We start from the raw sequence: 72089 nt of genomic DNA, 5'->3' as shown, positions 1-72089 counted from the left end.
ATATAAATTGCATGCCTATATATGTATATTTATATAAGAAATGTTTAAAAGACTTAGGAAGGCTATCCACCCTATTCCCTTTTCACGCTTGAGATGTGGTCTGGTAGGATATCGGGTACCCATCCGAAGGTCGTTTAAATATTAGTTATATATCATGTGTACATATACAGTCATAAAGGTTCTTCCAGTTCATTAGATACCCTTGGGTAGCAAGGGTATACTTCCATGTTCATATGTACCAGTTACATTACTAGTAAGCTACCATATGGGTAGTTTAGGAAGATACTAGAAATATTACTAGAACGCGATATCATACAACGATTCAGTTCATTCATGAGTCTATACATACTAGATAGAGAGAACACACATTACAGTTAGTACACACAGTACATTACTATGCATGCTAGATAGAGAGAACATACATTACAGCTAGTACACACACTACATTACTATACACGTTAGATAGAGAGAACATACATTACAGCTAGCACACGCAGAACATTTCAGTACATACAGGCTAGACAGAGAATGATCACACTTTCAGTTAGCACATTCATTACATATACATTTATGCAGTTATGTGAACCATTAAGCGGGTCATGGCACTTCCTGCCACGACTGTTCTTGTATCCCAAATCTCCTTAATTGGGGAGCGTCTGAGTTTGCGTATAGATCTATACTGGATTGACTATCCTACACCTTGCTGCTCGCTACAGTGGGGCTTGCAAGTCTACAGGTGCCAAATGTCATTTGTTACGGCGTCTTACATCGTCGTTTTACTAGAGTCGGTAGCAGGATACATGTCGATCACATGTTATATTGAATACCTTTTTGTTTTAAGGTAGTTAGTACAACGACAGTCACTTATTACAAATACTACAGTGCTTTCAAGATTACAATAAACTTAAGGTAGTTAGTATGGTTGTAGTCATTTGATACTACACCATAGTATTATTTCATTTCCCCCTTCACATTCACTTCGTGAACATTCACACGATGCACGATAATGTAGAAACTATATTTTTGGTTAATGATAGTCAGAGTTGGGAAAATACACACTCTTACAAGAGACACACACATGGATACTTGATGCCTTGGTAGAAGGATACAGTTAGTAGGAAACATAGGGTTTTCTAGGATGTTCATTTACATACAAATATTTGCAGTTCATTCGTACAAATACTTACATTTTAAATTACATACAAGTACTTACATACAAATTAAGACACTAAAATACTTATGATCTCACCAGCTTCAAAGCTGATACTCGCTTTCAAAATTACTTGTATCCTCAAGTCAACCATTGATAGGTACCGATGCATGGTTTAGAGAAGATGGTGCTCGTTCAAGACTCATCTTTCATTTTGATTTATATTGTAGTGTCTATTATAATTTGACAGAACACACCTGTATTAAAATTATATTATTAATGCAATGGATGATGTTGTTGCTTGTTTACTACTTTTCATTGTTGTGATACTGTACATGACGTCCTCCGCCCTAGAACGTTTCCGCCGTTCTTGGTTTTGGGGTGTGACAGAATGGTATCAGAGCATTGTTTACAGTGAATTAAGTATACCAACCCATAAAAAATATACTAACTATAAATACATAAGGGATTAAAAATACTCTGACCAAGAGTTTATACTTTAAATAATACAATATTTAATTAACTATACATGCCTGCATTCATGCTAAAATCAGTGTCACTAGGACAGTACAAAAGAATTACGATTGTTGGGCAACACAGGTGGACTTAGAGACATGTAGTCAAAACTAGGAGGATATAGCCTGATCACTTATATTATCCAAGGGTTGACTAGCATGTGCCTAAGTGTAGTTGTGTGGTTGCAACAAGTCTAAAATCTTACCAACCCTACCACAATGAGAACAGTAGAACATAACATTAAACTTAAAATACTATAGGAGTATTTGGTGTTACTATAAGTACTTTATACTTGAGAACTAAAACAGGATTCTTCATTACTAAATTGATAGTTGCTAAGTGGATACACTAAGGCTATATGTAATTAGGATGTTATAGACTTCGAATCTGTGAAAATCTTTACTTTACCCTTATTCTGTGTGAATTTGGAGTTAATATCACTTATTCGAAGGTCTATCCTATTTCGATTACATATAACTGGTATGCACTTCACAAATAGCGATGTAACTAATGAAGATTTTCTAAATAATTATCTAGATAGTTTCGTCTAATAATTATTTTCTTACCCCAAATTCTCGCATAGATAACATGGCTGGACTCCATCCCCACGGCAACCAGTACCTTCCGAAACGAAGTCATTGCTGGATGGTTTGGAGAAGAACCATAGAATGATCATTCGATTCCTTTGAATGATCACCATGATGAAGACCTTTCGGACGATGCTAATTCCGAACCAGAGGTTGAGAACCTACCCCAAGCAGCTCCCTTTCCAATTCCTAACCCTCGTCCGGCTTTCCAAGGCCCGATGCCTGAGTGGGTGGAATGCTTGGAAACATGGAGCCAAGGACAAGATCAGCCCATGCCATTTAATGGTGATCGAAGCTTTGATGACCTAAGCAATGGGGGCTCAGCAGACAGAACCTTGCCAAACTTGGTCTGCAGAGTGGCCCGAAATGAGATTCAAGGCAGGACAGCCTACATCAGATTACCTAAGTTGTCGCCGATGCGAGAATGCATATCCTCCGCACCATTCGTCTAGAACATGCTCGCGAGAGATCTAAGCGAAACCACGAAACCCTGTTGCAAGCACTAGCTGAAACCCGAGCCGAAGTCATTGAGCTCCGAGTACGTCAGAGGGTATACGAAAGATACCTGCTTCATATGGAACGTCAAATGGCTGAACTAAGAGTTCACCAGAGGGATTACCGTCACCAGTAATAAATATTTTACTTTATTTTTCCTAGTTAAAAGGAATTGTTTTTCTGTCTATACCCGATGTGGCATTTTCTATGAAATTATTGTGTACCGTAAGTACTTTTGGTTAGGTCTTTATATTGTCAAGGACTATCTTCTCTGGATATGATGTAAGACCTTTTACAAGGTCATTTTCCCGAACTTTACATCATGAATATCAAAGATTTTGACAGTCTGTGTCATTCTTCATTCAAGTACTTTATCATACTTTCATTGGAGTCTATCTGAATTCATGCTTTAGTCAAGTCATTAGACTATAGTAATTTAGCTCCGGAGACATCTCCAAGTCTCTTTTAATGGTTGGATCATGTTATTCACCAACCAACAATATCTCGGCTTGAACGACAAACGTCTTGAGACCAGTCTACAGACACACTTCCATTTCGTACTAGGACTGCATCATAGGGATGTAGGTCAAACCTCCGTGAACATACTTCCATTCAGTACTAGGGCTGCATCATAGGGATGTAGGTCAAACTTTCGAGAACATAGTCTTACTCTTTACTTGAACAATCGAAGTACATCTAGGGTCAACCAGAATCGCTCACAAAATCCTTATCTTTCGTATTGCAGAATCATGCCTCCATCCGAAAATAGTCACCCGAACAACAGAACCCCTACCCTTTATATTGATGCAGCTACCTTTCTAGTCACAGTCTTAACTGTCGTGGCAGCTATTCTGACCCACCTTAACGCTGACAATGCAAATATCAACGATTCCAATCCAAGAGGCAACTAGGTACACCCAGGAGCAACGAACTTCCGCAACACTTCGAATCGTAAGCCCAAGAATAGCAAACGAAAGTTCAGGGATGGAGTCAAGGGAAAATTACACCAAGGGATGAGCAAAAGACAGCAACCAGTGACAGCCTTCATAGCCATGACGTCTATACCTTCCACTACCATTCTTTCTGGTATTCCAGTTAACCCAGTAAGACCTTATGCTGGAAAACTCCCAAAATGCATCAAATGCAATTACCACCACCATGGACTCTGTTGGGAAATGCGGTGCTTAAACTGCAACAAAGAGGGACATACCATCCGTTACTGCAATACTCCGATCCAACACATTACTTCAACCACAAATGTCGGAACTTCTCGGATATGACATCTATGTGGTGTAATGGGACACCTCAAGAGGGAATGCCCATCAGAGAAGAACAACGGCGAATCTGGAGGAGTTTGACCTCATAATGGAAAGAGGAAGTAAGGACCCTACTATAGTATAGGTTCCCTTCCAATCGTCAGTATTTTGTATGTTCAAAACTAGTGCAACTAGAGTCTTACCTTTTGCAAGATCCAGTCTGTATAGGGATGCTCGTGTTGCGTATACTTGTCTTTTGTAGTATACCTTATTCGCAGCAATAGTCTTGTAGTAAATCTAAAGTACTGTAACTCTGTTCATGGTTGAATGGTTGTGTTTTGTCTGTAAGTGCCTTATGTTCAAATCTAATGTCTTCAAGTTTCTATATGATTCCGACATTATCATACGACTCGATTCAATTTCATCCTCACGAAAACAGCTTCATAACGTACATCTCTTTGTCAGTAAACGTCATTTTAGCGAAGCCATCATATCAAAACACCGAAGTACGCATGCATGGAGTACCTCATAGTTCTTTTCTTTTTCCGAAGAAATCCCCGAAGTACCACTCGTACAGTACGTCGAGTTCAATCCAAAGATTCATGCGGTTGATCTATCACTGGGGAATGTATACATAAGGGTAATATATAATAAAGGTTCTACATGTTTAGAACTGATGATTCCACTTTAACTTCTTTTTCCCGATGGGATATGAGCTTAAAGAAGAATCAGTTATTCGACTACCTTTTCAATCTTAATTATATATGACTCGTATACACGAGATTGTGATTGTGAAACCATGTATGAATCCTAAATATGAACTTCAGGACGGAGACTGCCTAAGACTACGAGTAATCGCAACGACATGTGAACAAACTTAGAACCCAGTACGACTTCTGTAAACAGATTTCCCTACAGTCTAAACACCTACGGAGATACGAGAATAGACCGGACAACGTAGCGAACTACACAGAAATAGAATTAGAAGACTAGGCTTCTCACCCTGGAGAACCCCGGTCATATTCTTCCAGAGATCGACGGATTGCATTGTATGTACCTCGGCTATCGAGGACTCCATCAAGAATTTTCAGTAGAAATCGTTATCTCTGCCTCGCATAAATGATTTGGTTGATCAAACGCAAGGAAAAAATTACTTTCAGAAATGGACCTGATATCCGAATATCACCAGTTCGAGTGTTAGGGAAGGATGTCCGAAAGACTACCTTCCAAACTCGATGCGGACACTTCGAATCCATAGTGATAACCTTCGGATAGGACCAATACACCCATAGTATTCATGAGCTAAATGAGTAGGGTACGTCTTTCATACTTGGATCAGTTCGTCATTACTCCAGGTAATGACTTACTTATCTACCCTCGTAGTAAGAAGAAAACCATGGAAACATTACCTTCAGAAGTACTTTTCACGAAGTTCCCTAGGCACGAGTTTTGAAATTGAAGAGTCAAATTTCTATGACACACTGTTAGTGATGTGGGAAATTTTGAGTACTCTTACAATTTGTCAAAACCGTTGAGAATTTGTCGACACCAGAGATGCCGACAGTCATTCTCCAAATTCTAGGTCTTACCGACCTACTATCATAGTCCATTCAGAACCTCTCACGAATTACAGAAACCTTTACGACTCTGACCCAGCAAGGGGGGGGGGGGGTCCTTGACTGGGAAGTTAATCAAGAAAAAGAAACCTTGGATATTCCAAGTGAGTGACCAAGTTCTATAGGAGAACTCACTCTGGGAATGGCTTAATACACTTCGTATTGCGTGGAAAGCTAAATCCAAGATAGATAGGACCTCCAAGATTCTTACCAGAATCGGTCATGTATCTCGCAGACTAGACCTACTCTACGAACTCAGTAACGTACATCCTACTCTTTCTCGCTCGTGAAACCATACCTTTCCGTTAGGACTCTTGTAAGTTCACTCGTCGAGATCCTCGCCTTCGTATTAGAATCGTAGTGACCCTCGACCGAGAGGTCAAGCGGACAAAGCAATGTCGGCGCCAGTTAGTGAAGGTTCGTTGGGATACGAACCAAGAACCCGATTTCACTTAGGAGCGCTAGAACCAATCGATTAGGAAGTTTCCTCCTTGCGACTCGATCATTCATACCTACTTCCTTATCTAAATTTTAATTTTGGGACGAAATTCCCTTTAACAGGGGTGTGATGTGACAACCCGAAATTTCCATTCTAAACAAACCATATCAAGCCAATAGAAGTTAGAATAGTTACAGTGAAATTTCAGACTTTTTCGAATAAGTTTGAGTATTTCAGGGTTTTACATTTAAGGAGATATCAGGAGAGTGGATGCACATGGGTTTGTGAAACTCGAGTATTTCAAAACTTCATAATATTAGAGTACATTTCCGGAATAATAATATTTTCGGCCAAAAATCCTAGGACTATAAATAGAATTCTTAACCAAATTATGTCATTAGTTACATTTCCAACTAGAGAAAAGCCATTTTCTCTCTCACGAATCTTCGGGTTTTTATCCCAAATCATGAGTACACTTCTCTAGTTGTCTTATAATGCTTATAATGTGCTTAATATTATCATCTCTCTTAGGAGGCACTACCTCCAGACCTGCCCGACTTCCTCAACCTATCGGTCGAGTCACTTCCTTCCACTCACCTTACAAGGACCTACTGGACTATCGGCTTTAGATAGTCATCTTCCTCCCCCTATCCTTCCTTTTCACTCGCTTCCTCTCGTCTTTGAGTCGAGTAGCTAACTTATATTACATAGCAAATCTGTGAGATTCGGGAGTTTACCGCCCAAGAACGTTCTTGGAGAGTAAACTCCTATATGTGGCTTAAATGCTACCTAGTATTTTCCCCATGTTAGGTAATGAACTTAGGCTTGTATATAAGTGTGTTTAAGACTAGAAAACAAACAAGAACACCAAGATTAGGGTGTTCACTGCCCAAAAAGTTATTGGACCGTGAACTCCAAAAACAAAGGCTAAAGAGTGCCTAAACCACTCCTAAAGCCTTGGACTTCAGACTAGAATTATTCCTAGCTAATTTATGGACCTTAAAACATCAAAAACCCATCCCCATGAGAGATTATGGCCATAATCTTTAAGCGAAAAGGTTCATGGGCCGTGAACATCAAGGAAGGGTACCATAGTGTGCCTAATGCCTTTATTAGCCTTAGATAATTGTCTAAAACCTTTCCTAAATGAGTTTGGGACTTGAAAGCACAAAAAGACCCACTTCCATATGAGTTTACGGCAGTAAACTCAAAAGGAAATGGCCTTAGGGCCGTAAACTCCTAAAGGGAGTGTTTTAAAGCCCTAAACTAGTCCAAGGATTAAACCACCAAGTAGAACTTCTTCTAGAAATCAAGTAACACTTCAAAACAAATAATATCATTATGTTTGAGAGCTTACGGCCGTAAAATCAAGGGTTTACGACCGTAAACTCCTTGTGTGGAGTTTATTGAATAGTAAACACATATATGGGGGCCTTTGGAACCCTAAACCCCTTTAGCCTTGTCCCACAACAACTTAGAGGCAACCCTTAGCACTTATAACACTTATACAAAGTGTTTTCATGTTCTAGAGTGTCCCAACTTAATTTATTAGTTATTATTTGGCTATTTAGTTATATATATGCTCATTATATGATAACTAGGCTCGTGCATGTGAACAAGTCTCCGTTTGCAACCTAGCACAGTATCCGACACTTCAATCCAATCCACTCACCACAAGTGAGTTCATACCCCTTAATCAATGTTTTAAATGTTTTTAAATGTTATATTGGGGGGATACAAGTAGAATCATGCTAGTTATTATATCAAATCACATGTGATTAATAAGCAGCATTCAAATGATTTACTACACATTAGCTGTTTTAACAAACAGTTGTTATTCAAAGGATTTTCATATTCGTTTTATATGTTTAAAGCTCCTTATTTAATTGTTCATTATACCCTGTATGTTTCATTTCAAACTCATTTACAATTGTGTTTCAAACAAATGTTTATTTGTATTTAAAACTATTTTGTTAGATAAATACCTCCAACCTGTTTCATAGATTGACATCAAGTCGATCTTTTCTTAGATAGTAATCATGTTCAAAAGGTTTTACAAAACTTATTTTATGCTTTTATAATATAAATTGCATGCCTATATATGTATATTTATATAAGAAATGTTTAAAAGACTTAGGAAGGCTATCCACCCTATTCCCTTTTCACGCTTGAGATGTGGTCTGGTAGGATATCGGGTACCCATCCGAAGGTCGTTTAAATATTAGTTATATATCATGTGTACATATACAGTCATAAAGGTTCTTCCAGTTCATTAGATACCCTTGGGTAGCAAGGGTATACTTCCATGTTCATATGTACCAGTTACGTTACTAGTAAGCTACCATATGGGTAGTTTAGGAAGATACTAGAAATATTACTAGAACGCGATATCATACAACGATTCAGTTCATTCATGAGTCTATACATACTAGATAGAGAGAACACACATTACAGTTAGTACACACAGTACATTACTATGCATGCTAGATAGAGAGAACATACATTACAGCTAGTACACACACTACATTACTATACACGTTAGATAGAGAGAACATACATTACAGCTAGCACACGCAGAACATTTCAGTACATACAGGCTAGACAGAGAATGATCACACTTTCAGTTAGCACATTCATTACATATACATTTATGCAGTTATGTGAACCATTGAGTGGGTCATGGCGCTTCCTGCCACGACCGTTCTTGTATCCCGAATCTCCTTAATTGGGGAGCGTATGAGTTTGCGTATAGGTCTATACTGGATTGACTATCCTACACCTTGTTGCTCGCTACAGTGGAACTTGCAAGTCTACAGGTACCAAATGTCATTTGTTACGGCGTCTTACATCCTCGTTTTACTAGAGTCGGTAGCAGGATACAGGTCGATCACATGTTATATTGAATACCTTTTTGTTTTAAGGTAGTTAGTACAACGGTAGTCACTTATTACAAATACTACAGTGCTTTCAAGATTACAATTAACTTAAGGTAGTTAGTACGGTTGTAGTCATTTGATACTACACCATAATACTATTTCATTTTCCCCTTCACATTCACTTTGTGAACATTCACACGATGCACAATAATGTAGAAACTATATTTTTGGTTAATGATAGTCAGAGTTGGGAAAATACACACTCTTACAAGAGACACACACATGGATACTAGATGCCTTGGTAGAAGGATACAGTTAGTAGGAAACATAGGGTTTTCTAGGATGTTCATTTACATACAAATATTTACAGTTCATTCGTACAAATACTTACATTTCAAATTACATACAAGTACTTAAATACAAATTAAGACACTAAAATACTTATGATCTCACCAGCTTCAAAGTTGATACTCGCTTTCAAAATTACTTGTATCCTCAGGTCAACCATAGATAGGTACCGATGCAAGATTTAGAGAAGATGGTGCTCGTTCAAGACTCATCTTTCATTTTGATTTATACTGTAGTGTCTATTATAATTTGATAGAACACACTTGTATTAAAATTATATTATTAATGCAATAGATGATGTTGTTGCTTGTTTACTACTTTTCATTGTTGTGATACTGTACATGACGTCCTCCGCCCCAGAATATTTCCGCCATTCTTGGTTTTGGGGTGTGACAATGATTATAAAAAAATGATGTATAAAAAATCAGGAACCTTAAAATCAATGTTGTAAACCGCAAAAATTGATGATGAAAAACTTACACACCTACAAATCTCGATCCAAATGGAGATTCGAATTCAAAGAAAAACTTGTAGATGTAGGTTTCTAAACATGGTGGGGGAAGAAAAGGGGGATGGTAGGATGCTTCATCTTGACGATGGAGGAGGGAGGAGGGAGGAGATGCCTTCACTACTAGTTCAATCTTCAGCGTCGCCGGCTTCCTCCAGCATTCCATCATTTTCCTCCGTTGATGCCATCACTGCACCGTCGTCTTCATCAAGTAAGGTCAATTTTCTTCAACCTCTTTTTTTGTCCTTCTCTAAATCGATTTCTTTAATTGTTTGGTTGTTGAGTGGCTTTGTGGTTGTTGATTGGCTTCGTGTGTGTTAATTTCCATCTGAATTAATATAGAAATGATATGGGGTAGGGTACATATGGGTGTAACATCCCGATGTTGAGGTATTTTCCAACTTTAACCCTAAGCTTGAATAAATATTGCATTTTAGTCCTTGAGTATGAGAAAGGGTACAAAATGACCCATAGTGGCATTTTGGTAATTTCTTGCCAGAATTTTGTACGTTGGGCATACTCTTCATACGCATGGTATACATGCGAGGGACCTAGTATGTTGGGCGTACTCTTTGTATACTGGGCGTACGTGTGAGGATTCCAAAACCTAAAATTTAGGGTTTGCACACTATTTAAACAACTTTATGGCCCAAGACCTTCACCCTAATCAACCTCCAACTGAGAATTCGACCCTCTAGCAAACCGTAAGTGAGAAGAGTGCTTTTGAGCTCATTTGTGTGCTTTGTTGGAGTTCTTGAAGAAGAAGAAGAAGAAGAAGAAGTTGGTGGAAGGACTTTGGAGCTTGGGAGAAGCTTGGATCTTGGATTTTTCACTTGTTAGCTACCTCCAAAAGATAAAAAGCTCCTTGTTTGATCACTTCACCTTATAGATTAAGCCATTTCTTCATTTATGGCACTTTTGGTCCCTAAATATGGTGTTTCTTAAGTATGGCATGCTCTTGACCAAATAATTTGTCCTTTTAGACCTTATGAGGGTCTTAAGTCATAAAAATGTGGTCTTGGTGATTAGTTCTCCTCCATGCATGCTCTAGAAGGTCTTAAGGCATTAAGAAGTTAACCACTTGGGTTGTGGTGACTTGGTAAGGCATGTGGAAGATATGGTGGATAACCTATTGACCCATGTTCAAATCTTGGCACCACTCAGCCCTTGTAGCCATAGAGGTCCGCCTGCTGTGACTCCATGGCATGAGGCAAAGCTTTATGTTTGCAGCGGGGGATTAGTCAGTGCGCAAAAGCTGGCCCGGAAACCCTCGTTAGGGAAGTTCCCTTTCCAAAAAAAAGGCATTAAGAAGTTGGGATTTTGTGTATTAAGCACTTAATGGACATGCAAAGTTATAAAGTTAGAAACTTTATAACTCTAAATGGTATTTTGGCCTTGGATCTGAAAGTTGGACGTGAGAGCTTAATGCATTAAGCTCTTATTGAGAAAATGAGAAGTATGAGCGTACGCCTTGCGTAATTTGGAGTACGCACCGCGTACGTTGTCAATCATCTGACTGCGATCAAAGCTCAAGTACCTCCGGAGTACGCACCACGTACGAGCCCTGAGTTGACTTGGGTTGGTTGACTCAGTTGACTTGTTGATTTTGACCAGTTTTGACCAAGGGTATTTTGGGGAAATGTGATTAATTTAGAATGGGAAATGTCTTGACATTTAGGATTTGGGTTGAGCCGGATGTCGGAGCTGGGAGTTTTTCAGACTGCATTCAGACTATGAGGTGAGTTTTCTTCATCGTACTTACAGGTCGAAGGCACCAAGGGCGGCCCATTGGATTGATATCCTGGTTTACCGTATGTTACTATGCTGTAGTGATCTGTTAGATCTGTATCCTAGTATATAGGATGTTGCTATGTTGTGGTGATATGTTAGATTTGTATGACTACCTGTATATACTAGTTATTGATTGTTAGGTATATGTTATATATGTTGATATATGATGGTATATTGGGTTGAGGCGGTCCTACTTTGTGCTAAAAGGCAAGATACCCAAGACAGTCTGGATAGACTGAAAGCCTGCAAGGCGGACCAATCATGTCAAAGGCCCAGAGAGCGGTCCAGATACATTGAAGGCCCAGTGAGGCGGTCTAGTCACGCTGAAGGCTCTATATACATGTTGTTGTTTGTTATGTTTATGCAGTGTTGCAGAAATCGGCCTTGGCGGCCAATTAATCACTTGGCGGCCAATTAATCACTTGGCGGCCTTGAATCGATTACGATTAGGGTGCTTGGCGGAAATTGGTCAAAATCAGTCAAACTCGGGTTTAACGGTCATAGGCATCTTGGCTTTTGGAGTTAAGTTTTGAATTAGGATTTTTTTACATTTAAATTTTGTTTAAAATTTCATTTTTAATTAAATGTGATGAAGTTCACTTGCCAGAATAACATTTAAAATAGATGATACAATAGTGGTTGCTAGAAATAATAAATAATTTTAAAATGACATTTTACGAATAACATATACATAATACTGATGTAGATATATTGTGATAATATGCCCACCACACCTATTAAGAAATATTTTTCCCTCAATAACTGTTGTATGCATCTAACACCTTTGGCTTTTCTAGTTTAGTTTTGAATTATGGTTTTTCATTTAGATTTTCATTTTTACAACAACATACTTTCTAATCGACTCTTAAATCACATTATTTTATTAAACTTACTTGAATCCTTAACCATTTGTATCTGATATCACTTGGCTATAAGTCCTTTTGGTTTCACACATACGAAAACAATTAATAATTTAACTAATATTTAACAACTAACATTCATCCCTCTAATCCTATGCTTAAATTTACACAACTCTAATCATATACCTAAAGCTATTCATTTGTCTACCACATGATTTAAACCACCTAATGTTCTGGTCACACGCCCTTCGGTACTTCAAAGTTACCGCTAAATGTCTCAAATAAAAACCATATATTTGACGAGTCTATGAACAATATAATATCAATATATTTCACAAATTTACAAAAAGACCACTAACGTTTCATATGTAATCTTTCCGTATGGGCCCACGTTTTTTTTTCTTTTTCTTATGTTGAAGGTCACCCATGAAACATTTAGTAAACTGTTATATAATTTCGTTATCACAAACTGACTCGACCAATTTATTACAATTACGTGCCCTTATACGAATGAGCAAAAGACAACAAAAACAACGTTACACAAAACAAAATATCAAACACCTGTAAGTTCCGATAACACAAAAAAAAAAATAATAATAATAAACTATAAATAAATCTCGCTATAACACTAACAAAACCACTACATTAAGCTAACCTAAAACTCCATGACATGTAAAACACCACAAAATTTCACCTTCTTATTTTAGATGATACAATTAGTATAAAGAACCCCGGAGTTTCACATATATCCAGAAAAGGTCCCTTCAAGTCCTTGTGGCCGTTGAGACACACACACCACCAATCAGCGTGCCAACTCTTTCCCCCTTAATAGCTTTTGCAATGTTACCCGGTTTCCCAAGATTAAATACAACAACTACATCAAAACATACTTTCGTTTATTTTAACTATAATAGCAATACGTGACATGAAATTTGTAAAACAATTACAAATGTTAGATTAAACATTTAAGTAAAAAAAAATATATATTAAGTAGTTTATTTAGATTTTAAAACATACCCGGGATGTTGTTTTCTTGGCATAAAGTGATTGCAGTCATGTCCATAACCGAAAGATCCCTTGATGTTACTTCTTGATAAGTCAAAGAGTCAAGGAGTTGAGCTTCCGGATTATTCCTTGGATCTTCATCATACACACCATCCACATTTGTTGCTTTTAAAACCACCTCCGCATTAACTGAATTTTCACAAAAAAAAAAAAATAAGCAATGGCAAAATTGTAAATTTATGGAAAGCGGAGGGTATTTTGGTCGATTGAAGTTCAAGTGAAAGGATTGGTTACTTTCGGCGCAACGAAGGGCTGCGGCGGTGTCTGTAGTGAAGAAGGGGTTTCCGGTTCCGGCTGCAAAGATGACAACGCGGCCTTTTTCTAAATGTCTGATGGCGCGTCTACGGATATAAGGTTCAGCCACTTCAGACATACGAAATGCTGTTTGGACTCTTGTTGGGATTCCTATGCTTTCCATTGTTGCTTGTAGATATATAGCGTTCATAACAGTTGCCAACATCCTAAAAAAAATTAATTTCGAATCAAGATTAATTTAATTACCTCGTGGTTTCAATGGTTTTTCACTTTTTAAATTACCAAATTACCCTTTCTGCGAAAAAGATGACTTTGCCTAAAAACATAGGTATAATATGCAAAATTGCAAACTCATGTTCACATGCCTTACATTCTTATCAAGAAACATAAGAAAAACATGTGATTCACCAAAAAAAAGGTTGATTTTGTTTACAACATGAAAATAGATGAAGATTGATTTGAAGGAAAGTAAATAAATTGTACCCAATGTAATCAGCAGATGAACGATCAAGGCCACTACTTCCTGCCCATGAAGCTCCACGGAAGATATTTCCTCCACCAACAACTATGGCAACCTGAAACATTCATAAAAAAAATCAAATATCAAATTTAAACATTAAAGGCTAATGCAAAAATCATAACTCCTTCACATTACAAAAATATGAGCATAAAAGAAGATATTGTAATTGAAAAAAGAAAAAAGAAAAGGAAATTTACCTCAATGCCAAGTCGAGTAACATCTGCAACCTCTCTTGCAATAGACATTGTAACCTGTAATTTAAAAAAGCAGAGGACTATAATTTATATGCTAATAATATATCATATAATCGCATATTATTGACAAGAAAGAATAACTTTTCTTACCTTTGGGTCTATATTTTGTTCACCATCTCCAGAAAGTGCTTCTCCACTTACTTTAAGAAGCACCCTTTGCCACTTAACAGAACCTCTGGCTTTTCCATTTTCATTCAAACTAATCGCAAAAGAATTGAAAAGGTAAATTAGGGATATATAAGTGAGAAAACAAAAGAGGTAATCAACATAAATGGAGTATCTGATTCTCTTAGGCCTAATTTTGTTGTTAATGGCATGACATTACATGACAGGTTGTTCTGTGTATGATGTCATTTAGGATAAGTGAATGTGAGATTAAAGGAAAAAATGAGGAAAGGGTTTTGAAAGATCACTAACTATTCAAAGTGGAAATTAGTATTTAGAAGAATAAGAGAAGGGTTGATGACAGGTGATCACTAAGTGGGAATAATCTTTTACACAAACTTTTATACACAATTTGGAAGAAATAGTCGCTCCTAAGATCTCATAGGTTTGTTAATTCAATCTTATGCGTTGAAACCCACATATCGTTTGTTCATAATCAATCATACCCACCTTCAATTATCAAAACTTTACACGCCTAAATGAGAAAAAAAAAAAATCAAATCTTTATTCGCTGGGTGCTAGTTAGAAGACATATCAGTTGTACCTTCAAATTAACACGATGTACATACAGGTTTCACAGACATGTATACACTGAAAGACGAAATCGTTAGAACAAGCAATGATTGTGGATACCTAAACGCCCTGGAATCTGAAGAGCGACCATTTTCAGAAGACGAACAATTGATGGCCATGGAGCTGTACTTGCTGTTAAACCCATAGCGTATATGATTATGTCGATGATTTGGTTTGAGAAACCCCAATAATGGTGAATAAGAGATGGTTACGGAGGAGATTGCGCGGCCGGTGGATGAGGCAGACAACGCCATGGGGGAAAGATGTTAAAATAGCAAGAACACAACAGGAATGTATTGATTCCTTAATCCTTATTCAAATTCCTGAGCGTTTTTGTCTGTTAGATTTTACCCTAAATTCATTCGGGATTGTAGATAAGGCTGGGGTATATATATATACCTCGAGGGTTTGTTGTTTGTTGCTTAATTTCTTTTTTCATCCTTTCTCTTCATAGATTCTCATATCAACTTTATCCTAGGGAGTAGCGATAGTATGGGACTATGGATCATGCGAATTCAATACTTTGACTTATGTTTTATTGTAATATTATTAAAAAAAAAAAACTATTATTTGTTAATGTAACCAAGTATTTTTAATTAAGAAAAATTGACTGATCTAATCAATATAGATAAAAAAATTATCTTAATTACTTTTTTTTTTGGTAAAGTGATTATCTTAATTACTTTTTTTCTTTAGTAATGCCGATCATTTTGTTAGGAACAATCCTTGAGGAATATTCCTAAGTGGCATTTCGGAATAAATTTTTTATTTTTTAAGAAATTAAATTAAAAGTTAGTTACTTCTAGAGTTTTTATTTTTATGTGTAACTACCGTTTATTGGTTGTTGGTTGTTAACTTATAAATGTTTTTTAAAACAATAAATTTTATCTATTAGAAAGTGATCGAAACATTTAATTTATTGCAAAAAATAATAATTACATAAATTTAAATTTGTTTTAAATAATAAAACAATGTGCAAATGGACTCTTATTTTTTCTTCGTACCTCGTACATTTTTTGTGAACCGCTTTCCATATGGCATGAGCAAGGTGATGCTTGAACCCTTTATCTTTACAAATTTATGAGTGAACAATGTCTTTAAGAACCACCATAAGAACACTTAGATAGTTGAGTAAATTACATATGATCCTTTCGCTTTATAGTTTTTTTAATGAAATAGTCCTTATGAATTTTTTTTCGTTCAAATAATACCTACGGGGCAAACCTTGCATACAAATGGTCATTGCCGTTAATTTCCGTTAGATTAATCCGTTAAATTGAAAGAATTTTGGATAAAAACTATTTTTGTCATTTTGTGAAATTTACTTAAGGACATTTATGAAATTTTACACAATCATCACTTGAAATATTACAATATTATTCCCTTATTTTTTTTCTTTATACATTTTTGACCATCTTTTTCACAACTTTGTTATTATATATTTTTTAAATATATAACTAATTTTTGTTGTCTAGATTTTATTTAAAATATTTAAATTAAAATACATAATTAAATACTTTTGTTTTCTATTTTTTATATAAAAATATTTGAAGCGTAAAAACATCATTTTGTTACTTTTTAGTTTTTATATGATGTAGCTTTTAAGATTTATCTTCATTTATTTATACAAATATATTTATTTTTATGAAGAAAAAAACATGATATGTTATTATAGAAATAATAATATGTTGATATTTTAATTTAAAAATATAAGTATGTGGTTTTAAGTTAAAGATATAAATATATTTCGGTTTTGATATCATAATATGAGTACACTAAAGTTTAATTGATTCTATATATATATATATATATATATATATATATATATATATATATATATATATATATATATATATATATATATATATATATATATTGAGCGGAGCTTCCTATAAAATTTTGATATTTAATTTTAAAAAATTATTTAGTTTTATAGATTTTTTAATATATTCCTTAATAAGACATAAATTTTTCAACGCAAAATTAAATAAAAAAATGTTAGCTAATACTTAAATATGCTACTACAAATACTAAGATAATTAACCATATGAACAATATCACATTTATTCCATTTAATTCATTTTATTTAGTGGAAAGTAAAAATACTTTATATATTTATATAAAATGAATTAAACATAATTGATGTTATATTAAACAGAATTAAACTAAACTAACATGGAATCAATTTCATTTAAAATTTTATTTTTCATTAAGTAAAATGAATTAAACGGAATTTAATTTCATATTATTCATGTAAAATTCGAGATTATTGGTATTTTTTTAACCCTTAATGCAAATTTCTATGATTTTAGTCAATAGCTCAGTACATGGGGCGTACTCTATGAGTACTCTAAGTGTACTGGCTCATTGGTTGGATCGTGGAGGCACCCACGTACGATGGTGTACGTGGGAGTACGCAGGACGTACGTAATGCAGGGGAAAACCCTGATCGTTAGGGTTTATACCCTATTTAAACAACTTATGACACTCTTGGACCTCCTTATGAACAACCTCCATTTCTCTATACCCTAAGATCGAAACCATAATTGCCATTTGCGAGATTTGGGCTTGGAAGTGAGTTTTTGTGGTGTCTTAGTGAAGTGAAGGAAGAAGAACATTTAGAGGTTGTTTGAGAGTGGCTTAAGCTTGTAGATCCAGATTCATCTTCATCTTTGCAGGCTATTTGATGTAAAAAAAACTCTCAACTTGATGGTTCTTATGTCAGATCTAACTTAGGGTGTTATTTGTGCATTTTGGGTCCGTTAAGCCATATTTCAGATTATGGTCTACTCCGGAAGCCATGGATGTTAGATCTTAGTACCTTTAAGGTCCATTGTCCATAAAAATGCAACCTTTATGAGTTATATTGGTCCATACATGTGTTAGGATCCTTAATATGGTTCTTTTTTTAGTTTTAGGTCCCATTAAGTCATGTATGGGAGTAAAGTTGCCAACTTTACGTGTTAAGCCACCATTTAGGATTAGATTTGAGAGCTTGGCTTAATTGCTGAACTGATTAAGTGCTTAATGGGTTGGGTTGGTCGTCTATGGAGTACGCGGGGTGTACCCAACTCGTACCCTGTGTGTATTGGCCCCGGAAGGAGTACGCTGAGAGTAAGTCTGAGTACACCAAGCATACTCAACAGTTTGACTTTCGGTTGACTTTCACGAGTTTGGGCCATATTTTAGGATTTTAGGGTTTGGGCCTTGTTTGGCCATTGGACTTCTAACTTTGGGTCATTGCTAGGTTATGGGCTTCCTTAGAATTAGGACCATGATGGGGTTTGGGCCCAATTAGGAAGTTGGGCCATATTAGGCTTCTAATACTATTAGATTGGGCCTTAGATTTAGGTCAAGTGAGGAAATGGTAAAATGGACTTTTACCCTAAAGGATGGACTTTGGACTAGGATTCCATTTTTAGATTATGGATTAATTATCAATCGGATATTATTTGACGGAGGTACCCTTGGGATTTTGTCGGATCAGCAGTCCGAGATTTTATCGAGATTCAACAGCTTGAGGTGAGTTTCCTCACTATGTTTGGTGGGTTGAAGTCACCAATGCCAACCCATAGTTGTCACACCCTAAAACCGTAATGACGGAAACGTTCGGGGGTGGAGGACGTCATGTTTAGTATCAAAAGACATGCATCATAGTAAGCAAAGTAATGAACAACTATTTCATTAGCAAGAAAGTGTTTATAATGTGTGTGTTAACAAAACATAGAATACATAAGCAAATAACAAAACACGACTTGGAGCTATACTGCTCCATCTTCTGAATTCCCAGCGCGAGTACCTGTCTACTAGTTCCCTAAGAATACAAGTTATTTGAAATAGTTTATCAACAATTAAGCTGGTGAGTTCATAAGACTTTAGTGATGTAAGTAAGTTGTAGAAAGTTGTTGTAAAATGTAGTAAGTTGTAAGTTATGTTTAGAAAAGTTCGCCTGTTCCTCCAGAAAATCCTATATTTCCTACTTTAATAAAGGTAAGTAAAAATGACTCTACAATCCTTTCTATGAGTACTAAATGGATACAAGTTATATAAAATTCTGAGTAAACGAAGCAATCAATTGTGTGTATCTGCCCTAAGCCCACAGCCAAACAAGGAACATGGAATGAGGTGGATGACACACATCTCATTGGTTGTTAGATTCTTGTTGTATATAACCTTGTTGCATTCCCTTGGTACTCAGGGAGTTAACTGTAATAGTTCCTTTATAATTTATGAAAAGATTCTTTAAGAAAACCCTTATTTCTTATAATAATATAGTAACCACAGTGGTTCCTTCTATAATCACTTAGTTTATACTAGCTATATATAATCTAATATCGAACAGATCGTTAATTGTGTGAATCTGCCCTAAGCCCACAACCAAACAAGGAATAGGGAATGAGGCGGAAGGCACACATCCAACTACCTATTGGATATTAATTATATATAACCTTCGATGTATAAACTAAGGTATTTTAGAGTTAACTACCTAAGGTCCTTTAAAAGTGATGGTTTAATAAAATGGATTAAACCCTTTACTGGTAAGCTTCTAGTTTTGTATATCCAAAGTTTTGATTTGATAATATGTTTTGTACTAGAAAATTGTGCATTAAATTAGTGTCCTATGACCTGACCCATACCTGCTACCCCTTATGATGACTTAATGTATACAGAACGTATATACAACTACTATCGAATGGATAATAGATTGGGTGAATCCGCTCTTAGCCCACAACCAAACAAGGAACATGAAATGAAGTAGAAAGCACACATCATATTACCTATCATATATTATTTATATATATCTCTTAATGTATACATTAAGGAATCATAAGGTTAGCATTATGGTCCCTTTCTACTGAATGTACTAGACCCGAATGTTCTGGTTGTTGTTTGAAAAAATGTAAGTTTTTCCCTAGTTTATAACTATCTTGACTCGAAAATAGTTTGCATCAACTTTTAAGTGGAACTGTCACTTTATGAAAGTAATAGGAAAATATAAGTACTCAGTTGTCTTATGAATTGATAATCTTGGCGTACTTGTTACCTTAAAACATGTTAGTTTTAATAAGGTCATAATGTGATAAGTAGTTCCCATACTAAACGTTCTCCCTACAAGAGATTCTGGGAATCAAGAGTGGCTTCTGCAACGAATTGCTAGGTCGTAATATCCACATTAAAGTTATGTAATCATGTACACCCAATTTATATCACCTTTTGTTTAGAGCAATGCGTTAGTGATCATTGGTATAGTTAGATCATGTAGTTGTCCCACGCTATAACACCTTATTATGTTTGTTATGTTATAGTATCTTAGTATGTTCCTTATGTTATCATGTATTGTATCTTCCTCCCTGTTTCTCTTTATTGTGTGTTCTCTTATGCTATCGTGTATTGTATGTAGTATGAACCGACTCTCTAAACTATACCCATTATATTTTACTAATGTTTTACTTGAACTGTTATTGAAAAGACTCATTTTAATACTAAGTTATGCTTGTACTTTAAAAATGGAGTTTTGCTAAACTAAAAGTAACATAACATTAAAAGAGTTTTTGAAATGTTTTGATCACTTATAAAGACATAAGCAACCTTTTGAAAGATGTTTATAACAAATAATTTGTGACAATAGTCAATTTTGGGTCAAGTCAAAGTCAAACCAAGTCAGTGAGTCAAACCGGACGACTCAATTAGCCCTTGTATATTAGGGTTTACATTGTGTAATTACTATACGACTTGCTATTTTAATGAGAAAACATCATTTGGAAAATTCATGTGTTTGAATTTCCCTAGCCGTGATAGTGCTAAACAATGAACAAAAGTGATAAAACACTATTACACACTCATCGGGAGTGTGTAGGACACTAAAACATGGCTTAACGGGGTTTACGGACCTTGCGTTGCGAAGCAGGACACTCGAAAATATCACAAACGAAACCTATCTCAATTGTTTTCACTCTATATCTCTCTCTCTCTCTATTAAGAATCTCTCCCAAATCTTTCTCTAAAGTTCCCGTAACTTTTTGTAATCATTCGGGTCATCCCGACCCTTAACCGGGTCAAAAACCGCTTAAAACGGGGTAAAAACGGGTAAAATACCCTTAAGGACCCGAAACCTACCTTATAGGGCCGAAGCCTCTTAGAGTTGAACCTCTTAAGAAGCTAAACCCCTTCTGAACCGAGCCTCCCCCTGGAACCAAGAAGCAGCCGAAGTCGAACCCAACTAAGCAGCCGAAGCCGAACCCAGCTAATCAGCCGAGACCGAGCCTCGCCGCCCAGCTGAGACCGAACCTTCGATTCCTTCCTCCCCCTTTTGGTTCTTTCTTTCTCTTCTCTCGGTTCTCACCCTCTTGGAGCCGAACCTCGCAAGTTCGGTCCAGATTTCCGGTTTTTGACCCAAACTTCGTTTTAAGCCCGTTTTTCATCATTTTAACGCGGTATTTTCACCCAAAACTTTATTTTAACATATAAGGTCCCATTATTTATTAATTAATCACATTTTTGGGGATAAACCTTATCCAAGAAGAGTGGGTGAAGTACAAAGGGTGGAGTGTTGACTTTCCTTTAGCTTATGACACAAGCAACCACCCATACCCACTCCATGACCAACCTACACCCCTCTCCACCATACATGGTTATGTCACTATCCTTTTCCCACCATCTTTCCAGCCACACTCTTAGACAAAAGCTGGAAATCCTCCTCTCCCCTCCCATTTCTCTCATTCTCCACCCAAGAACAAACTCCATTTTCTCTCACTTTCTCTTTCTAAAATTTCGAGATATCAAGGCTGATCATCAAGTGTTCTTCCACTTTTGGTAAGTAATATTGTCATTCATATGATTATCCCACCTCTTTCTGCTCAAATCATAGGTTTCTTACACAAACTTCATCATATTTGTGTTAGATCTTCGAATTTTCAAGCAATCTTCTAAGTGTTCTTGAGTTGAACACTTCCCTTCTCCAACATCCATCCACCAAAATCACACAATGTGAGTTTATACCCCTAAATTTTCATGCTTTCTTAATTTTTAAGGGGGGTAATACAAGTTAAATCACCAAGAACACAACTAAATGCTTCTAACAACTTTCATCAGAAAAGTTGGACTCCATTAACGGACTGTTTTAGTCAGCTAAAACATTTTAGTTTTCAAAACTGTACAAGGTGCCAGTAGTTCAAGTTCTTAACTTTAAAATGGCTACTTGAACATCTCCATACTATTTTTCTACAATTTATGGTGATTTTTACAAAACTACCTATCATTTCAAGAACCAATTTGGACCAGTCTGTGATTATGGACGTTTTCACCTAAGTTAAAGGTCACTAAAAATCATGAGAAAATTTATGATCAAACTAGACTCGTTTTCCAAACTCTCAGAATTTACGGATTCTGATTTGGACCTTTGATAATTTTTCTACAAATTTTCTAAGAACAGTAATAGAAAATGATAACAACAGAAAAATGCTATCAATTTCATTTCACCTTGTAACATGTTGAGCAAGGTGTGTATCTTTATGTGGTTATATGTTATTGCAATATATGACATTTTGTCTTAATATATAGACATACAATAGTTAACAAATGGATTTTTGTTATATAAAGCATGGAAAATAACAAATTGTTATAATCAAAGTACATCCATCACATACAAACATTTGGATAAACTATGTTAAGTATAGTTTATGTACATTACTACTACTACCCTTGTTTGATGAACTATAATAGGTATAGTTTATGATACATTACATAATACATACATTTAAAAGAGGGTACATTCATGCAAAGAGAATTTTCATTACACAACACGTAATTCCGTTAATGCCTTTGTGAGATATTCGCTTCAATTTACCAATAAGTCATGTATTGTAACCAGAGTCTCCTTGAGGGAGAGCGTGATAGTTGTATATAGATCTATATTGGGTCTGACAAAACCACACCTTAACTGCATGCTACAGTTAGACCGGCAGGTCTGGTGTAACAAATGTCATAACATTTACGACGCCTGAAGAACGTCGTTTCAGGCCAACTAGGTCATTTCATGGTTTTAATAACTCACAAAAAGTATTAACAAACATAGGAATTTACGAGAATTTCATTGAAATTAAAAGACTTTATGTCGATTTAAACTTGCATTATTTACTATAAGTAAGAAAGGTTACTTATACATTTCGGTCTTTGGATATAAGACCACATTACACATTTTAAGGAAAATACAGGATTTTTCTGGAACAAACATTCCATTTATAAGAGAAAGGATTTTTGGTCAATTCAAAAGAAAAGCTTATGAAGTCACCAACCTTTGTGTTGACACTTTTTCAAACAACTTGTATTCTCAGGAAATCACTAAACAGGTAACCAAGTGCATTTTGAGGATGGGATGTTAAGGCGTCAAACATTTCACATTTTGTCAACATATTATAATTGATTTGGAAACATATAACTCATACAATGATGTAACTCTTTCAATTAGATATATGATGGTTGTGTTTGCTTGAATTACTATTGCAATTGTGGTTATGATACTATACATGAAGTCCTCTACCCCCGGACGTTTCCGCCATCCTTGGTTTGGGGGTGTGATAGATTAGTATTAGAGCACGGTTTATAGTGAATTAAGTATATCAAACCACCTAAGATATACAAACTATAAACACATTTGGGACTAAAAGTCTCTGATTTGAAACGTTTTTCAATTGGTTATACTTTTAGAAAATAAATAGTTTTCTTGGTTAAAGTATACATACATGCATTACATTCTCGCATGGTGTCATAACTAGGAGAACATAAAGTAAAAGAATAGGAGTTGTACACTATGAGTATGCCTTAGTATATGTGAATCAAGTCTGGGAGGGATATAGCCTGATCAACTATATCTGTCCGAGAAGTGACTTACACATACCGGGGGATAGTCATAGTAGGCAACAAATCTAACCACCTAACTACACCCTATTCAGAACAATCTAAGAATAGAATCTAAACACTTAAAATACTATAGGAGTATTTGTTTGTTGCTATAGAACAATATTATTATTATATCCGTACATGCTTCTTGCAGCCCTATTCTAGTACAGACGACATGGCAGGATTTCATCTACCAGGAGACCCATACTTTCCCAATCAGGGAAATGCCGGCTGGATTGAAGAAGGGCCCGAAGAACCGATCGAAGAAGATCCCGAAGAGGATCCCAAAGAACCAATCAAAGAAGATCCCGAAGAGGATCCTGAAGAACCGATCGAAGAAGATCCCGAAGAGAATCCCGAAGAGGATCCCGAAGAAGAACCCGAAGAGGAACCCGAGGAAGAACCAGAGGAAGAAGAAGAAGAAGAGGAAGACGTCGAGGTAGACATGGATGAAGATGAAAGTGAAGAAGAACCAGAGGTCATCAATCCTCCCTATATAGCCAGAGTTCCCACCAACTGATACGACTTCTTCGGACCCGTACCTCGATGGGCGACCGCAATTGAGGGATGGGGTCGCCGTCAATGACAGCGATCACCTTACGGAGGTCAACGAGGTTTCTATGACCTCATCCATGTAGAACCAACCGATAGAGCTCTCCTAGTCATGAGTCAACAGATAGCGATTATGGATGATCGTGGTAGGACGATGACCGATCAGGTCCGAGAACTAAGTGCCATCATAGAGTCTACCACTGCTCACACCAGAGACCTAGAACGAGACTCCCACTACAGAGATCAACTCATTTAGGACCTTCTTGCTGCTCGAGAAGAAGCAAGGGAGTATCGGGAAAGATACTTGGCGCTTGAGGAGAGAATGGTTGCAACCAAACGGAGATTAGCAGAACTGCAAGGCACATCGACATCATCCCAAGCTCCATCAGCGAAGGATCATCGTGAGTAGGGCTCATTACTACTCACATATCTTCGTAGTATAGGTTTATGAGCATGCGTTGGTGCTACTCTTTTGTATGTAGGTTGACCCTGTGACTAAGTTATTACACTATTCAAAGGGCTTTTGTGCTGTCAAAACTATCTTTTACATTGATGTAATGTAGACCCTTATGAGGTCAAATTTTCTCCAAAACAATATGTACTAAAAGTTTATCAATGAATTTGGCATGCATTTTACTTCATTGGATGTTGACATGAGATTTTACTATGTGGTATTACAAACAATTTACAACTGATAACTCTAAGATTTTTAAGTATACCTCGTTGTTATGTGTAATTAAAGAAGTAATCGACCTAGAAATGGTGAGTCCGCCTTAGGACCTGTTCCTTGTTTGGTTGTGGACTTAGTGCATACTCATTAGTATCAAAAACTTATTAAAATTTTAATTACACATAATTGGGGCACATCGAGCGAATTTTAGGAGTGGGTCAGACACGGAACCGAACACATGACTACTTTTGAGTCACCACTATTTAATTCATAAGTTTAATTGCATAAAATTTTTCTATGAATTACTTGCTAATGCAATAAAGTCGGGATATAATAAAAATGAGATCAAACAAGTAACACTCGACTCGTTATTACTATTGAAGTCTTACTGACTTGTCATTTTAAAACTTATGACAGAACTATGCCGCCAAGGAAAAGACCAAGACCTTCCAGCAGCGCAACACCACCTCCTCTGCCGCCACCTCCATAATTTGATCCGGCAATGTTCCAGGCTGTAGTAGCAGCAGCTGTGGCGGCAGCTATGTCACAAATTGGCACAAATGTCAATGGTGGATCCGGATCTGGTGCTACACTCTCTAACCAGGGTGACAGTCCGGGGCGCACAAAGGAATGCACCTACAAGGACTTCACAAATGGTAAACCCAATACCTTCAATGGGAGCGGGGGTATCATCACACTGATGCAATGGTTCGAAAGGAGCGAAGCAGTCTTCGAAATCTGTGCTTGTCCCGAAACAAGCAAGGTCAAGTACGCGACATTCACTTTCACCAGTAGGGCTCTCACTTGGTGGAATGGTCGAGTTAAATCACTTACTCCAACAGTGGCTAACTCCATAAGCTGGAAATACCTAAAAGTGTTGATGCTAAAGGAGTATTGCCCGAGGGGTGAAATACAAAAACTCGAAGAAGAACTCTGGAACCTCAGAATGTCAGGCACAGATTTGGAAACTTACACTGCCTGATTCAATGACTTAGCACTCCTCTGTCCAACAATGGTCACTCCAGAGGAGAAAAAGGTGGAACGATACCTCTGGGGGCTATCATCCTAGATTTAGGATAGTGTACTGGCCACGAAACCCGCTACCTTTGAAAGTGACAAGGAATTGGCACAACAACTTATCGATCACAGGGCCATCCATGGTACCATGATCGCCACCACCGACCAAGCAAAAGGAAGGGACAACAAGAGGAAGTTCTGGAACAATAGAAAGAAGCAACCGGCATAGGACCACACCAAGAAGCAACAGACTGTGGTTGTCCGTGCTACCACTCCAGCACCACTGAAGCAGTATGCTGGAAATCTCCCTAAGTGCAACAAGTGAAACTTCCACCACACTGGTGCTTGTCGAGAAATACACTGCAAAAACTGCGACAGGAAGGGGCATACCGCTTGTTTCTATAAAGCGCCAGCTCCACCGATCAACCAAGTTGCCAATGCAGGGGCAAGCCAAACCTGCTATGGATGTGGTGAAGCAGGACACTTCAGGAGGAACTGCCCCAAAGCACAATCCCCTAATATTGGTGGTGTAGGGAGAGTCATGGCAATAGGACATGGGGAAGCAGTCAAGGATCCTACAACGGTTACTGGTACGTTCCTCCTCAATAACTCTTATGCGTGCGTACTCTTCGATTGTGGGGTAGAAAGGAGTTTCGTGAGCCACCAATTCAAGCATTTACTTAAAAGAAATCCCAGTCATTAAAAGATTCATACGTAGTAGAAATGGCAAATGGAAAGGTTGAGCGCACTAATGATGTATATATAGGGTGTACCCTCACACTAGATAACCATTCGTTCAAAATCGATCTAATGTCGATCACAATAAAAAGTTTCGACATCAACATTGGTATGGATTGGTTAAGTCCAAATCGTGCTGACATTTTATGTTACGAAAGGGTCGTCCGCCTTAATCTGCCAAATGGTAAAACCCTTCTCGTCTACGGAAATAAACCCAGTACAAATCTACAAATCATTTCTTGCGTCAAGGCTCAAAAGTATCTCCGAAAGGAATACCATGCCTTCTTAGCCCACATCGTAGATAAGAAACAAGGGGTAAAGGATATCAAAGACATTCTGGAAGTGTGCAACTTCCCTGATGTGTTCCCAGAAGACCTGCCAGGTGTACCGCTCGCACGACAAGTTGAATTCTGAATCGACTTGGTTCCCGGTGCTACCCATGTAGCCAAAGCTCTATATTGCCTCACACCGGCAGAAATGCAAGAACTGTCTAGTCAATTGAGCGAACTATTGAGCAAGGGATTCATCAGACCGAGCTTTTCACCCTGGGGAGCACCAGTCCTATTTGTGAAAAAGAAGGATGGATCCTTTTGCATGTGCATCGACTATCGGGAGTTAAACAAACTTACTGTCAAGAATCGATATCCCCTACCCCGAATTGATGATCTCTTCGACCAACTTCAGGGAGCAAGCTACTTTTCAAAAATCGACTTGAGGTCGGGTTACCATCAACTGCGAGTTCAAGAGGATGATATTCCCAAGACAGCTTTCAGAATGCGCTATGACCATTATGAATTTGTGGTGATGCCATTCGGATTAACAAATGCATCTGCGGTGTTCATGGATCTGATGAACCGAGTGTGTTGACCCATCTTAGACAAATTCGTGATCGTATTCATCGATGATATCTTGGTCTATTTGCGAAGCAAAGAAGAGCACAACCAACATTCTGCGACTAGTATTGGAGACTCTAAGAACTGAGAAGCTTTATGCTAAATTTTCGAAGTGCAAATTTTGGCTCTAAGAAGTGGGATTCCTTGGTCACATAGTTAGCGAGAAAGGGATACATGTGGATCCCTAAAAAATCAAAGCGATCAAAAACTGGTCAGCACCTACAACGCTGACAGAAATCCGACAATTTTTAGGGCTTGCTAGATACTATCGAAGATTCATCCAAAACTTCTCCATGATTGCCAAACTGCTCACCACTTTGACTCGGAAAGGTGTGATGTTTAAGTGGAAAGATAAACAAGAAACCACCTTCCAAACGTTAAAACACGCCCTATGCAGTGTGCCGGTCTTGTCTCTTCCAGAAGGAACTGATGACTTTGTGGTATATTGCGATGCTTCAAATCAAGGCCTCGGATGCATGCTCATGCAGAGAGGGAAGGTCATCGCTTACGCATCAAGGAAACTTAAGACACACGAAGTTAATTATACTACCCACAACCTTGAGCTGGGAGCAGTAGTGTTCGCCTTAAAGATCTGGAGGCACTACCTCTACGGCACAAATTACAGCATCTTCACCGATCACAAAAGTCTTCAGCATATCCTCAATCAAAAAGAGCTCAACATGCGACAAAGAAGATGGGTAGAGCTGTTGAACAACTACGAGTATGAAATCCACTATTATCCGGGCAAGGTCAATGTAGTAGCTAATGCCCTAAGCAGAAAATAATATTCGGGCCGTCGAGTAAAATCCTTAACCAGGACAATCCATTCACATCTGTTCACACAAATCAAGGAAGCTCAACTTGAAGCCTTGAAACCAGAAAATGTGACAGGTGAGGCATTGAGAGGGATGGATAAAAACGTAGAAGTCAAGGAAGACGGAGCTAGTTACCTCATGAACCGGATCTGGACACCGAAGTTTGGTGGGTTCTAAGACGTTGTCATGAACGAAGCACACAAGACGTGATATTCCATCCATCCAGGTTTGGATAAGATGTATCTAGACCTCAAGAAGTTGTTCTGGTGGCCGAACATGAAACCTGAGATTGCTACCTATGTGGGCAAGTGTCTGACTTGCGCCAAGGTCAAGGTGGAATACCATAAACCCTCAAGGCTACTACAACAGCCTGATATATCGGAATTGAAGTGGGAACGAATAACCATGGACTTCATAACCAAGCTGCCCAAGACATCAGGTGGACTTGATACCATATGGGTAATCTTCGACAAATTGAGCAAGTCTGTGCACTTCCTGCCGATAAAGGAAACCGACAAGATGGATAAGTTAACTAGGACGTACATCAAGGAGATTGTGCGACTGCATGGTGTACCAATATCCATTATCTCCGACCGAGATAGTAGATTCACCTCGAAATTTTGGCAGTCCCTACAGAAATCTCTGGGAACTAGGCTTGACATGAGTACGACCTACCATCCACAAACCGACAGGAAGAGAGAGCGAACCATACATACATTGGAAGACATGTTAAGAGCCTGTGTGATAGATTTTGGTAAAGCATGGGATACCCATTTACCACTTATCAAATTCTCCTACAATAACAGCTATCACACCAGCATCAAAGTCGCTCCATTTAAAGCTCTTTATGGATCGCAGGTGCCGATCACCCCTTGTGTTGGGCAGAAGTGGGGGACACTCAGCTAGCTAGGGGGCAAGTCCCTAATAGCACCCTCACTGGTCCTGAAATCATAAGGGAGACCACAGAAAAGATTGTTCAAATTCGGGAAAGACTGAAGGCATCCTGAGATCGGCAAAAGAGTTACGCGGATAAACGATGCAAACCCTTGGAATTCCAGGTCGGTGATCGAGTACTACTAAAAGTTTCCCCTTGGAAAGGAATGATACATTTTGGTAAACGTGGGAAACTAAACCCAAGGTATATCGGACCGTTTGATATCCTTTCCAAGATTGGTCCTGTGGTGTACAAACTCCGACTACCACAAGAACTTAATAACGCACATCCCACATTTCACGTATCAAACTTAAAGAAGTGTCTGTTTGATGAGACACTCGTAATACCACTCGACGAAATCGAAGTTAACGAAAATCTCCACTTCGTGGAGGAAGTAGTCGAAATCATGGATCGACAGATCAAAAGAATGAAACAAAGGCGTATCCCCATCCTTAAGGTCCGTTGGAACACTAAGCAAGGACATGAGTTTACCTGGGAACGCGAAGATCAAATGAAACAAAAATACCCGCATCTTTTCCCAAACTCTTGAAGTCCCAGCCAGAAGGTAAATTTGGGTACGAAATTCCTTCTAACGGGGGGATGATGTGACAATAGTCAATTTTGGGTCAAGTCAAAGTCAAACAAAGTAAGCGAGTCAAACTGGACGACTCAATTAGCCCTTGTATATTAGGGTTTACATTGTGTAATTACTATACAACTCGTTATTTTAATGAGAAAACATCATTTTGAAAATTCGTGTGTTTGAATTTCCTTAGCCGTGATAGTGATAAACAATGAACCAAAGTGATAAAACACTATTACACACTAATCGGGAGTGTGTAGGACATTAAAAAATGGCTTAACGGGGTTTACGGACCTTGCGTTGCGAAGCAGGACACTCGAAAATATCACAAACGAAACCTCTCTCAATCGTTTTCACTCTATCTCTCTCTCTATTAAGAATCTCTCCCAAATCTCTCTCTAAAGTTCCCATAACTTTTTGTAATCATTCGGGTCATCCCGACCCTTAACCGGGTCAAAAACCGCTTAAAACGGGGTAAAAACGGGTAAAATACCCTTAAGGACCCGAAACCTACCTTATAGGGCCGAAGCCTCTTAGAGCCGAACCTCTTAAGAAGCCGAACCCCTTCTGAACCGAGTCTCCCCCTGGAACTGAGAAGCAGCCGAAGCCGAACCCAGCTAAGCAGCCGAGACCGAGCCTCGCTGACAGTCGAGCCCGAGCCTCGCCGCCCAGCTGAGACCGAACCTCGCAGACTCAGTCCCTCCCCTCGCACCTTCGGTTCCCTCCTCCCCCTTTCGGTTCTTTCTTTCTCTTCTCTCGGTTCTTACCCTCTTGGAGTCGAAGCTCGCAAGTTTGGTCCAGATTTCCGGTTTTTGACCCAAACTTCGTTTTAAGCCCATTTTTCATCATTTTAACGCAATATTTTCACCCAAAAAATTATTTTAACATATAAGGTCCCATTATTTATTAATTAATCACGTTTTTGGGGATAAACCTTATCCAAGAAGAGTGGGTGAAGTACAAAGGGTGGAGTGTTGACTTTCCTTTAACTTATGACACAAGCAACCACCCATACCCACTCCATGACCAACCCACACCCTTCTCCACCATACCTGGTCATTTAACTGTCCTTTTCCCACCATCTTTCTAGCCACACTCTTAGACAAAAGCTGGAAATCCTCCTCTCTCCTCCCATTTCTCTCGTTCTCCACCCAAGAACAAACTCCATTTACTCTCACTTTCTCTCTCTAAAATTTCGAGATTTCAAGGCTGGTCATCAAGTTTTCTTCCACTTTTGGTAAGTAATATGATCATTCATATGATTATCCCACCTCCTTCTACTCAAATCATAGGTTTCTTACACAAACTTCATCATATTTGTGTTAGATCTTCGAATCTTCAAGCAATCTTCTAAGTGTTCTTAAGTTAAACACTTCCCTTCTCCAACATCCATCTACCAAAATCACACAATGTGAGTTCATACCCCTACATTTTCATGCTTTCTTACGGTTTACGGGGGGTAATACAAGTTAAATCACCAAGAACACAACTAAATGCTTCTAACAACTTTCGCCAAAAAAGTTGGACTCCATTTACGGACTGTTTTGGTCAACTAAAAACATTTTAGTTTTCAAAATTGTACAAGATGCAAGTATTTCAAGTTATTAACTTTAAAATGGCTACTTGAACATCTCTATACAATTTTTCTACAATTTATGGTGATTTTTAAAAAACTACCTATCATTTCAAGAACCAATCCGGACCAGTCTATGATTATGGACGTTTTCACCTAAGTTGGAGGTCACTAAAAATCATGAGAAAATTTATGATGAAACTAGACTCGTTTTCCAAACTCTCAGAATTTACGGATTCTGATTTGGAGCTTTGATAATTTTTCTACAAATTTTCTAAGAACAGTAATAGAAAATGTTAACAACAGGAAAATGCTATCAATTTCATTTCACCTTGCAACATGTTGAGCAAGGTGTGTATCTTTATGTGGTTATATGTTATTGCAATATATGACATTTTGTCTTAATATATAGACATACAACAGTTAACAAATGGATTTTTGTTATATAAAGCATGGACAATAACAAATTGTTATAATCAAAGTACATCCGTTACATACAAACATTTGGATAAACTATGTTAAGTATAGTTTATGTACATTACTACTACTACCCTTGTTTGATGAACTATAATAGGTATAGTTTATGATACATTACATAATATTTACATTTGAAAGAGGGTACATTCGTGCAAAGAGAATTTTCATTACACAACACGTAATTTCGTTAATGACTTTGTGAGACATTCGCTTCAATTTACCAATAAGTCCTGTATTGTAACCAGAGTTTTCTGGAGGGAGAGCGTGATAGTTGTATATAGATCTATATTGGGTCTCACAAACCCACACCTTAACTGCATGCAACAGTTAGGCCGCAGGTCTGGTGTGACAAATGTCATAACATTTCCGACACCTGAAGAACGTCGTTTCAGGCCAACTAGGTCATAGCATGGTTATAATAACTCGCAGAAAGTATTAACAAACATAGGAATTTATGGGAATTTCATTGAAATTAAAAGACTTTATGTCGATTTAAACTTGCATTATTTACTATAAGTAAGAAAGGTTACTTATACATTTCGGTCTTTGGATATAAGACCACATTACACATTTGAAGGAAAATACAGGATTTTTCTGGAACAAACATTCCATTTATAAGAGAAAGGATTTTTGGTCAATTCAAAAGAAAAGCTTATGAAGTCACCAACCTTTGTGTTGACACTTTTTCAAACAATTTGTATTCTCAGGAAATCACTAAACAGGTAACCAAGTGCATTTTGAGGATGGGACTTTAAGGCGTCAAACATTTCAGATTTTGTCAACATATTGTAATTGATTTGGAAACATGTAATTCATATAATGATTTAAGTCTTTCAATTAAATATATGTTGGTTGTGTTTGCTTGAATTACTATTGCAATTGTGGTTATGATACTATACTTCAAGTCCTCCACCCCCGGACGTTTACGTCATCCTTGGTTTGGGGGTGTGACATAATTACACAATTATCAATTGTGTTCAACTTGTATTCCCCCCTTAAAAGCATTTAAAATAGTTTAAAAGATTCATTACGGGGTATGAACTCACCTGATGTGGGTGAATCAAACAAATACGCGTGTAAGGATGAGAAGCTCCACGAATGATGTCTCGAGACTTAACAACTCCTAAATGACATATATTGTCATGCATATAGGATTTAGAAGCAACCAAATGTAAGGAAACACCTTATGGGACTAGGAAACACTTAGACCAAGTGTTGGAATCACATGCGATTGACCTAAAGGGTGTGGAATGGCACTAAAAAGAGTTCAATAATATGGGTTTATGGCCAAAGGGAGTTTACGGCCGTAAACTCATGGTCAAACATGCATAAGTGTTTGTTTGAAGGCTAGGGAAGATTGAAGGACTTTTGCTCTACTAGAGGATGAGAAAGACCCACTCATTGGAGAGTGTTGAGGTGTTTACGGCCCAAAGGAGTTTAATCCTGGCCGTAAACTCTCTAAATGGTCACATCTAGGGTCTTAAAGGTAAAGGGTCTCAAGGTTTCAAGTGTTCTAAGGTTAAGCAAGAGCATAGATGTGTTTAAGGTCCAAAACTTTCCATAACATGGAGTTTACGGCCAAGGAAGATCTTGGGCCGTAAACTCATGATCTTCATGGGAAAAGGCATGTTTTAATGTTGTAGTTCAAGGCCTCCTTCTAGATATTAAGTGTAGGGAAGAGTACTTAAGATATAAAGGCTTGAAATGGTCGATCTTGGCCAAGAACACTAGTGTGTATTCTTGGTGGAACTTGAAGATCTATGAAAACATGATTTTCATGGATGAAATCATGAGAGGATTCTTGATTAAGAGGTGTATCAACAAATCAAGGAAGAATACTTATGGTTTTTGAAGATCAAGGATGAAGATCAGGATGATAGTTGAGAGAGAAATGGAGTGTTCTTGAGGAGGAAGTGAAATAATGAAAGGAAGTTGAAGAATATGAGGTTATATAGGGGAGTTTACGTCCCTCCTTGAGTTTACGGTCGTAAACTCAAGTGCTTGAGGCTGTGAACTCTTCTTGATGAGGTTAAGGCTGGATTAGTTCAACAATGTCTTTAGCAGGTACTTTCTAACACTTATTCCTTTATTGTACTAGGCTCAGGACACTCAAATAGGCTCTAAATTGTGCTATATGATAGCAGGAGTGAGTCTGTTACTGAGTTGAGTTAACTGACTGAGCTTTCAATCAAAAAAATTTCAGGTTGTCACATCATCCCCCGATTAGATGGAATTTCGTCCCGAAATTAGCTTTCTTACAGTACTACTGGGGTCACGCTCCTCTGATTTGCAGAATACCCATTCGTAGACCTAGAAAATTTGACACAGTGTTCATGATAGGATTCGTACTTGGTCCATCTATCATTACCTCGTGTATACAAGTCGTATATAATTAGGATTAGTAAGATGGTCGGATGCGACTCTGCCCCAGGTCCACAACCAAACAAGGAATAGGAGATAGGGTGGAAACACATATACTAGATCTGGGTAATCATAATTATATACCACCTCTACCTATACATTGAATAGTGATAAGTGGGTTGTATTCATCCATAGCCTCTGTGCTCGAACTTGGTCTGCTGGATGAGTGGTATTTCCTGACGGTCTACGGACATCTGACGATAAGGTTTCGGAGGACAAAGTACTCTTCGCACGAGTACTTCGGGGTTTAGAATACGAAAGATAAAACTGAGGTTTAGGTCGGACTTTCGATACGAATGAAGAAGGTTTCGAGAACTTGACGGTCGAGGCGATAGAAACATATGAACTTAGTATGGTGAGGACCATGCCAATTCATGACGAGTGATAGAATGGACTCTTTACTGAACAAAGTTTTGGCCGATTTGAAAGAAAAGTCTGTTATACGATGATGTATTTCTAGTGTGTTCAACGATGTACTCTTTGTAAATGTTCTAGTGCTTTCTGTTTTCCCTTTGATGTTAACACTCCTATGTATTGTACCGCTATGTGCGCATACATACACATGAAAGTGCATTGATAATTGGTGATGATACTTTATATCAATATCCTCCTCGGTACCATTACGATCGCCCACCATATACAAGTTATGAATAATTGAGATGAATAAGACGGTCAACTGAGTAACTCTACCTTAAATCTGCAACCAAACAAGGAGCGGGATTTAAGGCATAATCACTCACTCTAAGTTTGCGACATCTTAGTCATTCACAACTCTCATGTATATGCAAGGCCATCATAGCTTCTATAAACGGATCTTTTAGTTCTCTTGAATGGCGTGATCTATTTCAATATGTGAGTTATTATAATTACTTTTAAGTGTTTTCCCCAAGTTTTAATCTTATATATAAATAAAATTTAATTTTTAAAGTAATTACTAAGTCGAAAACGTACCGCTGCTCACTAGTGACTCCGGGGTTGATTCTCCTGCGGTGATCATCAGAATGCGTCCATCTGCGCCTAAGTTCTTCACTATCGGGCAGTCCTTCTAGTAGTGTCCAGTCTCGTCATAGCCATAATAGGCTTGGTTTTCTTCAACTCCAAAGACTTAGGAGATCAGTTGAGCCGGTTCCCTGCAGAACCAGATTGTGTGTCCCTTTCTGTGGTAGTTCAGACACTGCATTTCCCGACATACTCCGGTATGGTTGTAGTTGCAGTTTCCACACTTCGGAAAGGTTCCAACATATCGAATGGCAAGTGTTGGAGTAGCACGTGTTGTAGTGGCATAAATAGTACTCGTTCGTTGCTATTGCGGGGGCTCCTGTGTTGTTCACTTCTTCTTCCTCTTGTTCCCCAACTTCTGATTATAGTCCTTTCCCTTTGATGGCTCAGGAATGAGGACTTCTACACCATGGCGGACTCCATGGTCAATGAGTCGCTGGGCCAGGTGTTTGGCGCTATCAAATGTGGTTGGGTTAGAAGACAATACATTTCCTTGGGTCGGGGCACTTAGACCCTAGATGTACCTTTCTATCTTCTTACTCTTTGAAGTAACCATCTCAGGGCAGAGTGCTACCAGGTCGCAAAACTTGTCAGTGTAGGTCACTATGTCTGAGCCAATCAAGGTAAGCTCCCATAGTTCTTGTTCCAGTTTCTGAACTTCTCCCCTCAGGCAGTACTCTTCTAGCATCAACTCTTTTAGGTTTTCCCAACCTATTGAGTTAGCCACTGATAGGGTCAGTGACTTAACATGGCTATTCCACCATGTTAGAACTCTGATGGAGAAGGTGCAGACAACAAACTTTACTTTGCTCCCTTCTGGGCACGAACAGATTGCGAAGACCAAATCTGTTTTCTCGAACCATCGCATCAGAGCGATGACTCCACCATTTCCATTAAAGAAGATGGGTTTGCAGTTCATGAATCTTTATACTAACATTCTCTTGGGTGCTCGTGGGTATCTTTGTGGTTGGTTAGGTGAGCACCACTACCAGATCCACTGACACCACTTGCGTGAATTTGGGTGAGGACGGCTAATGTTCCTGCTATTACCGTTGCCTGGAGAGCAGCTAGTTCGAACTGTGGTGGCGGATTCTCTGTCGTGCTGTTGACTACGTGATTCACTAGTTTACCGCGAGGCATCTTTTTCTTGGAATAAAAAGATGAGATGAGATAAGTCTATAGCAGTGGAGATAATCCAAAAATCTAAAAGACAAGGTTATCCTAGTTCTGAGTGTATCGGGTCCTGAGTTCTACAGGGTTCTCGAAACGATTCATAAAAGAGTTTATACCGAATAAACTTTATGAATGAGAAAGGCTATCCTCGAATGAATATCTTTTACCTGAATAATTGTTACCAGTTGCATGTAAGAAAATAATCCTAACACATAATGTGAGCATTGTTTCCACTAACTCATTAAGTTAACTAAGATTATTATTTATTAGTGTGACGCATAAGACGTTATGGTTACTTCATTCGATCCTTCTTTGAAAACTTCTCATGAACCTGCTCTTGTTCCTCCTTGACTCTTTTGTTGTCTAGTATGAGGAAGTGGTTACATCTATCTGGGTTTGTCGTGCAAGAATGAATGTGACTAAAGAATCTATGAGATTTAAGGTAACTTTATAGGGTGATCCTTACAGAGTCCTTCTATAGTCGTACAATGCATACACGTTGTATATAATTTTAGATTAAATAGGCCTTCGAATAAGTGGTCCTAATCCAAAACCACAACCAAACAAGGAACAGGTAGTGAAGCGTAGATCACAAATTCTAAGTCTATAAAATCTCAATTATATAAAACCTTCGATGAATACATTGCAAGATTATAGACCTATAGGGTCTTCTAAGTTATCACATAAGTTATTTATATAGTGCCTAAAATACTCCTGTAGTATTCTAACTTTCATGTTCTGATCTAGAGATCCTTTGTATAGGGTTAGGTAAGTTTTAACACTATTGCAACACTACATCACTCCCAAGCACATGTCGGTCGCATCTCTAATGAATATAGTTGATCAGGCTATATTGATCCTAGATACGATTACATAACTGCCTAGGTTTGACCTCAGTATTCAACCTTTAAATACTTATGTTTTGTTCTTCTTGTGATACTTGTTCTAGTAAGTACATGTATAAGCAAGTAGGTATATTTTTATAACTTACCGTTATTTTCTAAAAATATATAATTATCAAAAGCACTTAAGCCCCATTGTATTTATAGTTGTATATCTTTTATCGGTTGATATACTTCGTTCACTATAAACAATGCACGGATACCAATCTGTCACACCCCAAAACCGGAACGGCGGAAACGTTCCGGGGTGGAGGACGTCATGTTTAGTAACAAAAGACATGCATCATAGTAAGAAAAGTAATGAACAACTATTTCATTAGAAATAAAGTGTTTATAATGTGTCTGTTCACAAAACATAGAATACATAAGCAAATAACAAAACACGACTTGGAGCAATACTACTCCATCTTATAAATACCCAGCGCGAGTACTTGTCTACTAGTTCCCTAAGAATACAAGTTATTTGAAATAGTTTATCTGCAATTAAGTTGGTGATTTCATAAGACTTTAGTGATGTAAGTAAGTTGTAGAAAGTTGTTGTAAAATGTAGTAAGTTGTAAGTTATGTTTAGAAAAGTTCGCCTGTTCCTCCAGAAAATCCTATATTTCCTACTTTAATAAAAGGTAAGTAAAAATGACTCTACAATCATTTCTATGAGTACTAAATGGATACAAGTTATATAAAACTCCGAGTAAACAAGCAATCAATTGTGTGTATCTGCCCTAAGCCCACAACCAAACAAGGAACAGGGAATGAGGTGGATGACACACATCTCATTGGTTGTTAGATTCTTGTTGTATATAACCCTGTTGCATTCCCTTGGTAATCACGGAGTTAACTGTAATAGTTCCTTTATAATTTATGAAAAGATTCTTTAAGAAAACCCTTATTTCTTATAATAATATTGTAACCACAGTGGTTCCTTCTATAATCACTTAGTTTATTCTAGCTATATATAATCTAATATCGAACAGATAGTTAAATGTGTGAATATGCACTAAGCCCACAACCAAACAGGGAACAGGGAATGAGGCGGAAGGCACACATCCAACTACCTATTGGATATTAATTATATATAACCTTCGATGTATAAACTAAAGTATTGTAGTGTTAACTACCTAAGGTCCTTTAAAAGTGATTGTTTAATAAAATTTATTAAACCCTTTACTGGTAAGTTTCTAGTTTTGGATATCCAAAGTTCTGATTTGAAAAGTATGTTTTGTACTAGAAAACTGTGCATTGAATTAATGTCCTATGAACTGACCCATACCTGGTACCGCTTATGATGACTTACTATATACGGAAGGTATATAAAACTACTATCGAATGGATAATAGAATGGGTGAATCCGCTCTAAGCCTACAACCAAACAAGGAACAGGAAATGAAGCAGAAAGCACGCATCCTATTACCTATCATATTATATATATATATATATATATATATATATATCTTAATGTATACATTAAGTAATCATAAGGTTAGTATTATGGTCCCTTTCTACTGAATGTACTAGACCTGAATGTTCTGGTTGTTGTTTGAAAAGATGTAAGTTTTTCCCTAGTTTATAACTATCTTGACTCGAAAATAGTTTGCATTAACTTTCAAGTGGAACTGTCACTTTATGAAAGTATTGGGAAAATATAGGTACTTAGTTGTCTTATTAATTGACAATCTTGACGTACTAGTTACCTTAAAACATGTTAGTTTTATTAAGGTCATAATGTTATAAGTAGTTCCCATACTAAACGTTCTCCCTACAAGAGATTTTGGGAATCAAGAGTGGCTTCCGCAACGAATTGCTAGGCCGTAATATCCACATTAAGGTTATGTAATCATGTACAACCAATTTATATCACCTTTTGTTTAGAACAATGAGTTAGTGATCATTGGTATAGTTAGATTCCCATGCTATAACACCTTATTATGTTTGTTCTGTTATAGTATCTTAGTATGTTCTTTTTGTTATCGTGTATTGTATCTTCCTCCCTGTTTCTCTTTGTTGTGTGTTCTCTTCTGTTATCGTGTATTGTATCTAGTATGAACTGACTCTCTAAACTATACCCATTATAGTTTACTAATGTTTTACTTGAACTGTTATTGAAAAGACTCATTTTAATACTAAGTTATGTTTGTACTTTAAAAATGGAGTTTTGCTAAACTAAAAGTAACATAACTTAAAAAGAGTTTTTGAAATGTTTTGATCACTTATAAAGACATAAGAAACCTTTTGAAAGATGTTTACAACAAATAATTACACAATTATCAATTGTGTTCAACTTGTATTCCCCCCCCCCCCCTCCCTTAAAAGCATTTAAAACAGTTTAAAAGATTCATTACAGGGTATGAACTCACCTGATGTGGGTGAATCAAATGAATATGCGTGTAAGGATGAGAAGCTCCACGAATGATGTCTCAAGACTTAACAAGTCCTAAATGACATATATTGGCATGAATATAAGGTTTAGAAGCAACCAAATGCAAGGAAACTCCTTACGGGACTAGGAAACACTTAGACCAAGTGTTGGAATCAAATGTGATTGACCTAAAGGGTGTGGAATGGCACTAACAAGAGTTCACTACCATGGGTTATAGCCAAAGGGAGTTTACGGCCGTAAACTCATGGTTAAACATGCATAAGTGTTTGTTTGAAGGCTAGGGAAGCTTGAGGGACTTTTGCTCTACTAGAGGATGAGAAAGACCCACTCATTGGAGAGTGTTGAGGTGTTTACGGCCCAAAGGAGTTTACTCCTGGCCGTAAACTCTCTAAATGGTCACATTTAGGGTCTTAAAGGAAAAGGGTCTCAAGGTTTCAAGTGTTCTAAGGTTAAGCAAGAGAATATATGTGTTTAAGGTCCAAACCTTTCCATAACATGGAGTTTACGGCCAAGGAAGATCTTGGGCCGTCAAATCATGATATTCATGGGAAAAGACATGTTTTAATGTTGTAATTCAAGGCCTCCTACTAGATATCAAGTGTAGGGAAGAGTACTTACAATATAGAGGCTTGAAGTGGTCGATCTTAGCCAAGAACACTAGTGTGTTCATGGTGTTCTTGGTGGAACTTAAAGATCTATGAAAACATGATTTTCATGGATGAAATCATGAGAGGATTCTTGATTAAGAGGTGTATCAACAAATCAAGGAAGAATACTTACGATTTTTGAAGATCAAGGATGAAGATCGGGATGATAGTTGAGAGAGAAATGGAGTGTTCTTGAGGAGGAAGTGAAATAATGAAAGAAAGTTGTAGAATATGAGGTTATATAGGAGAGTTTACGGCCCTCCTTGAGTTTACGGCCGTAAACTCAAGTGCTTGAGGCCGTGAACTCTTCTTGATGAGGTTAAGGTTGGATTAGTTCAACAGTGTCTCTAGCAGGTACTTTCTAACACTTATTCCTTAAGTGTACTAGGCTCAGAACACTCGAACGGGCTCTAAATTATGCTAAATGATAGAATGAGTGAGTCTGTTACTGAGTTGAGTTAACTTACTGAGCTTTCAAGCATAAAAATTTTAGGTTGTCACAATAGTTGTCTGCGTGACTCTGCATGTACGTTTTCTGGTATCTTTACCGGGCGGGACCCGATGCCAGGTAGGGCATGAATACTATCTTGTATGCTATTTTCTCTTTGTGATTCGTGCATGATTTTATGTGTTTGTATGTATACCGGGGGGCCCGATGGCGGCGAGGCCCATTATTTATTGTCAGATTTGTTTCGAGTGGGGCTCGATGTTGGGCGGGGCCTGATGACGAGCAAAGCCCATTATGTATTTGTTATGTATGGTATGTGGTATTTTGGGGAGTTAACTAACTTTGTGCTTCTAATTTTCAGTTTGTGTTTTATGTACTTCCGTATCCAATTGGAAGAGTTCATGGTGATCTCATCGCACACACCATGATGTTCCGCATTTTACCTTACTCTGATGTATTTGGATGTTTTTGTTAAACTTGATTTTATTATGGTTTATGGATATATTTTGAAGGATTTTTTTTATTATAATTAAAAAATGAAATTTTTGGTCTTAATTTTGGAACGTTGCAGTTCAAATGATTAATTATTTTAGCATGTGTAGCAATCAAGTTAACTAGCAGCTAAAATGTTTCTTAATTTTGCTTTTAAAAAATTATGTCTTTTTAAGGAATATATTCAAAATTTGATAGAACTAAATATTTTTTTTTAAAATTAAATATCAACATTTTATTTCAAAGCAATATAAAATTTACTGTACTTATATTATGAAACCACAACCGAAACATATTTTTATCTTTAACTTAAAACCACATACTTATATTTTAAAAATAAAATAACAACATACTATTATTTCTATAATAACATATTTTTTATAATAACACATCTGTTGAGTCTATTGGATTGTGTCATAGGCTCAGTCCATAGCCTAGTTTGAATGCCGGTATTGGGCCTGTCCAGTCGTGCATAATTTTGTATTAGGGTTTAGTATTTAAGCTGCATGCATGCAGACTTAGAGATTATAGCTTTCATTGTTTTATTTTAGATTCTCAGTAAAACCCTAGCTCGCCTCTACAGCGGAAGTTGTTCATTGAGCTCTGCTGAGGCGTGACTCAGTTTTGAATCATAAGCATAAGTTTGATTCTGTTTTGTGTTCTTTATCGTATTGTTCTTAAACTGTTTGATTACTTTTATCATACTTGTGAAAGATCTAATCACTCTAAGAGTTTTTGAACTCATCAATTGGTATCAGAGCAGGAGACTGTGTAATCCATACACACCTCTTCTGTCGAAGAAGTTCATAGGGTTTTAATTCCACATTGATTGATATTTATTGATCCGTCACTCTTTATTGACGTATCTCATTAATTGTTAATCTAACCCTAACGAAACATTACAAGTCTGATCTTTTACAGGTTATCGATCAAAAGTATTTAAATTGTCCATGGACAATTCACAAACCAATCCAATAAATATTTCCAACAGCATAGGGTCTACAACAAGAATACCAATCTTGTATACACAAGACTATGAAGTTTGGACGCATCATTTTGAAGACTATGTGATTGGATCGGAGGACAATGGTTATCTAATCTGGGAAGCAATCACTTCAGGCCCATTCGCTCACTCAAGCACATCAAAGATTGTTAAAACACAGAAAGAATACAATCAACTTATTAACGACGTCAAAGATATTCCTCAGGATGAAAAAGAGAAGTTTCAGTGCAACATCAATGCTCTACGGATGATAAGGTTTGCTTTATAATCGGATACGTTTCGTTTAGTGAGTTCTTGTGCTACAACTAAGGAGATCTGGGATAGATTGAAGGAATTATATTCCACAGATGAAGATCTGGAACACTCTATCCAAACTCTCCTGTTATCTGAGTTTGGTGACTTTAAGCAGAAGCCTGAAGAAAAACTTGTTCAAACTTTCGATTGCTTCAATCATCTTTTAAGTAAGATGATAAAGCATGGAATTGAAACAAAGGTAATTGAACAAAAGGTCACTTTCATGAATGGCCACGGATCTGAATGGATGGCTGTTGTGTCAACAGTCAAGGCTCATGAACAGTTCAAGTCTTACTCTCTGGCAAAACTGGTGGGTATTTTAAAATCCCATGAGAATTCTTTATCAAAGGAAACGAATGTGGTCTCGGCTCTGGGTTCTTTAGCTCTTGTCTCCAAAGGAAAGAGTTTGGTTGAAGAAGAAGAGGAAATAGATCTTGGTGATTTTGATCTAACCAGCGAAGAATACGCGATGAGAGTGTCAAAGCCCAGAAAATTCATTAAGAAGAAATTCCCAGCCAACAAGAACCGAAACTGGCAGGGAAGTTATAGCGCCGAAAAGGTAAAGGAGGAACTGAAGATGGGGTCAAAGCCCGAAGAGTCAAAGAAGGAAGCTAAAGCTGGAGGAGACTCAGGATTCGACTGTCATTACTGTGGAGGAAAAAATCATTTTGCTAAAGATTGTATGCTGAGAAAGAAAGAAGAAAAGACGAACGAAGAAGATGAAGAAGCGAGCCTCCTAAGAAGATTGGAGGAAATAAAGAAAAGAAAGTCCGCTGTTAATAACTCTACCATGAATGCTTTGATTATGCAGGGTACAAATAACTGTGATGAATTCGGTGGTGTGGAGGTCTGGTCCATAGATTCTGAAGATGATGAAGTAAGGAAGCCTACTCATGGAAAAGCTATGCTGGCAAGAACAGAACAGGCAACGGGAAGATGTTTTGTAGTGACCGAGGGTGTGTCCCAAATGAGAGGATACACAACTGATGGGGGAGTTGAAGAAGAAAGAGAGCGAGAGGACAAATGTTTTGCTGCCAAGCTTGTTAGTGCTCAGATCAACGAATGTGATGAGTTGATCAAAAAGGTACAAGATATTCTTGCTTCTCTAAAATTACCTGCTAACAATTATGAAAAGGAATTAAATAATTTAAAGTCAAAATTCTCTAGCATAAGTAGCAGTCTCACCCAAACCCGTGTCACGAATTCTAACCTAACTGATCAAATCAGTAGGATTTCTTCAAAGAGTGAGGAATGAAGAATGTGGATCGAGCAGAAGGAAAAGGAGTTAATTAGATCTAAATACGATTCTATTTATTTGCAGAGAGACAATCTTAAACTTCTTAAACAGAGAAATGTTTTTTATTTAATTGCTAAGAGACTCTATTTTAACATCACTCAGTTGCATCTTGATTGTGAAATAGGAAAGAAGATACATTGTATGATTTTACCTTTCCTTGAATTAAAGGAGGATGAAATTGATGCTGAAGCCTACAACTATGAAAGTGTTGTATCTTCTGACGAAGTGTCCCCAGCATACAAAATAGGTCTGGACAAAATTGAATTCTACATAAAGTCCAAGGACCACAAGGACATGCTCAAAAATCTGTTAGATGAAAATGATAGATTGAAATTGAGAGCTGAAACTATACAAAAATTTGACTCCTTGAATGCCAATTTAAGTTCAGAAAACAAAATTGATGTTGAAAATACATCTGAACTTAATGAGGATGATGACATGAGTGAAATTTCTGTAGAAGATTTGGTAGACTGTTCTGAATTAGCCAAAAACAAACCCAAGTCCCACAAGAACCTAATTTCTAAAAACCCTGTTGAGTTTGCTCGTTCCTCAACTGACAAGTCCAAAGTTCTCAAAGCTAAAGTTGTCGTGTACCAAAAGGTTCAAACCACTCCAAACCAAGTCTACACAGTGTCGAGAATCACTCCACAACAAACTGCAGAGTTAACTGCTATGGTAGAAGAAGATAATGTTGGTGGATGTGATGAATTCTTTTGGTCGGCCCCAATAGACAACGTAGACGAGACGAAAGGTCTTTCTCAGAAAACCTCATGGAGAGTAAAAGGTAGATACATACCTGAACCACTAAATGAGCCTACAAAGTATGATGTGCCGAGCACAAGCGGAACTAAAACTCCTTTGGATGAACCTATGCAAACCACTAGTGATACTTCTTCAGCAAAAAGTGCATGTTGTGCACATGCTTCAAGACGAAGGCCAACATTCACAAAAATCCAAAACAGGTGGCTGATCGTAAGCATCAAAGAAATCTGAGATACAAGAAGAATCTCTCAGAGAGAAAACAGTTTTGGAATTCTCAAAATCCCAACTTTGTAAGAATTGAAAGGAAGCAAAAATCACAAGAAGACTCAAGGAACCGAAAGGATGGTTTCGGTCCTTCGACCAACAGGAACCAAAAGGATGGTTTCTGTCCTTCGACCTACAGGAACCGAAAGGATGGTTTCAGTCCTTCAACCAACAACAACCGAAACGATAGTTTCGGTCCCTCGACTGAAAACAACCGAAAGGGCAGTTTCGGTCCATCATCCATCAACAACCAAAAGAGCGGTTTCGGTCCCTCATCCTACTACAACCGAAAGAGCGGTTTCGGTCCCTCATCCTACTACAACCAAAAGAACGGTTTTGGTCCATTGTCCTACAACAACCGAAAGGAGAGTTTCGGTCCTTCATCCAATGGCAAACGAAATAGCAATTTCCGTCCTTCTGCCTGCAAGTCTGATCAACAAAACCGGGAATCTAATGTCTCTTCTAAATCCAATTTTCTGAATTCCAGTTCCTCAGCCAAAAACCCTAGTCCTCCTAAATCAACTAAAATTAAAGTTTTCACTATTAAAAGAAAAGATGAAACAACTTTGATTAAACGTACATATATGGTTGATATTTCTCTAACTATTCCCTGTCCTGTAAAAGGATCACAAGGACCCAAGAAACTTTGGGTTCCTAAATCTGCTTAATATTTAGCAGGTTATTCGTGACGAGCAGTTTGACGAAGAATGGTACATCGATAGTGGCTGCTCGCATCACATGACAGGAAGGAAGGAGGAACTAAGAGAGTTTCGTTCTCTCAAAGATGGTGGTATTGTAAAATATGGAAACAACTCTTTTGGAACTATCAAAGGCTATGGAATGATCACTAATAGCGAGTTCTCCATAAGGAAGGTTGCATATGTTGAAGGGCTCCAACACAATCTCATCAGTGTATCACAGCTGGTGGTTGGTATCGGATTAAAAGTATCATTCGATGATGAAGGCTCAGAAATTGTCGAAAAGAGCTCAAACAACATTTTGTTGAAATCAAAGCAAAAAGGGGAAATGTATCCTTTAAACCTCAATCCTATAAGAGGTAAACCAACAGTATGCTTACTCACAAAGGCTCACTTCGATGAAAGTTGGTTATCACATAGGAGACTTTCTCATCTGAACTTCAAGGACATCAACAAGTTGGTCTTAGGTGATCACGTTCGAGGTCTACTAGTTCTAAAGTTTGATAAAGAACATCTCTGTGCAGCATGTGAAATGGGAAAGCAGAGTCGGAAGAGTTATCCTTCTATTATCAATACTAAGGTAATAGAACCACTGGAATTACTGCACATTGATCTATGTGGTCCTTCATCCATCGAAAGCATTAGAGGAAATAAATACATTTTGGTTATTGTGGACGATCTCTCGAGGTTTACATGGATTTTATTTCTCAAGCAAAAGTCTGAAGCTACTCCAAAGCTCATGCTCTTCATTAAAAGAATCAATATGCAACTGAGAAAGGTAGCTCGTAATATAAGGAGAAACAATGGACTGGAATTCAAGAACAAAGACTTTGAAGGTTTTCTTGCTGAAAGAGGGACGTCTCACAATTTCTTGGCTCCCTATACTCCGCAGCAAAATGGCATTGTTGAAAGGAGAAATCGGTCACTATGTGAAGCTGCTCGTACCATGTTATGCTTCGCATCCTTGCCATTATATTTCTTGGCTGATGCAATCGCGGCTGCATGTTATACTCAGAATCGATCATACTTGAATAAACGATTCTCTATTACTCCTTACGAGATCCTGAACAATCGAAAACCAAACGTGAAATTATTTCATGTGTTCGGTTCAAGATGTTTCATTTTCAACTCCAAAGAGAATCGAAATAAGTTCGATGTCAAGGCAGATGAAGGAATCTTCTTAGGCTACTCCATGAACTCCAAAGCGTATAGAGTTCTCAATAAATGATTGAAGAAAATTGAAGAAACATACTATGTCACTTTTGACGATAGTTATGTTAAGAAGTTGAAACCAACAGAAGATGCATCTCAAGACATATTTTCGAAGAATGGTCAGGTTACTATCTCCATCTCGAATCTTTTCGACCAATTCATGCTCTTGTTTGATGAGCCTCAAAAGTCGATTGACTCTGAATCAACTTCAAAAGACAACAAAGTTGATGATCTAAAAGATGTTATAGACGATGCTGCTAAGAAGATGGCTGAAAATCAATCCAAAGACACCGAAGGCACAAATGCTACCGAACCTTCTGGTGACCATCCTACTGTCCAGGGGGAGGGTTCCTCTACTCCTCATGATCAAGGTCCTTCATTCCAGGGGGAGAACTCATCGCCAAATACATCAAGTTCTACTGAAACTCCATTCAATGAAGAAGATCCAAATGCTAGTCCTAAATACGCTTTATTCTTCGAGGGGGGAGAACACCAATGTTGGTGATGATGACACCATGTCTGAACTAGAGGAAGAAGTTAATGCTGAACTAGATCCTAGTTATAATCCAAAGTTTCCTCCACTTTTCAAATGGACCAAAGATCATCCTCAAACTCAAATTATTGGGAAATTAATCATCAGAAAAAGTGTTAACTCGCTCTCAAATCAAAGCGAAATAGGCTGCACTTTTTTCAAAAGTAGAATTCTACATGTTCAATTCATTCGTTTCTAAAATTGAACCAAAGACTGTCAACTCAGCTCTTGATCATTCAGACTGGGTTCAAGCCATGCAGGGTGAGTTAAATGAATTTCAGCGAAACAAGGTATGGCATCTTATTCCAACTCCTAAGGATGCTTCGGTTGTCGGTCTCAAATGGGTATTTAGAAACAAGATGGACAAAGAGGGGAATGTCATTCGTAACAAAGAGAGGCTGATCGTCAAAGGATATTGTCAGGAAGAGGGAATCGATTGTGAAGAAACCTTCGCTCCCGTGGAAAGATTAGAATCTGTTCGTATCTTTCTTGCGTACGCTGCTCACAAGAACTTTGAAGTCTATCAAATGGACGTCAAATGTGCTTTCCTCAATGGTGAACTTGAAGAAACTGTATATGTTGAGCAACCACTGGGCTTTGTGAACGAGAAGTATCCCAATCACTGTTATATTCTTAGCAAAGTTGTATATGATCTTAAACAAGCTCCCAGAGCATGGTATGAAACTCTCGCTCGTTTCTTAAAAATGTCTAAATTCAAACAAGGTTCGGTTGACCCAACCTTCTTTCGTAAGCGAGAAGGTAACCACCTTATGATTGTCAAAATTTACGTTGATGACATCATCTTTGGCTCCACGAATCCTATCTTAACAGCTGAATTCAGAAAGTTGATGGAAACTAAATTTGAGATGAGCTCAATGGGTCCAATTAACTTTTTTCTTGGATTAAACATTAGACAGGGACCCGAAGGAATTTTTATTAATCAGGAAGCATATAGCAAGACTTTGCTAACCATATTTGGAATGATGGTAGACTCCAAAGTGAAAGTGCCTATGGATTTTGGTACTAAACTTACACCATCTTTGGAGAAACCAGCAGCTGATGTAACACTTTATCGACAGATGATTGGATCTCTAATGTATCTCACAGCCAGTAGAACTGACATCATGTTTTCTGTCTGTTATTGTGCACGATTTCAAGCCAACCCACGAGAACCTCATCTTCAAGCCGTGAAGAACATCTTTCGTTATCTGAAGCGAACCTCCTCTCTCGGCTTATGGTATCCAGCCAACTCAGGATTCTTCGTTCAAGCATTTTCAGATGCAGATTTGGGTGGTTGTGGATTGGATCGTAAAAGCACCACAGGAGGATGTCAATTTCTTGATGGTAAATTAGTCAGTTGGCAATCGAAGAAACAAACCTGTGTTTCGCTATCCACTGCAGAAGCAGAGTATATTGTTGCAACATCCTGTACATCTCAAGTCATATGGATACAAAATCAACTCCGTGATTATGGATTAAACATGAAGAAAATCTCACTATATTGTGACTCTGAAAGCGCAATTAGGATTTGTCACAACCTAGTGCAACACTCCAAGACAAAGCATATAGCACTAATATATCACTTCATCAAGGATCACGTCGAAGATGGTAACGTAGAAATTCACTTCGTCAGAACGACTGATCAATTGGTAGACATATTCACGAAGGCCTTACCAGAAGCAAGCTTCAATAAGATTCTACAAGTCCTAGGAATGATGCAAGTTGAGTCTGTACCGAAATTGCCTTCGCTCTCATAAAGGTAACAACCGAAATAGAGTGAACCGAGATGAACCGAAATGAACTGAACGTTCGGTCTATTTCGGGTGAAGTTGATCCATGAATCGAAATGAACCGAACGTTCGGTCTATTTCGGGTTCGGTCCTTCTGAACTTTTTCATTTTTAAGGCGTTTCAATTGTTCACTTATGTACATATTTTCTTTACTTCTTTTTCACTTATAAAATTTCAAAAATATTTTCTTTTTATAAGAATTCTTAGGAAATCCAAAAATATTTTTTTCTTTCGTTGAATTGGTCAACTCTCACAAAAATCCAAAAATATTTTTATTTATATTTTTTTTTTATGTTTTTTATTTTTATTTGTGTTTAAATATGGCTCTCGATGGCAATGCTAAGGCATGTCAATGGTTTTCCTAGTTAGGAGTCCCTAGAAGCATGTTGTTGTATGTTGACTAAAGCCCCGACTGATTTTGAGTAAAGCCTTAATAACATGATATATACCAATCATGTTTTCCCAATCCAGGTTATCTGATTCACTCTAATCATGAGCTACCTTACTCTACTCAAATCGAGTTTAGAGTTTTCTGTTTGGTCCTTCTTTTCTTTAATGCAGAGGTACTTTCGCTTCTTATACCATCTCTATCATCTTTCTCCATTATAATTTGTTTCATCAATATAACCCTTAAGACTCTCAGTCTTAACCACTGAGGTTTATGGTTATACCAAATATGTGTTCATGATCTTAGTTTCATGCTACCATGTACTAAGTGAAACCCAAAATTCAACACCACTAATGAATCGACGGTGAATTTAACAATTCAAGATCTCACTTGTTACCCTATGAAATCTATTTTCTTTTGAGTGATCTTTATGAGTTTGCCTTTCACCAAGGTTTCTCTAACCCTAAACGATCCTTTTTTTTTTTTTTGAGATTTCCTTTTTCCCTCGTCATTATAAAGTTTATCATTCCTACTTGTTCAACAGATCACAATGATCTCACAAGTACTTCATTCAGTTTCGGTCTTATGTTAAGTATCGAAATTATGAATTGAAGCGATAACCACCCTCTTTAACCTTTAAAAGAAGCCTTTCAAAACTTCTCAAAAAGTTATTGATCGTTATTCCATGGGAAACCAAGCAAGCACTTTAATGTCTGTCTTGACATTGAAGGAAGTGATTTTTGCCCAGAATCAATTGTTTTATGTCCGATTACGACATCACATATGATCCCTGAAATCTCATTTTATTTCCTTATCTTTTACACCCTATGCACGAATTTTTTTAATTTTCCAACTTCTAGTTCTAATTCAGATTGATCCTTAAAGCGCTAAAGGCATAGAAATTCAAGCGTTATAGAGAGAAACGATTGGGATAAAGTGGACGATGACTCAGCAGCTATCCAACCGACTTGGCGATTTGGAAAAGTGAATTTTATGAAAAGGCGTGTAAAAGGGAAACGTTTTTTTTCTCTCTCCTGCGTCATCCTCGGCATGCCAATTGTCAACCCATCAACTCAGGCGCTATTTTTGAGATATTCCAAGATTTCATCCGGATTTTTCTCTCTCCTCATTATACATATAAAAGGAATTGGAACGGTACACTCTCATCCTTTACCACTTCCAAAATTCTTTCAAAGAAACCCGGTGATTCTCTGCGATTGTTCATCATCTTCTCCAAGCTACTACAATGGCAGATTCCTCATCCGTTCATGATACCTCCGTTCGTCAAACCCTACTCACTATCAAATCCCAACAGAACCTGATCATTGATCTCACTCCATTCGTATATGAACCCTATATGTTGTATGTGGTCGAGTGTCTCAAATACTCACCACTCGTCGATGCACTGAAAAAAGTTGAAGTTGTTCCTATGTCGTTCCTATCTCATGTCTACTCTACTGCATTCTACGACAAGGCTAATGAAAGAATTCACTTTGAACTTCACGATGAGAAGCTATCTGTCTCTAAGAGTCGATTATGTGCCCTAATTGGTCTTTCTCAAGATCCATCTCTGGTAAACCCTGATTCTATTACCACTGATCAACTGTTCACCATGTTCTATCAAATGGGCTATACCGAAACCCTAATGACTGTCACCAAGTTCAAAAAGTCATGCCTTCCTCCTCAATGGAATGGCCTTTTCACGCTATTGTTCAAGGGATTGTCTGAGAGGAGCGCTGGTTCTGATGGTGCAAGCAAGTCATTCATGACGGCGCTGTATGGGTTGTATAATGGGCTTAACCTCGACTATGGGTCAATAATTTGGCAGCAGTTGGTTCAAAGCCTGGTTTCGTCCTCCAGGCATTCTGAAATTTCATGTGGGTGTTTTTGGTCTCTCGTCACCAAATGGGCAATGGATCTTCATCGTGTCCCAATAATGGAGGATTCCCTACTCTCCTCTATTGCCACTTTTCACACGACTAAAATCATCGGCACTGATCCAACACAGTTCTCCTACATCGGAACTATTCCTGAAACTATGCTAGGTCGTATTTCAGCGGCGAGTAATGTTCTTCAACTGTACAGGAAGCGTCCTTCTGTTGCTCCAAGAGAGCTTACACCGACAATGCTTCGTTCCATTGAAGAGGCTGATAAGCCAGTCAAGAGGGGTAAGAAGCCTGAAACACAGAAGGAGGGACCGGTCACAAAACCAACCAAGGGGCAGACCCCCAAGAAGTGAAAAACTGATAAAGCTGCTCCTTCCCAACCTCAACCCAAAAAGTAGAAGAAGCCTGCTAGGAGCTTATTCTTCAATCCTCCATTGATTCGGATTCAGAATATGTTCCTCCTACACAGAAGAACGTAGTTCCTTTAGAATCTGAGAGCAAAAGCTCTGATGAAGAGGCTTCGGGCCGAGGGATACTCCACCTCGCTCCCCTACTCCAGAAATTCCGGTTCGTTCTTTTCCTCCTTCACCTCCATCTGTTACCATTCCAGCTTCTCAACATCCTATCTCTCCAATAACCACCTCTCAACCCCTCACTACAATTCCTATTCCCACTCCCATTTTCACAGACACAACTTCTACCACCACTACAAGACATACCTTCACTGTTCCCAAACCACCTGTAACCGAACCTACTGTTACAACTGAACCTCCAGTAACAACCGAACCCCCACCTTCTTCAAAACCCTTATCTCCAACACCTTCTACAGAGACAACCCCTATTTTGGGCGGTGAGGACTTGGAATTCGACTCCACATATTTCACTCCTTATCGAGTACAAAGTGAGGATGATGACGATGAGCCTATCACCAAACGTCATCTCAAAGAGGTCAACGACAAGCTTGATCAACTGCTTTCCTCCTCTTCATCTGGAGCTTATTCAGATGCTGCATTAAAGGCCTTGTTCTCTTCGGTCGTTGCTGAACATAGTGCATCATTATCTGCTGCAGCCAAGGCTATTGAAGCGTCCACTTCCCAATGTCAACAGGCCTCTCGTGCTGTTGATTCCTCTACTAAGGAGTGAAAGGATGAGACCGCAAAAGTCGATAAACTAGTTTCACAGGCTCACTTGTTTCTAGATTCCTTGCAGGCTGCTGCTGCCAAGAATGCTAAAACTGTCAACACTTCAGTAGAGACTCTTTAACAGACTCTTCAATCTGAGTGCTCGAAGGTTGAAGCGGCACGCCATGCTATTGAACAAGCTAATGAAACGTTCCATGCTAATGTCAACGAACGCTTAACTCAACTACAAGCGGACCTAGCTATGGAAAATCGGATTATGGATGAGCTTGACAGACGTACAGCCCAGCTTAAACTGCAAACACACAAGCTGCAAACTACTAATGTTGAGATTGATGACCTCAAGTCAGAACGGGAGGTTATCCGGAGTTCTGCTGCAAATCTTCACTTCATCCTTCATCTTATTGAAGATCGTGATCCACTTATAACTATCACCATCAGAAGGCATTTGGCAGACAAGCTCAGACCGGCATTGGACGTTCGCAGCCGTATCGAGGGTGTTCCGGTGACTGGGGTCCAACCGCAACAAGGGGGAGAGAAAGACTCAAAGCAATCTCCTCCATCTAGCTCAAAACCAGCTGTCGAACCGAAGGGTAATGAAGCTTCGGTCAGTAACAAAGATAAGAAAAAGAAGAATATTGGTGAAGACGATACAGACAACGAAGATGATGTCTATGTCGACATTCCCAAGAAGCCTGTCCCGAAGGTTAACACTTCTGAAAAACAAACTGAAGAAATCACCATGAAGCAGCGAGCTGAGCTAGAACAAAAGCGAAAGGAGGCGGAGCTCCTAGAGAAGAAAAAGGCTATGTTCCTTGTATGGACAAAAGATTCATTTCAAAGGTGTGCAATCGACGAGCCAACTGTTCTCTAGCTCGAGCCAATTATGTCCTTTGATCTTGACAACTCCAAGGATGCACAGTTCGACATGCCAATCACTCGAAAGGCATTCATCTTCCACTGCTTCAACTCGACTGTTGCCTTTCCATCTCCTGACCCGAAGGTAAACAGGGATCTTCTGGGGTTTTACTTGGAGTTTGCTCAACCCCAATACCTGACCTGGAGCTCAAAGAAGATAACTACAGTCAAGGTGATGAAGCCCTATTCAGCAGGGACATTTATTAATGTCAAATTCAGGGTGACTCGAGGAATTGAAGGCTCAGTCTACCATTTTACCCTTCCTGATCTACCAAACCTCAACCCCCATGACTGGATACTCCTCAACAACATTCTTCTGTCAAATCCTCAGGAGTATCAGCCAATAATCGATCATGTCAAGCGTATGCTTGTTTGCTACATACATGAGGTAGGGCAGACGGACCAGGAAATTGCCTCTGCCATACACAAGCGACCAACGATCAAACCCATGGGTAGAGCTGGCAATGTCAATACCATGATCAAGGGGAAGATAGATTCAAAGTATCACACGGTCATGTTTCTCAGGGGCGAAGGTCAAAAATGTATGTTCGCTCTTGTTGACAAACACCTCTTCTCGACGTCTTGTCTTGAGCATATCTTGGAGATCATACAGAGGTGCGACCAGAACAGTTCTGCTGATAGGAAGTTGTTCGTCGACATGCTGAGGTGGTACATTCTGTTCCGATAGACTCTTCTTGCCATTATTCCTAAACTATTTACAGTTATAAAGATGTTGAGGCCTTCTCAGAAGAAATAATCTCTCACCTCATTTGACGCAAAGGGGGAGATTGTTGAGTATATTGGATTGCGTCATGGGCTCGGTCCATAGCCTAGTTTGAATGTCGGTATTGGGCCTGTCCAGCTGTGCATAATTTTGTATTAGGGTTTAGTATTTAAGTTGCATGCATGCAGACTTCGATATTATAGCTTTCATTGTTTTATTTTAGATTCTCTGTAAAACCCTAGCTCGCCTCTACAGCGGAAGTTCTTCATCGAGCTCTGCTGAGGCGTGTCTCAGTTTTAAATCATAAGCATAAGTTTGATTTTGTTTTGTGTTCTTTCTCGTATTGTTCTTAAACTGTTTGATTACTTTTATCATACTTGTGAAAGATCTAATCGATCTAAGAGTTTTTGAACTCATCAACATCATGTTTTTTTTTTAAAATAAATATATTTGTATAAGATAAATAAAAATAAATCTAAAAAATTACATCATATAAAAATTAAAAAGTAATAAAATGATGTTTTTACTTTTCAAATATTTTTAGATAAAAAATAGAAAATAAAAATATTTGATTATGTATTGTAATTTAAATATTTTGGATAAAATATAGACAACAACTAACCCTTAAATTAACAAATCATTATCATTATCATTTCATTATATACTTCTAAAGGAAGCATTTTTCCTTTCACCACATTCATTTGAAACTCCCATTCTTATTTCCTTTCACCACATTTATTTGAAACTCTCATAACTTTTTAATTTCTTTCTAATAATAGTTATAATTTGGTAAATTAGGTTAAATAAATATCAAACCTAATGTGTAATCATACATAAACTAAATTTCAATATTAAAATAATATCTTTATTATACTTATAAAATTATGTTTTTTTAACAATAGTTAAGTTATTTTAAACTACTTATTTCGAAACTTTTAATGATTATAAAAATATATTTAGGAAATACTTTAGTATATATATTAAAACTAATATATACAAAATGATAATGGTTTACATCCAAAAATATATTAAACTAATAAATTAAATATAATATGTTAAAAGTTAAAAAACATAATTTTATAAGTATAATAAAGATATTATTTTAATATTGAAATTTAGTTTATATATTATTACACATTAGGCTTTATATTTATTTAACCTAATTTACCAAATTATAACTATTATTAGAAAGAAATTAAAAAATCATGGGAGTTTCAAATAAATGTGGTGAAAGGAAATAAGAATGGGAGTTTCAAATGAATGTGGTGAAAGGAAAAATGTTTCATTTATAAGTATACTAGGCGAATCCCCGCGCGTTGCGCGAGAATATAATTATATAGCTAAAATAATAATTTTTACCAAATTATTATATAATGTTTCTTCTTTGAAACAAAATGCTAGTAGAAAAGCAAACATATAGTTAACATATTAGTTTCATTAAACATTATAGTTTTAATTATTTAAGGTCATTGTGATATATACAATTATTTGATAATTTTATAAGCCGTTTAAAATTATGTAAATCATATATCAAACGTGTGATAATTTATATATAACGGGTAACAAAATATATGAACAAAAAATATGAACTACAACTTTTAGTAACATAAAAATACAAAAACATCTATTATAGCATTTTTATTAAGAAATATATATATATATATATATATATATATATAGACACACACACACACACAATAAATAATTAAAAATATAAAAAATAAAACTACAACTTTTAATAACATAAAAACATCAAAACATCTATTATAATATTTATATTAACTCTTCATATTTAAATCACAAATCTCTTCAAATATATTAATGTTTTTAATAAGCAAAACTTTATAACCTTATATAAGAAAGAAAAAAAAATATAAAGTTATTAGTGATTACTAATTAATAATCATAAGTTCAAAACTCTCCAGTTGTAACTAATACATATATACTTAAATTAGAAAACTCTTGAGTTGTAGTGTAAGTTTCAAATGAATGTGGTACTTGGAAATGTGTTTATTATTATTATTATTATTATTATTATTATTATTATTATTATTATTATTATTATATTCTTCTAAATAATTGGTTTTGATGCATCTTTTTAATCCCTTCAATTATTAAACATAAAGATATTTAATTATAAATTTACAACATATATATATATATATATATATATATATATATATATATATATATATATATATATATGTTGAACAAATCAAATATAATATATATTTTTGTAAATGTCATATGTAATTGTTGTCATAGTGTTATGGATAAATTACTTTCATATGAAGAATATATCATGATAATTCGTCATAATTACATATCAAATGTCAAAAATTATGTTATCTTTTATATATTGTCTTATAAATATGTTGTGTAGAATAATCCAAAAATAAATAATAGAAAATAAACATAATCAAAATAGAAAAACTACAATCAAATAAATAAGAACGTTGGGTTGTTGAATATATAAATAAAAATGTTACATAAATATACATTTAACTCAAAAGAAAAAAACTAACATTCGTCTACTTTGCTCAAACAAAAAACCTTTATTCATTTTTTGAATTTTTTTTCTTCATTTAACACCATTCAACCATAGAAACTTGATAAAAATTCTCCATTAACCTGCAATCAAAATGTTTATCTTAAAAAAGAAGAATCAAAAAGATATTTCAAGCAAAACATTGATGTTTGGAGAGTTACATTCAAGATTGACTAATACACACAAATCACATATAAAGATCAAATGAGAAAATGAATAGAAAGAAAGAATAGAAAAGCCTCATTTGTGTTGTTTCAAAGTAAAAAGTCATATTACAATTACTATCGATGCGACATAACCTATTTCTTCAAATCGTCATATTTGGATCATGAATGCTTCAACTATATGAAAACTTTTGAATCACAATATCTTCAACCAAATGACAACTTTTTGTAAGAAAAATATACTAATATAACTACATATATAATAAGAGGATGCAAAAAATTATTGGAAATTTATAAATATTATAAATGCTATTAATTAAGGAATATAAAAGTATTAATATTTTCTTATAAAAGTATTAATATTTTATTTAGTTTTACTTTAACTTTAAGGTGAAGAATGAATAGGAAAAAACATTGACTAATGTAATAAGATATAATAGAGTACTTATTTTTATTACTATAAAAAACATTTAAAAAATGGATACATACATATAAATTTTTTGAGAACATAATAAAAGTATTTTTATAACACATAACTAATCTTTGGTATTCAACAATAAATCCATATCATATTTAAAATCATTCGTTCTAATTTATCACTATCACCAACATTTTGGGATAATAAGTATAAACTCCTTTTTATCAAAAGTTTTATCGATGTTATTTACACCAAAATAAACAATAAAAACTAATATAGTACATAACTAATAACATAAAATACATGTTGAATAATGTTCTCTTGGACAGACAAAAAGATTGTCTTAACATAAAAGAGAAAGACGACATAAAGATATATACATGTTAACAAAGTTAATTGCTCTAACTGATAAATAGCTTAAAATATTGATTTACCAAAAGCTCATGAGAAGTAATTATTAGTCTTACTTCATCATCTTATCATTATAAAAAGATCCATAACACATAAAATTAAAAAAAAAAAAAAAAAAAAATTGTCAGTATACCTTTATACACAAACCCAAATTTTAAGCTTGGTTAATATATAAAACTTTACATGCACCAAATTTACATTTACATTTAGAAAAGTTGCAATTGTTCTCTTACATCCATGGAACCAATCGTATAACTCTTCAAACTCTACCAATATAATTTATCATTTTGTGTTGACATACATGCAATATGCAAGCTACAATGTTCTTATATAGGCTAAATATTTCATTTAACCCATCAATTAAATAACATGATTTGAAGAGTTTTGGAAGTTACAAATCATACCATTTCAATTAATCATAAATTAAATTATATAAGTTGAATAGTCTTTGGAGTTTCAAATGCATGAGGTTCAAGGAAAAATGTTTTGGAGGTTTCAAATTAATATGGTGCAAGAAAAAATGCATTCTTTATAAGTATGTAAGATAATGATAATGATAATGATAATAGATGTATATATTACCATATAATTTAAAATAGTCAATATATTGTATATCAATTTAGTATACAAGTTGTTATATCAAATTTAACAACAACATTATTTAAATATTAAAAAAAAACATATATTTATAAAAACTTCAATTTTATAGGTTTTTTTGTGCAACGCGCAGACATTAGCCTAGTTATGATATATTTTGTTGTTATACTAATTAGTTAACCCTTAAATTGACAAGTTTTTTTTATAGGAATTTGCAAAAGCCAATAACCAAGTGCATACTTGTGTCACTTGATTTATATGTTTTACCTTAAATTGGCAAAATCAAAAAGTTTAGCTAAAATGAAAAGGATTCAAATGGCTTGAATGCTCAAAATCTCAAAAGTGCATTTTTATGCACATAACTTCCAAAATTGATTTCGATAACCTCCAAATAGAACTATTGAGAGTTACCATTTAAGCCTACCGTTATTCAACATGTTTAACACAGCCTATCAAACACTTAAAAAAAACCCTACATTCTCTTAGCCATTAACAGGTTAGAATCATTCCACACTAAATTTAATTTTATTCTATTAAACTTTATAATAATATTTTCACTAATTATTTATGAACGAAAGAAAAAGATTTCTTGATTGAACCTCCTAATATCAAGCCAAAAAACAAACGTTTCTTGACAAATTAGCCCTAACAAGTAAGATTATTCAAATAAAGATGATCACAACATGAGATATATAAGAAAATACACCCAAATGAGCACCTTTTTTTTTCAAAACCACAAACCTTATAACTACATAACACAAAATTTGCTATCAAAAAACTATTTAAATCCAAAAAGAAGAAAATAACTAACAACAGGACAATCTGATGAAGCACATCATGAACAAATAAATATCTATTTCTTGTATGAAAACTCGGGTTTCATCATTTTTTTTCCATGTTGTCTAATTTCGTTTTTTGCTGCCAATACGACATCATCCAAGAATCCTCTCTGAGGAAATTCATCAGGTAGAAGGCTTTGGTATGTCAAAAATTGTTCTTCAGCTTCCTCCTTTTTATCAAGAAGGCTGTATACGATTCCCTGAAAAAAAAAATACAAATTTAATCATATTAATGCAAAATCTTCCCAATAAATTCTTCACATTTCTAAATTTACAGAGCAAAACAACAAATCCAGCATGTAAGAAAAAAGATTGCCTTTATATCATGGAGTAAAATACATCGTATCCATCATAATGTTACATATAGTTAGTGAACATTTAGGTGTTGTTACTTTTTAAATTAATGAACTTAATGAGGTTAGTCTTAATCCAATAAGCTACATATGGGTGATTCTTTTTTATTTGATTCAGAAAGAACGATTTAATAGAGAAAGTGATGAAAAAACACCTGACAAAGATAAGGACGAAAGTCCCTAGGATTTTCATCTATAAGATCTTTGAATAGTTTCAAGGCTTCATCAAATCCCCCCTGCATACACACAAGAATTTATAAATATGTCATCAAAGTAGAAAAATATAAAAAACGAACTTTGGTAATTTTAAAGTATATCACCTTCACAACATGCATTTGTCCAATTAATAGTCTTATATTCCTTTCTTCTGAAACTTTTTTCTTTTGACGAGCGATTTCCAAAGCCTTATTTAGCATCTCAAACACAACAGGTCCTTCATGATTCTTGTGCATAACCATAGCAAGCCCCTATAGGAACAGTAATCAAATCCATATCGAATTAGAATCAAGAACAACAATTAATCTTCTTAAACAATGTAGAGAAAGGAGAAACAAGTATACATGTAAAGCTCTAAGCAAAAGGGGTCTCTCCTTCAAGATAGTCTTGAAATAACTCTTAGCCTTACTATATTCCCCAATCATCTCGTAACAGAGAGCCTGCAACAGCCTCCATTCAACTTCCTTGGGTTCAATAGAAATTAGTCTCTCCACATACTTGATAGCCTCTTTCGTTTTCCCTCTTTTCATCTTCGCATGGAAAACCGACTTCAAAGCCTCGACACTTTTCGGATTATCCTCCAATAATTTCATATACAGAATCTCTTCATTGTCGATTTCGTTATCTTGAGTCACTGAGCTTTGAGTTTGAGTACTTTCATGGGCGGGTTGTGCTAATACAGGCTTCTTACTGAAACACCCCATGAAAATGAATGACCCAACAAGCAAAATTACAACTCTTTCGGACACGAACTTGGTGATTTGTTTATAAGGCGAAGAGGAAGAGGTGATTAGGGGGTAATATGAAATGGGTTTCTTGAGATAAGTGATTATGGAAGTTGGTTTGTGGGAAATTTTGAGCATGGAGTTGAAATATAGTGAATTTTGAACTAGTATCGATGATTTTTGTTGAAGGTGTGTTTGAGATTGGGGATTTGGAAGAAGGCGTGGAGGATAATGAAGTGAGAAAGTGTTTACGCATGAACCCATTCCGGTGACTTCGAAGGCCGAATCCCAGATTGGGTGATCGGCGGGTAGAGTCTGGTTTCAAATCCTTTTGGCGAATGACCAAAATTGCTTCGAGGTTTTTGTGGAGGTCAAAAACCCCAGTTTGAGAATTGGGCAAGAAGGAAGAGACAAATTGCATAAAAAAAATTGTATTTTTGAGTTTTTGACAATAATTCCTCAAAGAGGAACAATTAATTGAGGAAATTGTTTTTTTGGGTAAATTCTACGAACGGTATTGTGGTTTAGGGTAATGTGCGTTTCGTCTTTAAGGGTTTTTTTTTTTTTTTTTTTTTTTTTTTTTTTTTTTTTTTTAACTCAGAAGCTCCCTCTTTTGTTACGCGTTTAATCTCTACCAAACACAAATTATTTTACCCATTTTATTTTATTTTTTATTTTTTATTATTTATTTATCATTTTTAATTAAAAAAGAAACAAAAGATCCTCCCCCCACCAATCCCTATTTTAACCCCATCCACGATCTCATTTAGGTTTTCACATTCCCAAAACTCATCACTTCTCCGATGACCGTTGGTACTTTCCACCGAGCGACCCACCCCACCAACGAACATGTAAGGCTTCTTCCTCTCTTCATATCTTTTCTCTTTTCCGTTCTATTTAGAGAAATGAGTGGTAACTGTAGATTGTGGTGGCTACAAGATGCAAATAAGAAGAAGGAATAAAAGAAAAGGATAGATTGATCGACACCTACAACAACACATCAACACTAGAGCACAACAACCTTTGCAAAAAATCATGAATTGAAGCAGGGCCACCGTCGATGATGTGAATCGGAGCCACCACACCAACATCGTTGCATTCCCCTAATTATTCAAACACTATTCAAAAATTGATGTGATCTAGAAACCTTTGTCCATTTCAGAAACCCCATTTTGATTTCTTCGCAGAAGATCAACTTAGGATGACTGGATTTTGATTTCGATTTCTTCACCTGATGTTTCTGAAGTTTAATTTGAGGTTCATCGGAAGTAAATCTTCACCTGGTTTCTTCACCTGATGTTTATAGATTTCTAATCACGAATTCATTTAGGCATAAACATTTGGATTTGATTTTCGGTAGGGGATTCACATGCAGGTTTAGAATCTGGGTTTGTTTGTTTTTAAGTTTCTTGAGGTTTTGAATATAAGGTTTGATTTCAGATGTGTTTTTGATGTTTTATTTCACACGTGGTTTTGATTTTAGCTATGAGGTTTCAGGTTTGATTTCAGATTTTTCATATATACATTTTGGTTTAAGGTTTAAGGTTTAATTTCAGGTTTAAATATGATTTGGAGGCGTTGACTAGTGGTGGTTGACGGCATTGAACGGTGGTGATTCATGTTGGTTGTTGAATAGTTATGATTTTGGTGTGGTGGCTGGATCTTTGAACACATAACATGTGGGTAGAATGTTGGGTTTAATTAGGTGTTGTTTGTTTTTTGGAAAAAAAACCTCTTCAAACCTCTTACTGCTGCGCGGCGCAGCACACGCGCAACACTTTTCATCTCGTAGCTGTTTGTTTTTTAGAAGTCTTCTGAGTCAAGAACCTCTGCGCGTGCTCTGTTTGGCGCAGCACTTGTACTGCCTCTTCCAACATCTTCCAACCTTTTCTTCTTCTTTTTTTATTGCTGAAATTTTGATTATATGTTATTAAAATTTTATTTCACATTTTTTTTCCCTTTTTTTCGTTTATTCTTATTGAATTTATTTTTCATTTTTTTTTATATTCAATAATGACAATTTCTTGATGAAATATAATTATTTTTTACTGAAAATATCTTTATTTTTTGTTGAAATATCATTATTTTTTACTGAAATATCATTAATTTTTACCGAAGTGTTATACATTATTAAATTTTACGTATTAAAAAGCTATTTTCGGTTTATAAAATTAGTTTATTTTAATTTTTTAATATCTGCAGCAGTATGCAGATGTTAAAAAAACAAACATGCTTCTTATTATAGTCTGCAGCCATTTGGTCCACCTCTTCTACTGCAGAGGGTTGCAGAGGTGGTCCGCAGACTTCATGAAATTTTGCTTCAGAAAATCAAACAGCACCTTAGTGGTGGCGATTGTTTTTTTTTTTTAATTTAAAAACAATAAATAAATAAGAGAAAATCATATATATATATATATATATATATATATATATATATATATATATATATATATATTATATTAAGGGCAAAATAATTTTTTCATGTCTGATAGGGACTACAAACGCAACAAAATACCGTTTGAGGGATCTTCCGAGTTAAAAAAAAGTCTTAGGGACCAAACGTGCAGATTGCCCTAAACCATAAGGACCATTCATGTAATTTATGCTTGTTTTTTTTACCGATAGGTGGGTTGTGGTATTGGAAAATTCAATAAAGAGACAGTGGGAGACAGTGGGTTCTGGAGTTGGTTCACCGAATTTGAATGACAGAAACCATAGTGAAGATTGTGATGTCACTAAAGATTGAAATGAAAGAGAGCTGAGGAGGGTGAGAGATAGCATGGGGACTGATGGGACTGATCTTAAATTTCTCGAATGTGGTTTAGGCTTAAGGTGAGGAGATAAAAATATGTGGGGTCTATTTTTTTTTTTAATATATAAAAATTAAATATATAAATAAGAAAATTAATTAAAAAAATAAATTAAAAAGGGGCACAATAGTTTTTTGAGGTAAGACAAGGACCTAACGCACAACAAAAATAAATAGTCGGGATCATCCAAGTTAAAAAAAAAAAAAAAAGTTAGAGACCAAACATACAAATTACCCAAACTACATGGACCACTAGTGCAATTTATTTTTACCTTTATGGTTTGTTCACATCTAGGTAACTATTTTTTTTTATACACATCTAGGTAACGAACTTTTTAGAAGTGTTCACATATGACTGGTTATGACCGGATGTAACCTGCTACAGCCGGTTATAATGGTCATATGTTAACACTTCTAAAAAGTTCGTTACCTAGATGGGTACAAACAAAAATAGTTACCCAGATATAAACAAACCGAAAAGTTAATTATCTTATTAAATCCATTTCCCTTTTTTTATATAGAAATTTCTTATTAAAATAAATATATTTTTTATTTTTTATTTATCTGAAACCAGTGTTAGTGTTAGAACTCCTTTTATTTAGAAAAAATCATTCGTATTTCCAAATGTTTTTAGAAACCACTTCATATTTAAGAAAACTTTTCAGAAACCATTCTTCTTAAACATTATTCCAAGTAATTCTGTGGTTCACGTGGAAGACAAGGCATTTGTTTTTTTTTTCTAAGGAAAAATCTAATGATAATAGTTGATGGAATTTAGTTAAATTGTTTAATTGGATTAAATATGGGATAAATATCGAAAAGTTTGATTGGAATGCTTGATGTTGTTCCCTCTTTTATTTTGGGTGTTTATAATATTTGGAGTCGTAGGCTAGGGTGCAAATCAAGGGGTAACAGTCAAATTGGTGTTTTTTTGATGATGTGCCTCTCGTAGTGTCTTTCTATGTGTGTGTTTGGTGTGAGTTTTCCTGAATAGACATAAGTTAGGTGTTGATTTGCGTGAGTGCACTCTCGATGGTCGTGTATTTCATTTCGTGTTTAAATTGGGTACGAGGCTCATCTAGTGTGTGTTCTTATTTTCGTGGAATGATTGATGTGTTTCTTATCTCTAAATCAATTTTGTTTTCTTACAATTGTAACTTATAATCAGGATGAAACTAGAGCATAAATATGGTTGGGGGGGGGGGGGGGGGGGTAACTGTTGGATTAGATGTCTAAGTCCATAACTATAATTGGTATGTACTTGCTTGAATTGATAGCAAGTGGACAAGGAGATTATGAAAAATAGAGAAATTAATTTACTATAAGATTAATAAATTAATATAAATGATTTATTAATGTGTTATCAAAATAATATATTAACTAGAGCATAAATATGGTGTGTGTGTGTGTGTGTGGGGGGGGGGGGGGGGGTAACTATTGGATTAGGTGTCTAAGTTCATAACTATAATTGGTATGTACTTGAATTGATAGCAACATAGTACTTTTGGGTTACCCTCAAACCTAGCAATTGGACAAAAAAATTATGAAAAGAGAGAAATTAATTTATTATAAGATTAATAAATTAATATAAATGATTTATTAATGTGTTATGAAAATAATATATTAATTAGAAATCGTAATATTTAATTAATAGTTAACCATAAATTAATTAGAATTAATTTTAAGGTTAATTGTATTAATTATAAAGTGCATGGACTAGTTTGTAATTATTAAATAGTTGGAATGAACATTCCAGAACCTCCTTGGAGGAAGTGGACGAAATTCATAAGGGGAAAACCCTAATGATTTCGACCACCTCTACTCTTGGAGAAACCATGGTCGAAAATTGCATGCTCCATCTTCTCTCTCTCTCTCTCTCTCTCTCTCTCCCTCCCTCTATAGTTTCCTTCTTGCTAGCTCTTAGGTGTGATTGACTAGAGGCACGACAATTGTGGTGCTAGGCTTCCAAGAAGATCAAAATCAAAGGATTATCAACTGTTTACTTTAACAATTGAAAGGTATGTAATTCCAGAACCATATTAGTTATTTTCGAAAATAGCCTCTTCCCTTAGGGTTCTTGTTTTGCAATTCATAGTTATAGAATCAATAGTTAAAACATAGATCCAAAGTAGGTTGCATGTGAACTTAGTAATTGTTTTTCTAGATTATTTGTTTTACCTAAAACCCATCAGTGGTATCAGAGCCATTGATTTTGTTTTAAATTGAATTGCTATAATAGGTGAATTGAGTGTCTGTGGTTTACCATCACATCAATAAGAATGATAAAAGATAATGAGGTTACCGAGCATATTTACATGGTTATTCACCATCTTGTTTGTGATCCTCGGTATCAAAGTCACAAATAGAAGAGCATTATCCGAGATTAAAACATGTCATTGAATAATTTCAATGTATCTCATTAGAATTAGGAATTTCACTCCTTTTCATTTCGTCTTGTGGTGGAATTGGTGAATCATCATTCACCTACCTTTATGAAATTTGCACTTGGATCTCAGCATTGTTGGGTTTTCAGCACTTAAACACTCCTATGGTGCACATACAACCCTAAATGCTTTATATGTATGTTTTCTCTAATTATACATGTATATTTACAATTTTCCAAAGCATTGTCCTAACTAGCATACATTTGAACAGTTGAATGATACAACTAGTTAGGTGACATACCTTTATGAATGACTTGTAGTTCTTTGCCTTTGAAGCTTGAGCACCCCAAGTGTGATGCCTATAATGGTTCACAAACACCAATATGCAAGAGGAGGCTTAAGAGAATAAGTTGCTTAACTCACAAAGAAGGTACAACCGATTTTGGTTCATGAGGGTTCTATTTATAGTGTTAGGGTTACATATTTACAAACCCTAATGACCCTTCACATTCTTATACTCCATGAGTTTAACCTGCATGGACTATCCATGGATCATTTCATTGGTTTATCCCCTCTACATAATCATGGATCATTGGCCTACACTATAAGAATCATTGATTTACATATCAATCCCCATATATTTAATTAGTCTCTTTTGATCACAAAATTAATTCCAAATTAATTATTGATCAATAAAAATTAAATAATATGATTTCATATTAATATATTATACTTGTAATACATTAATAAACCATAAATAAACTTATTCTCAAAAGTCCATCCTATCAAATTGCACTGGTAAAGGCAACCCAAAAGGACCATGCTTGTCACAACTAGAAATTTTATGTCTTGTAATCACTATACTCAAGTAAATGTTGAAATCAAAAACTCAAAAGCATGTATGATGCTTACTCAATGGAAAACTAAACCCCAATTCACTACATCAAGCAATTGGAAAACCCTAGAAGTTCTTGTTAAGTCCATTTTGGACTAGAACTTCCTTATTGGATCCAAATGGACCAATAAGCTTCCAATTGGACTATCATGGGCTTAGAACCCTAATTGGGCTCTAATTGGACCCACATTCATTTATTTCAATATTATGGGCCATATTGGGCCTAGAATGAAATAAATTGAAAGCTTTGATCCATGATTAACCCAATCTAGCTTATTAAAACATAAAAATCACAATTTTATTTTATAAGGCCAATAAATACCTAAGGCTAACTCTAATATTGGGCTTAGGAGCAAAAAGCCCAAACTTTTCCTTTCTCCTTCCATGTTCTCGGCCCAAAGCAAGCCCAAGAGAAGGGTTTGACTTTCTTGTGCCACATCATTATTACCTAATGGACATCCATGCAACATCTCATACTTCCATGTATGCACATCACTTCAAAAATCACTCTCTCCTTTCCTCCCTCTCACTCTCGGCCGAACACAACACACACATACTCACAAAATCCATCCCATTCTCTCTAGATCATTCAAGACCACTCCTTCATCCTCACTCCAAAAATCTCGAAAATTAGGAGCTTTCAAGAGGATCTTACAAGTTAGTCATCATCTTAGGTAAGTTTTTACTCAACTCTATGATCTAGCTTCCTTGATCTATCAAATATCTCTTCTTAATTCATGAGAAATCATGATCTTGTATCTTAGAAACACCTCAAGGCCGAGATCTTCATCAAGGGGTGCTAAGGCCGAAAATCACCAAACTTTCTTCCATCTTTTCTTCCAAAAACCGAAAGCTTCAAACAAGGTGAGTTTCATACCCCCTTATTTTCGGTTTTTATAAGTTTTTGTGGGGGAGAATACAAGCAAAGGTGTAGATCCATCATTAAGTGTATGTTGTGGTTGATTTCTATGCTTATATGTATGTTTTGTATGATTTTGATGCTAGATCTAGTTATGAAATGCTAAAAACCGAGATATGTATTTCATTATAGCATAAAATATACTACTACATGCAAAGTATACTAAGAAAAATAGCCAAATGGCTTGACAACACTTAATTTGGGCTAAAAACTCATTTTTTTGACATAAAATGTTGAAAATACAAAGTTGAAGGGCCTAAAATGAAATATTTCGAAATCTGATGGGTGAGATGAGTCAAAACAGTTTACATAATGTGTTTTCTGAAAATATACTATTTGGAGGGTTAAAAACATAAATTCCAAGCTTATTGGGCTAAAGATGACATTTTCGGCCCAATGAGGCCCAATATGCGAAATTTTCTGTTTTGGAGGACCAAAACTGCATTTCTCTGTAAAACAGTGGACTATAAGTGTTCCATGTACTTTTCAAAGGTTTAAAATGCTTTTCAAATTTAAAAAGGACCAAAGTTGCAAAAATTTCCCAAATTGGGCCAAAAATGTAAAAATTGCGAAAAAGAGGGGTTATAACCGAGAAAACTGCAATTTCAAGGACTTAAGCTGTTTTATATAGAAAATATGCTGGAAAATACTTATTTCATTAATTTTTGGTATTAAAATGTCAAGAAAATTGATTTAAGGACCAAACCGAAAAGTTTTTAAATAAAGGGGTGAAAAGGGTAAATTTTACAAACAAGGAGGGACTGAAAACAGAAAATTCTCAAGGCTAGTTCAATACATGCAATTTTACCAAATGATGGTACCACGCCTATCGACGAAATACAATACATTACAATACCAAAAGTCGTTGTCAAACGAATTGGTTCGGTCTCGAACCAATAAAAATCCGAAACTACTAACACGACGACACTATGACATTACGACATTACGATTCATAACTAATAACGATTGGGAAGTCACTATACATGCGAGTGTGCACAGACGTCTACGCACCATCTTTGGGCCCCAAAAGTGTAAAATCTTGTTTGTTGAGCCTAACTAGCCCAATGACCTGATCTTAAGGCCCGAAGACCTCTCTCTTACGAAGTGTTGGGTTTTACCGATCCGACATAACGTAAAAGGACTTTCAATGGCAAACATGCTGCTGGTCCCCAAGGGTCCTTCGGTGCTGCTAGTAAAGTCTGTAACTCACGATTGCGGGTTGGGCTTCGGGCCCTTCGCAATTGCAATGGTCTTGAACGACGCGGGGAAATACCGAGGGTTTCGCACCTTCTCTTCTTCCCTCCGGTCGTGGGACTACACAAGTCCGGGAGGATTGAGTTGTGTGAAGGATTACGAGTGACGCCTAAGGGATCGCTTGTAAGGTTGTCGATTGGACGTTTTCATTAACGCACGTCACAACACTTCACCACCCACTGTATTCTCAATGCCTCCGGAGCTCAACGGTTTCCTCTAACGCAACGAAACAACAGTACACAAACTAAGTAAAGCAAAGTGATAGGAAAACGTCGGGTTTTCCTAGGGTTTTCAACAAGTACAATTATGAATTACCGGTCGAATTTCACAACTCTTACGCTTACATCTATAGAATTCAAACAAGCATACTCATGGATCATCACATATTTTTACACTATTCTATTTTTAGAAAATATCGGATTTTCTGATGGTTTTCAAACAATACATTGGATTTCAAACACTACTTATGAACTCACCAACATTTCATATGTTGACGTTTTCAAAATACTTGTATTCTCAGGTAACAGATAAGGTGAAGGATGATTTGTACTCTATGACGTTTTGCTGTGGTTTAAGTAGGATCAAACAGTTATTTTTTTTTAGAATGTAATGTTTTGAACAATGTAATGAATGTAAACGCTACCAGTTGTATCATTCCAAATGTTGGTGATGTATAATGTTATGTTTCATGTATATGCATTGTGATGGTATTCAATGAGTCACGATAGCCCTCGGACGTTTCCGCCGTCTGGTTCGGGGGTGTGACAGGTTGGTATCAGAGTTTTGTTTATAGTGAACTAGCATATCTAGCCACACATGGATATGCAACTATAAACCAAAAAGAGGGACTAACATAACTCTGAACAAAACAAGTAAATAAAACACCCTTGTTTGCACTAGGAATAGGAACATAACGCCGAACCAAACAAAAATAATACTAGTGTCTCGGTTAATTCGGGAACTGTTCTTGGTGATACCAAGGAGTGAATGCAGCCTGATCAACTACATTCTCTCCAACGTAAAGCTAACACACATCCTGATGAGATCGGGATTTCTAGGGAATCTAAAACCATACCCCTACCACTGAAAAGAGAACGCCTGTTTAGCTTGTGCAATAGCGGTAGAGTCATAGGAAAGTGATAGCTTATTCGTATACTTTCTCCCAGTCTTCATGGAAGGAGAGCATCAGGGCATTCAGTTTCACCAAGCCTTAGGAGCACACGGGATACTCGAAAACGAACCAGAGGGGAATCAGGAGGGAGTCCACGGCGTTGAACCTGACGAATACATGGACACCGACTACGAGTTCAAGGAGACCGACGACGACATGGGGGAGGATCAGGCCCCGGATATAGATCACATCGCATCTCCTGTTAGCGAAGCGCAACAGGATCACCACGTCCCACCAGTGAATCCCGCGAGGGAAAATCGCTCCCCAGAAGCCGAGATTGCCGACTTGCGGCAACAACTGTTCGCCATGGAAGCACATGCCGTGCAAGCAAAGCTGGAGAGGGATGATGTCATTGTAGACATGACTGAGATGGCTCAGCACTTCGGCATATGATTTCACCGTTATAGTAGGACGCAGCTCATCGCGGTTAGGGATAGACTTATCATAGTAGGTCGTTAGGAAATATGCTATGTACTCCGACTCTATGTTTAAGTGACTACACTACTCATAGAGTCGTTATGCTGTCGAACTAGTATCACTCATGTATGCTCCTACGAGCAAATTTTCAAGTATCAAATGCGGATAATATTAATAAATTTTTACGTGTTTTATTACGATATTGCAAATTGCTATGTGTTGAGATATTATTATTGATTGGTCAATGGTAGTAGTGTTTAAGTTCGTACCATGCACCTAGTCAGTAGGATCACGACCTCACCGAAACAACATACCCTCAACATCTTTCCGTATTGTGACAGAAAGATGCCTCCCCGACCTGCTCGAGGAAACCCAGGACCAACCCCACCTGAAGTTGACTCAGCCGCTTTCCAGGCAGCTGTATCTGCAGCAGTCACTGCAGCGATTGCGCAAATTCAACAAGGGAACAATGGAGGAGTCAATGGGCAAGGAGCCGGAAGTTCAAACAATGGAATGAATCAAGGACCCACCAAGACATGTACCTACAAGGACTTCACAAACGCCAAACCACGAACTTTTAATGGCACTGGAGGGGTGATCACTCTTAAGCGATGGATCGAAAAGGTGGAGTCGGTATTCGAGATATGCGACTGCCCTGAGCACATGAAGGTGAAGTTCGCAGCCTGCACTTTTGTGGATCAAGCACTCACCTGGTGGAACGGACATGTAGAATCCATGACACTCCCTGTAGCCAACTCTATGCCGTGGACAGAGATGAAAGAAATGTTAATGGCAGAGTACTGCCCATGAGGCGAAATACAGAAGATGGAACAAGAGCTATGGAACCTCACTGTGCAGAACGCGAATATCGATGCCTACATATCGAGATTTAGCGAACTATCTCTGTTGTGCCCGGGTATGATCGCCTCGGAAGGAAAGAAGATTGAGCGATTCATCTGGGGACTCACATCACCAATTCAAGGGAATGTGATAGCTGCAAACCCCGAAATATTTGACAGTGCAAAGAGATTGGCAAAAAGGTTGTACGACCATAACAACAAAAAGGGAGAGAAGCCAGTGGAGGCTGAGAAGACGAAGGAAGGAGATGGCAAGAGGGGAAAGAACACTAAGAGGAAGGGGCGCCAGGGCTCCGACACCTCCAAGAAGCAGCAGACAGTG

General features: G+C 36.6%; 2 protein-coding genes across 2 annotated transcripts; both read right to left on the bottom strand.

The window, feature by feature from the left end:
- Positions 1–12978: 12978 nt before the first annotated feature.
- On the bottom strand, positions 12979–15652 carry LOC145043554 (uridylate kinase PUMPKIN, chloroplastic-like). The gene is made up of 7 exons (XM_078992247.1): positions 15335–15652; positions 14627–14735; positions 14480–14533; positions 14246–14337; positions 13742–13968; positions 13460–13636; positions 12979–13316 (listed from the first exon to the last, which is right to left on the bottom strand). Exons 1-7 carry the CDS (start codon positions 15526–15528, stop codon positions 13207–13209), a joined length of 963 nt encoding a protein of 320 aa, XP_078848373.1. The 5' UTR covers positions 15529–15652; the 3' UTR covers positions 12979–13206.
- Positions 15653–59619: 43967 nt separating this feature from the next.
- On the bottom strand, positions 59620–61507 carry LOC145043553 (Tetratricopeptide repeat (TPR)-like superfamily protein). The gene is made up of 4 exons (XM_078992246.1): positions 60681–61507; positions 60441–60587; positions 60276–60356; positions 59620–59967 (listed from the first exon to the last, which is right to left on the bottom strand). The coding sequence occupies exons 1-4, from the start codon at positions 61323–61325 to the stop codon at positions 59782–59784; spliced, it is 1059 nt and encodes a 352-aa protein (XP_078848372.1). The 5' UTR covers positions 61326–61507; the 3' UTR covers positions 59620–59781.
- Between the last annotated feature and the right edge of the window lie 10582 nt (positions 61508–72089).

This window comes from Lactuca saligna, chromosome 4, assembly GCF_052625555.1.
Source record: "Lactuca saligna cultivar CGN05327 chromosome 4, ASM5262555v1, whole genome shotgun sequence".
In the NCBI taxonomy this organism is placed as follows: domain Eukaryota; kingdom Viridiplantae; phylum Streptophyta; class Magnoliopsida; order Asterales; family Asteraceae; genus Lactuca; species Lactuca saligna.
The sequence above is the reverse complement of the archived record's forward strand: the minus strand, read 5'-3'. Positions and strand labels throughout refer to the sequence as shown.

Bases quoted from the DNA above. Each gene is read 5' to 3' on its own strand.
- LOC145043553 (XM_078992246.1), bottom strand. From the start codon at position 61,325: ATGGGTTCATGCGTAAACACTTTCTCACTTCATTATCCTCCACGCCTT. The intron at 60,357-60,440 runs GTGATATACTTT...GTGTGTATGCAG, and splicing joins GACAAATGCATGTTGTGAAG to GGGGGATTTGATGAAGCCTT. The intron at 59,968-60,275 runs GTGTTTTTTCAT...TTTTTTTTTCAG, and splicing joins TTCGTCCTTATCTTTGTCAG to GGAATCGTATACAGCCTTCT.
- LOC145043554 (XM_078992247.1), bottom strand. From the start codon at position 15,528: ATGGCGTTGTCTGCCTCATCCACCGGCCGCGCAATCTCCTCCGTAACC. The intron at 14,338-14,479 runs GTAAATTTCCTT...TGAATGTTTCAG, and splicing joins TTACTCGACTTGGCATTGAG to GTTGCCATAGTTGTTGGTGG. The intron at 13,969-14,245 runs GTACAATTTATT...AATTTTTTTTAG, and splicing joins TCATCTGCTGATTACATTGG to GATGTTGGCAACTGTTATGA.